The 60,948-nt window shown below is 39.4% G+C and overlaps 2 protein-coding genes across 3 annotated transcripts in view; both read left to right on the forward strand.

Annotated features, from left to right (window-relative positions):
• The window catches only part of LOC134226492 (G protein-coupled receptor kinase 1), a 543,976-nt gene extending 529,309 nt beyond the window's left edge, over positions 1-14,667 (forward strand). For both annotated transcript variants that reach the window (XM_062707302.1, XM_062707301.1), the window contains 6 exons: positions 2,132-2,458; positions 2,529-2,629; positions 2,698-2,916; positions 2,980-3,186; positions 3,263-3,425; positions 13,529-14,667. In XM_062707302.1, the coding sequence (XP_062563286.1) occupies positions 2,132-2,458; positions 2,529-2,629; positions 2,698-2,916; positions 2,980-3,186; positions 3,263-3,425; positions 13,529-13,762 (1,251 nt within the window). In that variant the 3' untranslated portion in view covers positions 13,763-14,667. The remainder of the gene's footprint in view (positions 1-2,131; positions 2,459-2,528; positions 2,630-2,697; positions 2,917-2,979; positions 3,187-3,262; positions 3,426-13,528) is intronic.
• Positions 14,668-38,174: 23,507 nt separating this feature from the next.
• Positions 38,175-58,618, forward strand: LOC134226493 (NPC intracellular cholesterol transporter 2 homolog a-like). The gene is made up of 4 exons (XM_062707304.1): positions 38,175-38,405; positions 38,630-38,749; positions 57,880-58,055; positions 58,116-58,618. Exons 1-4 carry the CDS (start codon positions 38,312-38,314, stop codon positions 58,194-58,196), a joined length of 471 nt encoding a protein of 156 aa, XP_062563288.1. The 5' UTR covers positions 38,175-38,311; the 3' UTR covers positions 58,197-58,618.
• The last annotated feature ends 2,330 nt before the right edge of the window (positions 58,619-60,948 follow it).

Raw genomic sequence — 60,948 nt, forward strand, 5'->3', positions numbered from 1 at the left:
GAGGAAAAAATGTAACTTCATCTGCAACCAGCAAGCGCTGTCACGAATTGTCAGATGCAACCAGCACCTTTTTGTGTAAAAGTATTGGTATCCCTCAAAAAGTGCTCCTGAATGATTTTACGTTTTACGAGTACTTTTTTCACTTTGAAAAGTATTCTAGAAAAGCCGATACAGCCGTTATTGAACTGTTATAAATACGTGTTTTATTTCCGATAGGGAAAATCTTTTATAAAAAATAAGTTTACAAATCCGTAAATCACAAACACTTTTATTGTGCCCAGAAGATTCTACCCGGGATTTAGGTGGAAATGATTTCTAAGGAAACAGTTGAGGAATTGATGATCAACTGTGATGAAAAGAAGAACAAGTGTCAAAACAAGGAAAAAGAAGCCGTCTTTGCAGGTCTCGTCTCAGGGTACTTCGAGTTGCTTCCGTTACAGTGCTGTTTGTTTATCCTTTTAGGTTGATAAAATCGTTTTCTCGGAATGTGATTGAATATTTATCAAAAATTTTCATTCCATTCTATAGACGATGAGCTTAATACGATAATTATTAAAATAGTTAAACTCGAAGGTTTGCTCAGGATGTGCATATTCGCCTTTGTTCCCCTACGTGGAATTGGCAAGCGATTGTGAATTTCAAAGATGTAAGCCAGATGGAGACGCATGGTAGATACATTTTCTATATACTTGGGGGTTGCGTTGTGAGAAAAAACTTCTAACGGGTTATCATACAATTTTCCCTTTTGTTACAAAAAAAAAGTTTGAACGTACTTTGGTGTTTCATGTCAATCATTTAAATTTTGTGCCCACTATGCAGCTAACTACAATTTTTGAAAAGATAAATATTAAACAACTACGGAAACATCGTATACATTTGTTAAAGTTACTGATCCGATATTTTGATTTTTTGGATTCATTACTTACACGAGTTTTTTTTTAAGAAAATGATATTAACATACGTTATAGTAACAGCAAAGCATTTGTTTTTAGGTTATTGCTGGATTAGCAACAAGATTACTCAGGCAACTTGTTTGTTACTTTCCAGTCTCGATACAAATAAGCCTGTACTGCTCTTTCGCTGATTAGATGCTCTGAAATAATGTGATGAAATAAGGAAATCACCCTCCTTAAAGGGTTCAGATAAACCAATTTACCATACTAAGCAACACTGCGAACAGTGCAAGCACTGTCGATGTTCTATCATTCTCCATCCCGCTTTTATTAGCTAATACCACCCCGTCCCATCCGTACTGGGCCGGAAATTACTGTTCGACCGTAGTTCGATTTCCGCAGCGAGCTAAACTTCTCGAACCGCTAAACCCATATTCGAATGTTGGTTCGCGCGCTCTGCTGGGCGGAATGTTGCTTTTTGTTGCAGAAACCGAAGCTGTACCTAAACCAGACATACCGGAATTTACTTTATGCAATCCATCATCATCATCATCATCATTGGGTTCGGTAGAGGATATTACGTACCGAGAAATGAGATTGATATCAAACGTATCGGGTATCGCTCGGTGGAATAAGTTTAATCCGATTAGTATCGCCTCGTAACAAGAGCTTCCGTTTTGCGTTGGTGGAATGATCAGACCTCCATAATCGAATGGATGAAAGCTTTTCATAGGAGTTTCAGTTTGCAAATTCCATCACCGATTGTATGAGAATAGGAAGAATTGTGGGATGCGAAATAAATGATCCCTTCCAGTTGATACTTCATCGATGAAAGTAGTTTCAAACGGAGAAACACAAACAGAAATATATGTAGATGTAAAATAGAATGAAACGTAGAATTTTTTTCCACATGTTTTCAATGTATAAAATGAAAACAATCCCAATAAGGATAGACATGAAAGAAATAAAAACTTGTTCAATCCAAGCAAACCAGCTCCATATGACCTAACACGACAACGAACTGGTTGGTCAAAGTAATCGAAATATACAACGATGTCCAGTTGCTGCTACTACCGCCCAACCCGCCTACTGTTCCACGTAACTGAACCAGGAATCGAACGAAACCTTATCTGCTTCATTTCCGTTTTAATTTTCTCCATTTTCACTTATCTGCTTCGCTAACTTCACTGCACCAATCCGATGTTCGTTCTCTCGCCCCATCTATCTATCAAAACTAGGTCATCCTCGGGCTGGAGCACATGCACAAGCGATTCATCGTGTATCGGGACCTGAAACCGGCCAACATTCTGCTGGACGAGAACGGGCACGTGCGAATATCCGATCTGGGGCTGGCGTGTGATTTCAGCAAAAAGAAACCCCACGCCTCGGTCGGGACGCACGGCTACATGGCGCCGGAAGTGCTTTCCAAGGGTACCCCCTACGATTCCAGTGCCGATTGGTTCAGCTTCGGGTGCATGCTGTACAAACTGCTGAAGGGCCATTCGCCCTTCCGGCAGCACAAAACCAAGGACAAGCACGAAATCGACCGGATGACACTGACGATGGTGGGTTTGTCGGGAGGGCGTCGTTTAAATTACATTGCATCATCGTGATAACTGTTTGTGTGATTTTCAGAACGTCGAGCTACCGGAATCGTTTAGTAAAGAACTGAGAGATTTGCTGGAAGGGCTACTGCAACGGGACATAGACAAACGGTTAGGCTGTAAAGGGGGAGGGTAAGTCCATGCACCAAGTTTTTTTTCGTCTGGGTTCAAAAATTTTCGCATATTGAATTACAAATTAGGGCGGACGAAGTCAAAGCGCATCCATTCTTCACCGGTATCGACTGGAACCAGGTGTACTACCAGAAGTACACTCCACCGCTGATACCGCCCCGGGGGGAAGTGAACGCCGCGGACGCCTTCGATATTGGCTCGTTCGATGAAGAGGACACCAAAGGTATCAAACTGACTGAACAGGATCAAGAGCTTTACAAGTACTTCCCGCTTACCATCTCGGAAAGGTGCGTCCCAGCTGCGGCATAGATTCTACGCAAAATTTACTTACATTTTTTCCTTACTTTCAGATGGCAGCAGGAGGTCGCAGAAACAGTATTCGAAACCGTCAACCTGGAGGCGGACCGACTGGAGCAGAAGCGGAAAGCAAAACAGAAGCAGCGTTTCGATGCGGACGAGAAGGACTCCGACTGCATACTGCACGGGTATCTGAAGAAGTACAGCGGCTCGTTTGCGTCGGTGTGGCAGACGCGGTATGCTAAGCTTTATCCAAATAGGTGAGTGCATCACGGATGCAGCTAGGGCTAATGTGATGTTGACTACTTGGAACTTATCGGTTCTTCAATCAAACAGGCTAGAACTACACACGGAAAGCGGTAGCACGAAGCCGGATCTGGTGTTCATGGACCAGATCGAGGAGGTGGCGCCGGACTACGTGCAGTTCAAGAACGAGCAATGTATACAGATTCGGTTTCGGGATGGCATCCGGGACGGACGGCTGGTACTGACGATGGCGGTAAGTAGTTCAGTTCATTATCTTCATCTGCATTCATAAATCCGTTGCCAACACACATCAAATTCTCCCTAAGGGACCCTTCTTACTCATGCGGTAAGACGCGCGGCTACAAAGCAAGACCATGATGCGGGTGGCTGGGTTCGATTCCCGGTGCAAGTCTAGGTAATTTTCGGATTGGGAATTGTCTCGACTTCCCTGGGCATAAAAGTATCATCGTGTTAGCCTCATAATATACGAATGCAAAAATGGTAACCTGGCTTAGAAACCTCACAGTTAATAACTGTGGAAGTGCTTAATGAACACTAAGCTGCGAGGCGGCTCTGTCCCAGTATGGGGATTTAATGCCAATAAGAAGAAGAAGAAGAAAAAGACACATAAAATTCTCAGCGACCTTCAGAAGACCAGTGAACTTTCAAATAGTTTTATTTTTGTTCTTTAATAAAAATAGTTTTGGCGGCCGAAGGCTGGTTCATCTCTGAAGGTTGGGTAGTTATTGCAAAATTTGCAAAATGGTTTGGGTAGGGTTGGAAAATGCTTAACAAGTCGGGACGGATCGAAGGTGTTTCCATGGGAGGGGTCCTTATTTTGTTACGAGGGGTCGGTCGTTTTCCAGTTTAGTCGTTTCTGGATCGATGTTCGAAGAGTTGATAGTTTTGAGGAACCAGGTTGTCAGATCTGTTTGAACAGATTAATGTCCCTTTCCTTCACTGGTCATAAGACGAGTTCGTACGATCGCATTTGATTGCCCTACGGACTCGTCTTATGACAAGTAAAAAAGATGCGGCAATTATTTAAAAATTGTTGACCGAAAGCTGACACTTGCATGCTTCGCAGATGGGGTTGAAGTGACTACCACCGAGCTTGTGTGTGGCGTTGGTGTGCCTCATGCCGAGCCTCGACAAAATAGCCTGCTCGCGTCGGCTCATCAGGTCATCTTCCGGGCGGGTGGTGTTTTCGAACTGTGATGCTTCGTGTCGCGTCGGATGTTTGCTGGCAGAGAATGTCAGGGCCGTCAGCACACTTGTCGAGTCAGAGGCGATTAGAGTCCGCTTCGCTCTGGTACAAGCCAGGGTCTGGAGGAAGGCCCGACCGTAGCAGCACGCGTGTTCCACATTGGTTACGACAACTTATATTTAGTCACTATAAAGTTGCTGCAACCATTTTTCCTAACATGTGCTGCTCGGGCAGTTTTCGCTGAGAATACCGAGACGTAATTTGGTAGACGGTAGAAAGTTTCTTCGATGCCGTCAGAAACGACTCCGCTGCCAATCCTATACCTTTGGTTTTATACCCGCCCGTGAAAATGATTTCGGAATCCTACTCAAAGCTTTGGAGTATTCGGTCGTTGAATAGGGTCTGATCAGGGTTTGCAGAAATCGCTCTCAATAGATAACGTACAACGATAAAATTAAAGGCAAAAACTGTTTCGAATCATAACAAGTCATGATAACAAATTTATCAAACTTGTATAGGGGAAGAGGCCCCAAAATTCCCCCCCCCCCCCCCGTGCAAAACGTCTTTTGTGGTTTCCCTCATATTTACCGTCATTAATATGTCCGTAGATCTAGATCTAGAAACTAGATCTAAAATTATGTAGGATAAGCGAAGAAAGTTTCAAAATAGTGGCAAAACGCCCTAGTGGCAAAAACCTACAAAGTACCCCTAGTAGCACAGTTCACATCGATTTGGTTGCAGCAACTCCAATGTGACTGGATTTGATCGCATATGAGTCACAGTGACTGATATGTAACAAGTGTGCTACTCGGGACTTGCGTCTCCACGGACTATCCATACTAGAATGCTGATTCGCCGACGCGTGGTACTTTGTTCCCTAGGAGCCGCCTGCTGAAAAGCGTTTTGCCTCATGAGTTTTCCGGCAACAAAATATCACCACTTTTTTGAAATGTGAATATTATCAATATGATTGAGATTTTTGACAATTTTTGAATGACATCAACTAGCTATCTTGTTTAACTGATGCATAATGTAAAAATACCCATGAATAGCGTTACAAATAAGACAATAGAGCAGTGTTTGCTTAGCTAGGGTATATTGCCCCCCCTTCCCCTACAAGTGTGGAAAAACAGATTCGGAGGCAGCTCCCACAGAGAAGTGATGATTCTCGCTTTGTTTAAGCTTTTTAAAAGAAATTTATGTTGAGGTATAGCCTCCCGAACCAGTTCTTTATCAGGACAGCTTGATAAAAAAAGTCTCTCGCGGTATGTACATATCGTATAATAAACGTATACAGATATGATAAGTGAAAGACTTTTTCACTCTCTATTGGATTCAATACCTGGGTCTGATCCAGCCCTAAATGAGCTTCAACAATACAAGTTAGTACTTGGAAAAAAGCTTTTAAATATATCTATCAGCTGAGGGTGATAATTGAGATATGATAATTGGGAAGTGCGAAGCGAGATGTTTTTTTTAATCTTTATTAAGTTTTTTTAATCTACAGACTAAGTTCAACACCGTAAGCTAGATGTTGAGAAGTGAGTGGTGAGATATAAGATAGAAAGAAAAAGGAATTGGAGAAAAAAAGAATGAAAAATGAATATAGGAGGGAAGAGTAAGGATACGGATGAAGGAGAAAAGAAGAAGAAATAAAAAGGAAGGAAGATAGAAAAACCCAGATCAATCCACCTAGCGTTGGTGGTGCCTTTCTCGCGCATTAAAAAAATAAGAAAACACATAAGAGAAGTCGAAGTAGCACTTCAAGGGGATAGATTTGGCTTTTTCCATCAATTCATATGCATTTGCGGTCATTTGAATGCATTGCTGCAATCTCTGAAAAAAAAAATTTATCGTTTTTGAAATAAAAATTCCCAGGGGAATTTTATCGGCATTTTATGGCAGAAAAACAATGTTTTTTCAATAACTTCGGAACGCAAAGACCGATCGGCCCAATCTTCAATAGGAAACAACTAGACCGCAATCCGCGTCGACTGCAACTTGTTGCAAGCAAATCGAATAATGCTAAGTACCAAAAAATTTGTCTCACATTTTTGTACACACACACACACACATACATACATACACAGATACAGACATCACCTCAATTCGTCGAGCTGAGTCGATTGGTATATAACACTATGGGTCTCCGAGCCTTCTATCAAAAGTTCGGTTTTGGAGTGATCCTATTGCCTTTACGTATACTTTGTATAAAGCAAAAAGGAAGGCAAAAGGAAGAACTAATAAGGAAGAAGGAAGAAAAAGAAGAAAGATGGAAGAAGAAACAAGGGAAAAAGGAAGAATGAAGTAGGAAGATGGAAAAAGAAAGATGGTAGAAGGAAGAAAGAAGAAAAAACAGAAGAAGAAGGAATGCAGAAGAAAGAAGGATTATGAAAGATGGAAAAAGGAAGACGGAAGAAAGAAGAACGAACTTACTTGTCACATCTCACTTCTCATTTCTCTCTTCTAACTTCTTATTGCTCGCATCTAAATTCTCATTTGTAACTTTTCACTTTTTATTTCTCACTTCTCACTTGTCAATTCTCTTTTCTTACTTTTTACTTTTCACTTCTCACTTCCTACTTCTAATTTTTTACTTTTCTCTTTTTACATTTTACTTTTTTCTTCTCACTTTTCACTTCTCACTCCACTTTTCACTTCTCATTTCTCACTAGTCACTTCTCATTTCTTACTAGTCACTTCTCACTTTTGCTTTTTATTTCTCATTTCATTCTTGTGACTTCTCATTTATAACTTTTCACTTTTTACTTCTCATTTTTCACTTTTTCTTACTTCTCACTTTGCTTTTCATTTTTCATTTCTCACTAATCACTTTTTATTTCTTCTCACAAGTTATTTTTCTTTCACTTCTCACTTTTTACTTCTCATTTTTCACTTTTTATTTCTCAACTCTCACAAGTCATTCCTCTTTTTTCACTGCGCACTTTTTACTTCTCACTTCTCACCTATAGCTTTTCACTTTTTTCGCTTCTCACTTAGCTTTTCATTTTTCTCTTCTCACTTCTCACTTTTTATTTCTCACTTCTCAATTTTCACTTTTCATTTCTCACTTCTAACAAGTAATTTCTCTTTCCCACTGCTCACTTTTTACTTCTCACTTTTCACTTTTAACTGACGACTTTCACTTTTTACTTATTACTTTTCACTTTTACTCACTTCCCACTTATTGCTTTTTATTTTTCATTTCTCCCTTCACACTTTTTAGTTTCTACTTCTCATTTTTCACTTCTCACTTCTAACTTCATTTTTCTTACTTTTCACTTTTTTCGTATCACTTCTTGCTTCTCACATCTCACTTTTAACTTCTTGTTACTCACTTTTTAATGCTAACCTACAGTTTTTTACTTTTCACTTTTTACTTCTCATTTTTCATTTCTCATTTCTCACTTCCTACTTGTCATTTCTCACTTCCAACTTCTTATTGCTCACTTCTCGCTTTCGACTTGTTACTTCTCACTTTAATTTTTATTTCTCATTTCTCAATTCACTTTCTACTTCTCACTTCTTATTTCTTATACGACGTGAGAAACGTTTCATTCCTCATTTCTCGCAGCTCACTTTTCTTTAGTCACTTTTAGCTACTCGCAATACAAAGATATTGCCCAACTATTTGGTCAAACGGCGTTCGGCCAAATGCCCATCCTGATGGCGCTGTTGAATGTTGGTGCAAGTATTGTGAGGACGTCCGAAAGGTTCATGCTTGTCTCTTCCAACCCGTGTTGGGGTCGGTTGTTGATGATTACATTGGCGGTCGCTGCTGGTCCTTCGTATGGAGATGGCTTTGAGCATGTTGACCCTGGTCGAACAATCGCTCCGGACCCGATTAAGGTGGTCGCAGAAGCTCAGCCGCCTGTTGTCTGTGATGTTTAGGAGTCTAACGGTCTTTTTGGTGATCGATCGTCAAGATCATCGATGTCGGTACCAGACATCATGCACGCGTACAAAAAAGGATGAGATTGAGCAACGACTGCTACGCGCACATAAAATTTAGCGCGTGCGAGTCTCACGAAGCTTGTGTACCTCACATTAACATTGGTGAGTCGCATTGAGACATCTCAATGCGATCAGCTCATGCGCTGTTTGCCAGGGCAAACCTTTGCAAACAACAGCGGAGATGCGTAAAACAGCTTGGGCGGGAAATTTTCATTCAATAATATCGTCGCCTAAGTAACGCCAGCTATGGATTTCTAGCGCATGAGATGAGTCTCATGAGACGTACATTGAGACACGCTCACTTAGTTATTTCATGCGCGCTAGCTTCTCTCGTCGCACTGAATCGGTGCTACGTGAGCTTTTGTAGCTCATGGCACACTGTCTCATCCATGTATACACGAGAATTAAGAGACTCTGGTCGGTACATGACTTTTTTTCATATCCCTAATGGTTTATCAGCATTCAGGCTGTTTGGTAAACCGAAAGAAGGACGACTAGCTGCGATCATTTTGAGAAAGACGCTACATTGCCCTTTTTAAGCGGCGGAACGCTCTGCGTCGGCTTTTTACGGATTGTTTTGTTGTGTCCCTCCACCAGTCAATCGCACTTTTACCTTGTGTTGCGCTGGTTTTGGGGATACTGTTTCTTCCCGAGCAGCACAGGTGCGTGCGTGTCAATTCTAACCCCCACTGGCTGGCAGCAGGGTTGACAATAGTCATTCTCGTCGGATGAAGAAAGCGAAAAAAATTTAGTCTTCGTCATAACATTGCACGACGCAACACCTATCCGTTTTCTTCGCGCCACATGCGTACCACGGCGATAGTCGCGCAGCCAAAAGTTATGATGATTTTCGTCGTAACTTCTTCATACAATTGATTGCACGTCATTATATACGGACATAATAGCGTCTCAAATTAACAAATAGTAGGAATTTTGGTAACATAACTGTATCGATAACATTCATAAAGCTTTCATACGTTGCTTCAAATTCATTATTACAAAGGATTAGTAAAAATCTTCGCATGACAGCTGCCGCTTGAAGAATAACGGTATGAAGTCTTCGCTCTTCGATGTCGTCATGACGATTTGGTTACTCGACGAAAGCTAAAGTCGTGCGCGTCATTGACGATGTGTAGAGTAGCAATGAAGACATTGCAACTCGTCGCTACTGTAGCATTTCGTGCTATGACGATGACTATTGTCAGCCCTGGCTGGCAGTGATGTTATGGAGGAAAGCTGTATGTATTACAGGCCGATTTTAACCAGAAGTTAGAAGGTGTTAGCTCTACTGCAGATCCGGTGACCCATGTCAGACTGTCTGGTATTTCATGCCCAGTCCGAGGCCACTTTCACTTACAATAAGCCCCGCCTGTTAATGCTACCATTATCTATTGGACAATGGATCCGTAAACAAACTTCCGGATTAAACAATCCAGCGCGTATCTAGTGTTATAAATTGTAATCATAATAAAAATATATTGGAACAATCTCACCAAATTTGTCCATTCCCTGATGGCGGAAATCTTGGTAACTACGGAGTCAAATTCGTTAGAGCTTTGGCCATCGGCAATCAACCACTCGTACTATTATATGCTGTCGACATCGGCAATCGGTCGTATCGGCGACAAGAATTAGTTGAACGGCAATTCCAGAAATTCCAATTAAACCTAAATTGCTGGTTCCCACTGCACTTACGTCAACTTTTGCACGTCGACGGCACTTTTTTTCTTATTGTTGCCTAAGAGATGGTTTCTGACAATTCGACGACGGTGGCGGGGCGGGTTGCTGTCTAGATCGCGCCCAGTTTTTCTCACGAATTCGAAATAAAATGGACCAATCAGCCTGATCGTCTGAAATTTATGTATGGGTCGTCACACTTCACTTAACCCCCCTTACCTCACTAAGCGTTACGTAATTTGTGGACGTTCCCCAAGAGCTGGTAATTTAAAACCCACAACTGGCGGATAAATACCACGGATCACAGTTTTACGTGTTGGGACGTCCAATTCAAGAGTTTCTTCCTCTACGTTAGTGGGACACCCGCAAGAAGAATGGTGTTATTGTGGATTGTAATGATCATAAATCTGCGAGGTGAGACGTGCGAGCTCAATAGATTCTTCTTCGGCGTTGGTGGGACGCCCACAAGAAAAATTACGCACGCAAGATTTTTATTATTCCACGATGGTAGATGGTATGGTGTTATCGTAAATCCGAAAAGTCACAAGTGCTCAGAAACTTTGATTTTATTGAGAACAAATATATCCGCTCATGATTAAAACACGTCTATCGATAATGTTTCAGATACGCTTTCTAGTTTTTGTTGCTGTTTGTTTGAAATTTACAGTTTCGTCTGTCCCTCTGTGTGTCGGTGGGCGTCACTGCGTTTCTCAATTTACTGAGCTGGTCTTTGATGTTCAAGTTGGCTTTGAGTTTGTTCATTGTGTCGATGAGGTTGGTAATTTTGTGGACCAACTCCTCGATTGTGCCATTCTTTTTATTGCCTCATGTCGACTTCTGCCACTTCCTTGCTGTTCCTGCATAACAATATTCTCCATTTGTGTTTCTTTCCGCTTGTTTTCCTCCTGCATTCCTTCGATATAGTTGTTTTCTTGGTCGTGATCTCCTGGTCCTTGCTGGAACTTTCCACGTTTACAAAAGAAAAAAAACTTAGTTTGGGCCGGTGCAAAGTTCCAGTTTTCACCGGGTTTAGGCGTAGGGAATATTATGATCGACGTGAGATGGTTGTCTTTCTTGCAGAACTTGCAGCTAGCAAGTTCATGACATTATTGTGGGGTATTGATTTGGGCGTTTGGGAGCTTCGTCTTTGCAAATGGGTTTATCCATCGGGGTGGTGCTGCAAACAATTACCGCAGTCATCCCGTAACAAAATGGCGTCTGCGTTAGATACGACACATCTCGACGAGTTTATCGCCGTTAGATGATGTTCATCAGAGTTTCATCGCTGAATCGGTTCATGCTAAACATGCGTTTGATTTCTGACCTTCAGAATGTTACTCGCTTCTCTGTTATTATTGCTGGCTCCCTCCATCGCACAGTATTAAACTCGTGTTTTAAACGCGTTTGTTTAATAGTGCCTTTATTATTCAATTTAGCGTAATGGTGTCTTTGAGACATTTGATCAGAAAGTTAATGCGCTTCTTTGGAGATATTCGGCTTACTCATCAATCCTCCTAAAAGTGAGTTTTATTGGATTTTTTAGTCATACTTGATTTAACTGTAACTTGACAACGGGCAAATTGTGGCAGTCAATCTCATTCGCATAATAAAGTACAATTGATGGAATTTAAATTAATATCTGAACTGTAGAGTTGTAAGCGGATGTAAGGAATGTTTCACCAAAAACCATTTCCTACTATGCAAAGCAGAAATGAATCTCCCATCACAAGGAGTTGATGAACCAATGCATCATGCGTCTCCATATGCTTGTATGCTTCAACGTCAAACTTGTTCAAAGCATGTTGGCATAAAAAGCAATAAATTTCGCAAAATAATGAAATTACGAACTTGGTGTCTTCGAAAAAGTTTTTCAGGAGAACTTTTGCTACAACACTCACGAAGACATATACCTTGCATGTTGTAAAGTGTAAAAAATATATTTTCATCACACTTTAAGGAGGATCAATCATAAGGCTGAATACCTTCAAAGAAGCGCAACAACTTACTTATAAAATATCTCGAAGCCGCCATTACGCTAAATCACTTAATAAAGGTTGCGCTGAAAACGCGATTTTAGCCACCGTGCATCGTTCCGCCGAGGTAGGATTCTACTTACAGAGAGGCGTGGAGGAAAGTATTAAAGGCATTCCAATATCATCGAACACACACCGACTAGAGAGTTCGTGTATTCACTATCGCGGGAGCCCGACGGAAGTTCAGTGTTCCGTACAAGTCTTTTCCCTCCGCGTACCGAGCATTGCGCTCGCATAAACGAAAAAGTTTCGTGTTCTTCGCACTAACGAGGAAAATTCGTAACACTACCGATGAACAAATCTTCAGACTAAAACACCGAGCGTCACCTTGGAATTATAATGCGTTTTATCGCCGTATGTTATTTATCCCGGATGTTACTTGCAAATTTTGAATATCCAACGGTTTTTGCGAATTTTAATAATAAAAATGATTTGTTCCCGCCGTAATGGATAACTTAATGGGACGGTTTCATCTAATTTTTTATTAAATTCAACTAATCTAAAGGTTTCTTTCAATTTATTTTTCAGCAAACTGAAAAGAAGTTTAAAGTGATAAAAAAAATCCAAAATCCAAATCCAAATTATCCATAGATATTCAATATATACTCACAAACTCCTGAGGTTTCTATAAAAATCAGTTCACTACCCCTTTATCTTCTTCTATATACATAAAAATTAATTTCTGTCTGTCTGAACCTTATAGACTCCGAAAGCACTGAACCGATGGGCGTGAAAATTTGTATGCAGAGGTTTTTGGGGCCGGCGAAGGTTCTTAAGATGGTTCGAGACCCCTCCCTCTTTTGGAAAGGGGGGCTCCATACAAATGGAACAAAAATTTCTGCATAATTTGAGAACTAAGCAGAGAATAAATCAATTTTAGACGAAACGAAGTTCGTCCTAGCTATAACGATTTTCATGGATATTTCTACCTCACGCAACAGTTAAACAATATAGCTAGCTGATGCCATATTGAAATTAGAAAAAATCTCAATCATATTGATAATATTCACATTTCAAAAAAGTGGCGATATTTCGTTGCCGGAAAACTCATGAAACAAAGCGCCTTTTAGCAGGCAGCTCTTAGGGAACAATGTACCATGCGTCGGCACATCAGCATTCTGGTATGGACAGTGCGTGGAGACGCGAGTACATTGTATGATAGTTAAACAAGGGCGTTTTGCCTCGCCGAAATGTTAGATGTTTCATCAAAATGTGGAAAATTTCAGTTTTTCCTACATTCCTATCTATTATTTTGACACTTTTCTCGCCTAACCTACATAATTTCACGTCTAGTTTTTTTAGGGCTATCTCAAACATGGTAAATATAAGTGAAAACGTTTTGCCTCGGGGGGGGGGGGGTCTGGCGTTATGGGGTCTCTTCCGCTAAATAAACGCAAACTCACAGTTGGCGCCTAGTTAGACGCCACAGGCTGAATACGATGCATCCAACTAGTTACAATTTTCCTTTCTTCCTCCACCATCCAGGACGAAATCGGCCTCAAGGAGTGGTCCCTGTCGCTGCGCGGTGCCCACAAGGAAAGCCAGGAACTGCTCGGCTCGATGGCGAAGAAGGCCGGCAAAATCTACGGCACCGAGCGGGACGCCTCCAAAGCCAACGTACTGATCTCGTCGTCTACCACCGCCAATTCCAACGCCAGTGCCACCAACAATTCCGCCGGCACCGGCGGCCAGCGGAACGCCAACGGGTCCTCCAACTAGCGGTTACTGTTGCGATCTCGGTCCTGCTTCATAGAGCCGAGTCGTCTGAAGGAACCCCTGCTGAAGATGAAGTGCAAGGACACCTAAAACCGTGTAGGTGGCGACGGCAGCAGCATGTCAGGTCGTTTTGGTTTCCTGCCTGTCGGTTCTGTGAAGGCTTTTAGTTAGACATTGTGTTATATTTTTTTCAATTCTGCTCTGCAGTATTTAGGTATGTATAGACATTCTTGTTTTTCGTTTTCATTTTCGTTTCTTTTGGAGCAACTTGGGACGTGAAAAAACGGGTTTAATCGGAACGCATTGGCTATTCGTGGGCATTTCAAAACAAATAGTAGGAAATTCGAAGCGAAAACAAGAGTATTTTCCGCCGACAGTGATATGAACAAAGTGTGAAGCAAAACAGTGAATATTTTAATCAGTAGGCGTTACGATTATACAAACAAAAGCACACATACACACAATGAATGGAAATGCTGACAATGATATAGCGATTCGGTCACCGCATCAGTGCTGACTTTGATAGTATTTGTTTTGTTTAGGTTGGAAAGTGAAAATAAAGCAGGTGGCGTTTTGAAATAACAAGCCCAACAAAAGCGCGGCCTACTATGTTTTCATTTTTTGATGTATCGCACGATTGTTTTCGTTGTATTTTATTCTTTTGAGTATTAATTTTGTTAGTGTTTATGTTTTGTAGTATTGATGGAAAGTCAGTATTGAGCAGTGAAGCATAACAAATTATAGCAAAAATAATTCCTAGAGTTAGCGAATAAATGTGTCAATTTAGTATTGTACTTCTTTATACCGGAAGAAGCAAATCATGGAAGTAATATCTAGTGATGTTTATACAACTGTGACAACCGAAGAAACTAGATGGAAGAAAACAATAAAAATGAACAAAAAATTAACCCAAATTACTAGCATATGTTGAGCGAACGAATGGCGCAGAGTTGTTTATAAATATAATGTAAAAACAACAAAAAAAACTGTAAACTCAATCTAGGCGTAAATATCCTAAAATATGGATGAAACAATCACAGCAGTCGTGTGACAAGTCGTTGTGTCGCGTATCATTTATGTGACATAGTCAGTGGTAGTTGTTTGTTTTAGTTTATTTTTCTGTTGTGAAATTTATGATTTTTGTTGTAAGTTCGGGGAAAACGTCAAACTATATACAATTAATGTCAATCCAAATATTTCGACAGCTGTGGTTCTAGTGAAACAAACTGGTATGTGTTACTACTATAACTACTACGACTACTGACTTCAACTAATACTGTTGAATATATTTGTATAGCAATCTAGGATCCCAGTTAGAAACAAAACATAAACAATACTAAGCTTTTTATATGTCTGTATGTATGTGTGTGGAGTACATTAAATGAAAAATGAAATTAAGCGTAATTGTTTAGGAAAACCAAAATCAACTGTTAAGCCAAAACAAGTAACAATCTCTATGGTAAAAGCAAAACAAGTGTTATCTAGTTTTCCATCTTGTTGGTTTCCCTCAAAGACTAGGTCGTTTATTGTTTAATGCATAAACAAGAATGGTCATCAGCACAGCACAACATCATGGAATCAATCCCCCAAATTCAAACAATGACAATAGTAAAGCAACTTCGTAGTATTTCACAGCACCAACATCCCAAGTTTACATTTACAAGATGCATACACATATTCTAACACATCGAAGAGCGATTGCACTCTTGCTCTCAGCAATTATTTCAACAGCCGGAACAAATAAAAAAACGTGCGAACAATCGTTCTATTTTGGCAATTTAAAAAACAAGATAGATAAAGATCACGCCACACCCATATAGTCGCAATTCACTAAAAATAGATGTTAGAATACACACGTGAAAAAAAAAAGAAACAGAACTTCTCGGCAGTCATAAAATCGTCTTAGTTAGTAGGCAAACGCCAACCCACCCTGTTTATCCGATACCGATCAAAGATAAAGATAATCATAATAATCATAATTATAATTGATTCAAAGGTTAAACTATGTATTTATTACACATACACATACACACAGTTATAGTAACCAGTCAGAGAAGGTGAATATGAAGCGAGAATGACGAGTAATAGAGGAAACAAACAAAAAAGTCAACTATAATCAAATTCGTATAAATTCAGCAGCTCACTGTTATGCAACACCAAAACTTTAGAGTAGATTTGTTTACGTTTATTTTTCTCTCTCATATTATATGCTACACGCGAACACACGGACTCATACTCACACCCAACCATGTTTATAAATTATAGATAAAACATCTTACCCCCATACACCAACATTTGTAGTCCCTGTCACTGTCGTTAGTGGCGGTTTGCAAATTAATACAAAAAAAAGTTATTGCCTTGATTTTCATCCCTTCCTAATAATACACATTTTTAATACTCAGTTTGGAGATTCTGATCAGAAGAAAATATGCCACGGAAAAGCATTTTTCACTATGATATATTGTCATCGATTACAAACTCACACATTTCTGAAGGTTTTGTCCATGGCCCTTTTAATGACTATTAGGCTAGCTTTTCAAATCAAACATGAAGTGAAAACATAATTCCCTTCGGGGCAAAATGCCTGTTTGGCATTGCCTTATATTTATTGTGTTTGTAAATTTTTCCCATTTTATGATTTTCCAAGGCGAAATGTCTTCACGACACTAACGATATACCACGCACCTCCATACGACCATACGACCCAATTCGTGCCGGATAGACAGTTTAGAAAATCGAAATTTTTGTACATTTTCTCAATTGTGAAAACACGGAAAGCGAATACGCTTGCGTCACGTTTAAGTGGATAAATTTCATCATTTGTCCACCTCAATTTGTACAACTTTCCAAATACCACCTGATGTTGTTTTTGACAGTTTGTGGATTTTTTAGTTAGATAAATTTTTTTTAACCATTTTATTTATTTGGTAGGCTCAGTATTTGTTACACTAAATGCAAAGGCCAGAAATAGGCAATTATCATTTTGATGAAATGTGAAAATTGTGAATTAAGTTCTGCGAACATTTTTGACTGACTTGTGATATTTGATATGAACATTTGTTGTAGGAAATCCTCAGTAAGGGGGTTGAAGGATATCCACCAGTACGATTTATGATCGATCTGCTACACAAAAACTTTAGCAAACAATGGGTAATTTTCATGGACTCTTGGCACGATTTTGCAAAACCGAGGACAAATATTGTTGAAATTTTCGGCAAATTTAGTGTGTATTTTGACTGTCGAGAAAATCATTATATTGAAAAGAATATAGAAGCTTTTACTTAGCTGAGCTTTTTCCTTTTATTCCCAATTGTCGATGGAGTTTATGTAGAGATAATTTCGAAATCCTGAAAAATCCTTTATTTATTTTGCATCAAAACTCGATGATTTCTTGCCTATTTGTTTCTATCATTTGTGTTGAACGTTGATAAGAACTAGCAGAAAAACGTTTTTACATATAGTGAGTTATGTTTTATAGCAAAAGTGGTAGAAAGTTGGTTAACTATGCTACAAATTGAATGGTTCAGATTAGCATAAGTCCTGAGAACCATTCATATACTGTTTCATTTCTTATATTTTGTTTAGGATCCAATGAAGTTTCTACGGAATGGCATCCCACCATCTTGAATTGTCCAATTTCCCTACCTGGTTACCTAGTTGGCTACAGCATCCATAATCCTATACCTGGCGTATTTTAGAGCTCCATAATCGTCGATCTTGGGCGATGTGCCAGTTTCTCCGAATGTTTAGTGTCCCCAGATCCGATTCCATCGCGAGCAGCTAGCATGTTCGTGGTCTTCCATCGTATTTCTCAAATGCATTAACCCTGCTTCAATCCAGCTAAGATTACAATCGAGGTTGACAATTCGCCTGCAATCCGAATAATTGATTTCCAGCCATCAAGCGTTGCACGTATCAGCCCAATTTGTTTTGCCGGAAAACCATGTTCAGACAGCAGACCTGTCACAGCTCATTTATTGTCACTGAATCATACACTGCTGAAGTCAATGAACAGATGGTGAGTTTGCAAGTTGTTCTTATGGAATTTATCAAGTATCATCCGGACATCGACAGATCTGTTGGCAACCTCATTAACTGCCAAGTGTTGGATATTGAAAAGCATCGTTTTGTTATTACGTGAATAGCTGACGCTAGATAGTCGCTCCCGAATTGTTGCAACTACAGGATAATGATTCGAGCCAACGTTCGGGCCTCCGAAGGACCCTACATCTATAACATCTGAGAAATGTCGATGGTCTATCTTTGAGCAAGTGTCGCCACTCGGGTTGTAGCCAAATGTGTTTGCGGATATTCTTACGTGCGAAATAGGTACTGCTGATTGCAATCCCTCTCGCTGCAGCAAAAGTTACAAGTCGTAGACCATTATCGTTGGTAGCGAATGAAGACTTTCCGTACCAATAACAGAGTAAAAGAAGCTTTCTCTTCCAATCTTCGCGATTGCATCCCCGATGACAATCTTTACATCGTGTGTTTGGCGTCAGGTGCATCAAAGCTCTCATAGAACGCATCCTTCACATCATCAGGCTTATCGTGTTTGATTAACACTATCATTATTATTTGTTACTGGAGTTACCAGTCCGATCTTGCCCTGATTGTTTTTTTTTTTTCAATCTGTCCATCGTTTCAACGACGCACTCTAGATGGATCTAAATTCGAGCACAGCTACTTCCAAGACGAATCGATTAGTGAGGAAATCTTGCAAATTGGCCCTTCAAAATCGATTTTCCCGAAAACACTCGAAGATATCGAACTTTGTTTGAAAATTCAGTTAAAAAAAACAACAAAACGTCGATTTGTCACATTGTTGAATTTTTGCGCATATTAGTCTCATGGGGAATAAACTCATCATTATGACAGAATCTGTTATTTTATAGAGTGTTGCTTATAGAAATGGTATTCAATACTTAGTTCTCGCAAGTCTAGCCACTTTTAGAGATGAACAAGGCCGGTTACAGGGATCTTTATTCAAGTGATATTATTGTGATCCAACAACATCAACCACGTGGGCAGTATTGTTTCATAGGTATATTGAGCATGAGACGAGAGCTGTCGATCATAGTAGTTATTAATGAAATCTAATACTCAGCGGGACTTATATGCGTAGAAATCCGCAAGCAAGTGTGGTTTCTCGGCATATCTGTTTCGCTAAACTTTTTTCATGAATAAGGTCGCAAATGGTATTTCTGAACTAAAACCTTGAATGAAATTATTAGAATGGAGCTCATCCAATAGTCTAGTGATCTCAATGATTCTCAAATTAGGTACTCATATGATTTCCTGAGCTAAAATTTTAGTTTTATTTCATATACGTTTTCCTCTGTGGCATTCTTTTAATTTGGTACTAATATGCGTAGAACGCAGGACAGTTTGCCTGTCCTTCGCGTCTGTTTGAGGTTCCGCCTGTTGATGGGTCAATACTGGCGTGGTTGAAGGGTTCATGGGGCACCAACTGGACGTCATTTGCGGCATATGGCCTTTTTGTCACGATGTAAATGTTGCTCTTCAAGCCGCAGGAACAGAGCGTCTGCCACTCGTGATATTTCTTTGCAAACTTTGAAAACTTTGAAAATGTGTTATATGACAGAGAGGGTAGGAGGCAAGATGGAACGTACCAACTTCCATTGAAAAAACATTCAATTTTCGTCTAAGTTTTCCGAGCCTCTGGAAAGGAGGCTTCAGAGTCTCTTGAAAGAAGGTTTCTGAACCTCTTGTAAGTAGGCTGCCAAACCTTTTGAAAGGAGGCTTCCGAGTTATAGGATAGTGATGAACTTTGAGCAACCTTAAATATCACGTAATCAAGAATTAAAAAAAATAGAAAGGAGACTTCCGAGTATCTTGAAAGAAGGCTTCCGAGCCTCTTGAAAGGAGGTTTCCGAGCCTCTCGAAAGGAGGCTTCCAAACCTTTTGAAAGGAGGCATCCGAGCCTCTTAAAGGAGGCCTCCGAGCCACTTGAAAAGAGGCTTCCAAACCTCTTGAAAAGAGGCTTCCGAGCCTCTTGAAAGGATGCTTCCGAGCCTCTTGAAAGAAAGCTTCCGTCATTTAATATAAATACATTTCAAGTTTCCTTATACGAATGAAGTATCACAAGCAGACATCATGCACGCGTACAAAAAAAGGATGAAATTGAGCAATGACTGCTACGCGCACATAAAATTTAGCGCGCGCGAGTCTCACGAAGTTTGTGTACCTGACATTAACATTGGTGAGTCGCATTGAGACATCTCAATGCGATCAGCTCATGCGCTGTTTGCCATGGCAAACCTTTGCAAACAACAGTGGAGATGCGTAGGTAAAACAGCATGGGCGGGAAATTTTCATTCAATAAAATCGTCGCCGAAGTAACGCCAACTATGCATTCCTAGCGCATGAGATGAGTCTCATGAGACGTACATTGAGACACGCTCACTCAGTTATTTTATGCGCGCGCTAGCTTCTCTTGTCGAACTGAATCGGTGCGCTACGTAAGCTTTTGTAGCTCATGGCACACTGTCTCATCCATGTATACACGAGAATTAAGAGACCCTGTAAGAAGGCCTTTTGAAAGGAGGCTTCCGAGTTATAGGATAGTGATGAACTTTGTGCAAACTTAAAAATCACGTAATCAAAAATTTAAAAAAAAAAAAAAAGAAAGGAGATTTCCGAGCATCTTGAAAGAAGGCTTCCGAGCCTCTCGAAAGGAGGCTTCCAAACCTTTTGGAAGGAGGCTTCCGAGCCTCTTAAAGGAGGCTTCCGAGCCTCTTGAAAGGATGCTTCCGAGCCTCTTGAAAGGAGGCTTTCGAGCTCTGAAAAAGAAGCTGTTGAGCCCTTTTGAAAGTAGGCTTTTTCGCCTCTTGAAAGGAGACTTCCTCGCCTCTTGAAAGAAAGCTTCCTCCATTTAATATAAATACATTTCAAGTTTCCCTCTACGAATAAAGTATCACAAGTCAGTAAAAAGGCTCTTGGTGAGATTTCGCTGAACCCTGATCAGTTCTTTATCAAACTTTGTCAGTTGTCAAACCGCAATCCGAGATGCATACCATGCTGTAGCAGCGCTTAGTCACGAAATTGTTGGAGTAAACCCCTCGTTTGAGCTTCACTCACAAATATCCAATCCGTCGTAGCTGGGTGACGTTGGGAGGGTTGGGCGACACCATCGGAAAAAAATCATCTGCACCTTCGGTAGAGTGGCTCAAAAAACACTTTTTCGAAATTTTTAATGGGCCGCCTTCTTATTCGGTTCTATTTGATGCCCTGATGCTCTGGACAAAATTTCAGCCAAATCGGTCAACGTTTGGGCGGTGCTAAACTCGCAAAAATGTATGCAGAAACATCCAAAACAGTGAATTGCAATTGGACGGCACAATCAGGGCATCAAATAGAACCGAATAATAGGGCGGCCCATCAAAAAAATTGAAAAAAGTTTTTCCCATACTAAATTGAACCACCCAAACTTTCAGCAAGTACTTCTTCCTCAACGGCCTGCATCGGCCTTCCGACCCAAGGAGCGGAACGTTGAGGCCACCTTATTCTTAGTTCTCTTTGTCTGCCCTTTCGGACGTGTAGTACCACACGATGTCCAAATTCTTCACTCTTGGGCAGTGTCAATCAAACTTGTCGTCAGTTTAAACGCACCTTCTAAAAGCCAATGTTCTGATGTGTCGCTAGCTAGTACTCACTTAAAAATTGAGAAAATCTCTACAGTATATGCCAAGTTGACTGTTATCAATAAATGAAAAGCAAGGTACAAGATTGATGAATGATAACTCAGCGAAACCAATTTTCGTTTTAGGTTCCACATTGCGTGCGGTCTTACCCCAGTTGACCACAATCTTAGCCATCCCAAGCAGCACACATATTATGAAGAAGTTACAGTAACGCATATACAACCTAATTTGGTAACATTCAAGTTGCTGCAATCAAATCAGTGTGACTTGCACTACTCGAGATGGCCGATAAAAAGATGAATGTTATCAGTTCCTATACACTATACAGTGATGGGAAATGTCATAACAATGTCATGGCATTGCTATTACTAATTTCCTGATTACTTTTTTCAAAAGTAATTTCCAGTTCGGATTTTTTGATTAACATGTAGTACTTAAAGGGTCCTAGAACATTGTCGAAGAGATCATTGTTCTAAATACAAAGTGTGAGCCATAATAGTGAGATGAAAAAAATGTAACGGAATGTCATGACATTAATGTCATTTGACACTAATTCGGCTCTCACGCCGCCAATATAATATTTAGAGAAATTACCAGTAAGAAAAAGTTTTCGGGTCCTTTAAAGGCTACATGTTTATATGGAAAACATAATTGCAAACGATTTGTGAAAAAAGTTATTAGCAAATTAGTCCCATGACATCGAAATGGCATTTCCCGTCACTTCCTAAGCTTTTCGGTGCATTTTGCATTGGTCAACTTTTTCTGTCAGTCAAAATTGGTCAAAATTTCTGTCAGTCGCAGAGGAGGATCGCTAAGGGAATTGATTGTTTTCGGTTATCGTTTATTTCCAACCGTTTTTCAATTGTTTTTCATCAGCATTTTAAATTGCATAATTTCCCGCTGCTCTAATACGTCCGACTTTTACTGACACCTCCGCAAAACGATGTCCATCTTGTTTATGTATATTTACAACGTTTCATCGAATGCTCTGACCTTCCGACCCAGCCACCTTGTCCTAGGTGTTCCTCTTCAGATTCTGCTGCAAATTACGGTCGCGCAGCTCTGGTCATCCAAACTTCTATTTGAAGGTCTCGCCTGCTGCTGGATGCTGGACCGGCTGAATCGAACAGACCCAAAGTGCCTCATAATGTCAAGTTCTTCGATATGCAGAGCTCTGGAGTGGAACTGGTATTTAACTGCTCATAAAAAAATCTACTCCACCGCTTATTTTTAGTCGCAACGAAAAATGAGCGCCTAATAGTCGCCAAAGAAAAACATCCTCCAGAAAAAAGGTACCTGGATATTTTTGAAAATTTGGCAGCCACGTGGTGGATTCTGGCATTTAATGCTGTGATAGCACGTGCTATTTCTACTACGGATAAGTCTTACACATCTATGAGAGCCTTGGAAAATGAGCACGAAAGTTGTTATTTGGTTGCAAGGCACAATATGTAGTGCAAACATAATTTTTTTCTGTAGACAGCAGTGTTGCTACGATTGCGATGTCTATGTCAATCCACCACCAGCTGATGAAGTAATCTCACGAAAAAACATCATTAGAATCAATACAATCAAACCTTTTCTTACTGAAGCTTGACATTTATTTGATTATTATGTACTATTTTAAAATCGGAGCTTTTATAGTTTGCTAGAACTCTTATTAAAATATAGTTTTCACACTGCTGTCGGAATTGAGAACATCAGATTTTATTGGTCGAAGCTGTTTTTATCACTTTCAATAAGTGCTGCTTAGCGCTACAGTCAAACCTCCGTGAGTCGATGTTTCATGACTCGATATCGACTCATGGAAGCAAATTATACCACAAAAGAAAAAAATACTGGGTTACTTTCCAAGAATTGTCTCTTCCGTAACTCGTTATTTCCATGTGTCGTTGGTCCCTTAAATATCGACTCATGGAGTTTTGACTGCAACATATAATTTGGTAGACGAAATGTAAAAAAAAATCCCAGGTAAAAACAAAACACAGTCTGTCTACCGATAAGGGCGCTTCCTGACTCGATGATTTGCTGGAAACGTTAGTTTTGAGTATGGTGGGAACTGTGTCCCTCAACTGCCACGCCGCACGCGTAAATAACCTTGTGGTTAAGTTGGCCATGAAGAACATTCACTGTAATTGGGCATGACAAAGTTCAACTTGACAGCATAAAGTGCTGATTGTGGAATCACATTATAAAGCCATCAAGTTCTTGTTGACCCGTTTTATTTCCGAATTCTTTTTCTAAAAAAATGTTTTTGTCGCTACTTTTACCAAAAGAAGAGGATTTTTTCTAGTTTAAGGACTTTTATTGATTTCCATGATTAGCCCTTTGGTTCCGGAGTTATTCCAGAAAGCAAATGGGTGTTCGTATAACGTATAGTTATAAAATGATTATTTGAGGTATTACGAACGAAAACTATGCCAATTGTGATCAGGAAGTCGATCGGTTTTAAATTTGACCTATATTCCGGGTTACGGACATTCCTACGAAACCAGTTTCGAATCATTGTATGGAACATCTCCGATACCCGTTAAACTATCTAAGATTTAGAATGAAGACAGGAAATAGAAGAACTGATGGTCCGGGTTTTATCAAAATTGAATTATTTCAACTTTTATAGTCACTTGGTTGCGGTTTGGTTCAGGATGGGTCTCTTGGTTCCTGAGCTATTTTGGATAAAAAATTAGTGTATATGGTTATTATCAGCACCATATTTCAGAAAATGATTATCTTAGATATTTTGAATGGGAACGATGCAAAAACCATGCCAAACTTTATCGGCCCAAAATACGTCCGGAAGTTTCATCCGAATAAGTTTCGGGGCTACTTATACCGATAAATCAAATCAAACTTCATGATTTCATGAGCTATAGCAATCTATGACAGTTTTGTATTTTTTAGACATTTTTACCTAATGGAACCGTTCATCAGGAGTACCGGGAATCGCTTCTGGAACCAAAAGTGGAAAATAGTTTATAAGGGTTAACAAAAACCTCAACACAATAAAACGTAAGCAAGCTAGAAGGAAGCAAAGGCCCCAGCCCGACTGCTCTCCGCAGCATGTTAATAATTGGTTAAAAACATTGGATTACAATGGAAACAATGGCTTGTGATGTTCGGCTACTGTAGCATTTGTCTGATATTCCAGATAAAGCCTATTCGCCACATGTGGTGGGACCTCGGGTGGGACTAACACTCGGGTTTCATTGCCCAAGAAGCTCGTGTTGACAGAACAACGTCTGAGCCTTATATTAGTGCCCTCCATCCTTCAGAAAGCAGATGATGACCGCGCGACTGCCAGCGTCATATGTCAAGGCGTCTCAGATATTGAAAAAAAAATCCCGTTATTCAGTGGTGCGGTGGCTCCTTTTGTTTATCGCAGTTGTGTAGAGTTGGACGCCCTACAATGGTTCTTTTAATTCAAATTAAAATCCTGACTGACAAACTTCTTGATTTAGATTTGGGCGTCATCACCTTCCTTGATGACTGCACTCCAGCCAGTCACGATCTCCAACACAGCAATATCCGGAAGTCCAGGCAAAGGTTGTTGACTGGTGTGAATTGGCAAGGATGATCTGGACTGGATCCATGAGTGCTTTGTTTGCTCATGAATTAATAATTCTCCGTGAACGTAACGAAAAACAGACCAATTTTCATCCATGCTTCTCATGGTCATATTCTCCGCTTCTTATAGAACATTTAAAAAAAAATGCAAAAAAAAACTTATGAGTTGGCCGTGGAAATTCGAAACATAATTGTAAAATAATCCAGAAAAAAAAACTCAAAATCTCCAAATTCATGAACGATTTAAATAAAGCCTCACCCATTATCAAAAATCAAATATTTCATTAAAAACCAATACCAAAAACAATCCAAATTCAATATTTCGTAAATGCATATTTACTAAGCAAATTAATCCAGCCTATTTTAACATTTTGAAAATGTCAACTATTTCAGGTTCATGATCCTCCAGCTGTATACAATTAATTTTTTTTTTTGCAAATATTTCCAGCATTGCAATCCAAAACCAGTAGAATTCGATTCGGCAGACCATATCCAATACAATTTGATGGCTTTGCAATGGGAAAATCAAAACAATATAGGTAGCTCTTCAAACATACTATATATTGGCCCTTCAAGCTCACGCCAACACAAGCAGAAAACCGATGGGAAAACAAATCATTTATTCCTAAAACAAATCGTATTTGTCGAAACCGACAAGAAAAACAAATCATTCAATCTGGCGCCTTCGACATTACAAGTGGGAACCGATGAGAAAACGAATAATTTGTTTCGGCGCTACCCCAGAATTCTTTCGACATTTTAACTCGTAGGTCAAAACAATGAGAAAACAAATAACTTTTTTCGGCGTTCTTCCAGAGCGTCTGCGAAGTCACAAGCCAAAACATTCAATCCAGTGCTCTACATCACATCACATGTCGAAACCGATGAGAAAAAACATTTATGATGGCGCTCTTCCAGAGCGCCTTCAACTTTTTTAAGTCGAAACCGTTGAGAAACAACACATTTGTCAAACCAGCGTCTTCGACATCACAAGTCAAAACCAATGTGCATATCATTTAATCCGACGCTCTTCCAGAGCGTCTCCGACACTACAAGTCCAAACCGATGAGCAAATCATTCATTCCGACGCTTCCCACAGCGTCTTCGACATCACTAGTCGAATCCGATATACAAATCGTTTAATCCGACGACTTCCAGAGCGTCTTCGACGTCACAAGTCGAAACCGATGTGCAAATCATTTAATCCGACGCTCTTCCAGAGCGTCTTCGACATCACAAGTCGAAACCGATGTGCAAATCATTTAATCCTAGGTTCTTCCAGAGCGTCTTCGACAATACAAGTCGAAACCGATGAGCAAATTTATCAATCCGACGCTCTTCCAGAGCGTCTTCGACATCACAATTCGAAACCGATGTGCAAATTATTTAATCCGACGCTCTTCCAGAGCGTCTTTGACATTACAAGTCGAAGCCGATGAGCAAATTTATCAATCCGACGCTCTTCCATAGCGTCTTCGACATTACAAATCGAAACCGATGAAAAATGTCCCAATCACGCCCACAGGATACTTACAAAACAATTATTTCCAAACAGGAACAACCTGGCAGGATCGCCAAATGCGCGGCCCAGTTCTGCCGAACGAGCTATCCGTCACGGAGTGTGCTTTCTTATCGCGCGTGCTACTCCATTCGTTGTCCCGCGAGGAAAGAGGCAAAGTCATGGCCTGCTATTTACTAGTCGGTGTTGGCAACCAAACCGTTATATATACGATATTTTCACTATAATGGCCCGTTTACGTATGAGCTAGTTCTAGCGGACAATGCACTATCCGACAATACTAGCGCGATATTAGCACAATTAAACAGGAATTGTCCTCGCTAATAAGCGTTTACATTATGCTAATTTCGCGCTAGTATTGTCGGATAGTGCATTGTCCGCTAGAACTAGCCCATATGTAAACGGGCCATAAAAGTCGATTGCCCAATTCCTAATATATGTCACCATCACAGTTTTCTAATGTTTCAAATGAATGAAACGATGCGATTTCGCATGAAAAACTTGACTCTGATGCATTTTTTTTCTTATTCACAAACGAGTTTGCTCGCGCGGAAGGGCTCGATGATTTAGATTTGTGAGTGATTTTACCAACAATGCTCTTGGGTTCTCCTCCCATTTCTCAGTACGACCAACCTAATAGGCATAGTTATTTGCCTATTTTTGCCGTCGCTATTTTCAAACCAACTGATACCACCGTCACTTTTTTTCTGGACACATCATTGTTGCTATGGTTACATGCATAGGTGGATTCCAAAAGGCAGGGTTAAGAGTACAAAAAATTTCAGAAGTCAGTGTATTTTATGTCATACGTTATGATCCAAAAATCGAGAAAATGATAATAACCACCATGCGTCTCCTTCAGAAATCGAGTCCCGCTGTGGCTCAACTAGGCGCAATTCGCCACACCAACCAGCAACAATCGAGAAGTAGACGAAAAACATAAATATAAACACACGACACAAGATCTTTCCAAATATTACCAAAAAAATGGTTTAGTCATATTTTCTTTCCACATCCATAGTTGTTCGGAAGACTCCTAACATCAGCAAGTTCAAAAAGTCACAAAAAAGTCAACTTAAAAGCAGCAATCGGCAAAAAGAGCCAGCAAAAAATATAAAAAGCTTCAAGAAATATAGGTAGGAGCATTGCAAAAATGTCAATAATAATTGATGCTATGTCCAGGTTTCCGTTTTTTGTTGAATCAAGATATTGCAAGAGATCTACGTCTGTGATGCTCCATTTTCAACTAACAAAAGTTGTCCTTGACTCATCACGTCGTGCAACCTTTCTTTTGCCGTTCAAAGTTTCCTTTCGAAATAAGAGCTGGCAGCTTGTGGAGAAAATCGCTTGTAGTCCTTAATTTGGGCAATGAATCGTCGAATTTCCTTTACAGTACTTGGTAGCTTAAACTTTAGTAGTGCTTCTACGCTGAGTGAATTGATATTTGGCAGACTTGATGGACAATCAATTTTTGCGAAATTGTTTCAGTTAAAGCAAATGAAAAATCGCCAAACATCGCATTACACAATCCGAATTGCCTTATCGATAATTTAAACAGTTGAGTAATTCATCAAATGTCCTCCACGTGCGTACCTAAACGGATGCGTCTAGCTCATTTTGGGCCGCGTTGATATTGAATTAATCACTTAATTACGTTCCAATATAAAAAAAATCTCCCATGCCCATTCAACGAATTCTACTTGGACCGGGTTTTCAAAAACTTCTTGTGAGATACAAAACCTTAGTGTTAAAGCAATGATTCTCGAAGAAAAAGAAAAACATATTTAAATTCCTAATGCCCATCGAAAATTTCCACGAATTGATTGAAGCATAGGAATCGTTCCTGAAAAAAGAATTCGGAGCCACATTTTGTGTCCGTTATCGAAATGAATGATCGGCGTACAATTTTTTTCGCCCAGAGCAAGCTTTTTCGATGGAGGCGCCCGTAAATTATCAGAGGGAGTATATTCCTGAGGCATGGTATGGTAGTCAAAATTGTGACAGAGTTAGAACATAATGAATTCTACAAGAAAATCAACTCTTGAAAGTCATCAATTTTCCTTTTTTGGCCCGAGATTTTTGTACGTTGCTACTGAACTCCTAGTTTCGAAGGAGGCTGCACTTCAAGAGGATGTGTGTCCTAGCAAAATATAATTTTACAGTGTAGTGTAATCGACCACGACCTGCCAAACAGCGTCCAGTAAAGTCCCACAATTTTTTTTTCGCGATAGAGAAATGGCTACCAGTGGATTTGTAAGGGGCCCCATACACGCTCCGACGTGTTGTACAACTTTGACTCCACCCCCAGGAAATTTGGTTCGGTCGGAGTAAAGTCGGACCGTCTGTGGGCAAGTTGTACGACTGTTTGACAGTACAACTTGCCCACAGACGGTCCGACTTTACTCCGACCGAACCAAATTTCCTGGGGGTGGAGTCAAAGTTGTACAACACGTCGGAGCGTGTATGGGGCCCCTAACTGTCCTCAGAAACACGATCGTAGTGACAATTTAGGGTTTTGATTCCCTTTCGATCAGCTCGCCTGGTCTTGTCTGAAAGTGGGAATTGGGGACTGCAATATATCAGGGGTTGGAGAGATTATGACAGACAACCCCTAATGGGCCAAACACAATTGATACGTTTGCGTGCGTTTTGACAGTTTTCTCATGGGAAAACTGTCAAAACGCACGCAAACGTATCAATTGTGTTTGGCCCATAAGTATGCAGAGACTTGCGTTGCGTTGCGTTGTAACGGAGTATTTCGTAGATTGCATGTTTACTGATAGCTGTCATGTACCTTCTTTAACTTTCTTACTCCAATTGCTTATGGGCTATTATTTGGGATGGAATAGCAACCCAATTGAAGGTCAAAATGATAAAACATGAAAGCTACCATTGCCGGCCACGCCCATCTTCTCCGTTACTAGGGAAAGGAAGGAAATGATGATATGACAACTACTTAACGAGAGGCCAGCGACTCACTGACGCCCTCATAGATGTCAAGGAGTTGGATGGTTGGAAAGGAATATAGTTGAGGAATATCATCATAATCAAATGATATAATAAGCAAATAGACGTTGGGAGTGAATATGCTAAGAAATTTATTTCACTCCATTGATGTTTATCCTGGGATGGGACAAAGCTTTTAAACTTGGCCTGGCTAAATAGCTTTAATTTAAGTGGCATTTTCGCTCTGTTAAACGAAAAAGAAAGTAACATATATTAAATACCCCTTCCCCCTATTTGTTTACATGTGACCAAGCAATCCCTAAGTGTGCAGAGACCTAGAGAAAAGCACTGACGGAATTAATATTACGGTTTTTTTAATCAACAACTTGTTTGCATCAAATGGTCAAATATTAATATATGAGTGCGTCTAATTGGCCGCCTGATGTCGCGCATGAATTTCCCTCGTCAAATAGACTTTATTTGCTATTTGACGCATACATTTTATGTGTCGAATTTAGGCAGACATATTTATGTTCCTAATTAAAAATTGCATCGACAAAACCATTAAATACGTGCGTCCTGGTGTGAAGCATTTGTTGTAAAAACTTTCAACATTCACAAATTATGCGGTATTTAAATTAAGCTGTTATTGTCCTGAACAAGTTTTAAAAGAAACTGTCAATCAAAAATTATTTTAAAAACAAATAGGTGATTTATAGACGGGAAAGGTGTATTATCAACTCCTCTAGTTCAATCAAGTGACTTCCCTGACCACTGCCTTCATATTTCCTATTTCATATTGCCTTCGTATATATTTACATGATTTTAATAGAACCATGAACAATATATTATTCGAATCAAATTCTTCGATCGAAATATAAGAAAAACTATTCAGAACCCATATAAGTTGTTGCAAGAAATGACAAAACATACTATTAGAAAAATGAAAATTCCTGATTATTAGGATGATTACTTTTTTCATGACATTCATTCTCAAACACACAAAGTCTTATGCGATAACAAAAAAATCACTCCAAAGGACCTTTTCAATTCAGTTTATGTACATCAACATTCAACACTTCGACTGCTACAGTAGTGACAGCAAACAAAGAATTCGAACACATAAAATAACATGTTTTGTATCTGTAAATATAGGCACACACATGATCGTCAGAAGTAAGAGATTAAAACAAAACCCTGTATAGATAAATGTTGTAGTATTCCAATATTTCTAAAACATCAGAAATCAATCAAAGCGGCAGTGCGGTAAAGCTCTGTTTCCATTCGTGAAGTCGAAGCTTAGTTTTTCACACAGGTACTGACAGTTCCTTATGAGAAAGTATCGATCTTACCGAAAAGGAATAACGAGAGGGGAATGATAGCTATGAGTTTTACCTTACAGGAATGCAATGAATCATTTCGCTTCGACCTCGCGAATTGTATGCGAATAATGAAAACAAAAAAAAAATTAAAAAAATGACAGCTGCACAATGGCGTCGAAGTAGGCTCTGAAAAGTGCTGTGTGCTTTTTCCCTCTTTCACTCGATGATAGACGAAAGCAAACCAAAACGTGGAAACAAAAATAAAAATCAACGTGAACATAGACACTCACAAATTGTTGCCATTCTCTATTTATAGTTAATCTTGTTATGAAACTACACTACAGACGAAGAGACGGCCATTGCGCATCATGCACTGACACGGTTACACATTTAGGAGAAAGTATAACAATTTTTAACCGCAATCATCCACCCCCGACGGGTGCGGAGATCGATGGATGTCACAACGTCCTCCCCCCTGCTGCCAGGGTCACTGTTTGTATAAAAAAAATTCTCCACCGTTTCGATAGATAAATCCATGTTGGGTAGAAAAATCGACCGAGTAGCGTCAATGATGACAGATTTGTATCGCGAGTACGATGCTAAATTCTTCAAACAGTCACAGATGATAAAGAAATAAAGTTGAGCGAGATAAGATAAGATAAGATAGTTTGCATTTCTCGCTTAACTTTTCAAAAGGACCTAAGTAACATTTTTTCCATGAATTAATTTGAATAGCGCAGTCATCAGAACAACATGAAAGCTATTGATTGCAGTATTCAAATTAATTCACGAAAAAATGTTACTTAGGTCCTTTTGAAAAGTTAAGCGAGAAATGCAAACTATCTTACAATCGTCGCTAGTTACGAAACTTTATAGTAACCTGATAGTTATATCCCCCCTGTATGGGAGAGTGAGCATCGTCCGGTTTCGTCTTTTTCATCCAACCTGGATTCTTCTTCATGGAGGAGTCACATGACCTGTGAACGTTAGCAATCCTGCAGTGTTTTTGGTCGTAGTTGATCGTTTCATAGGCATCTTTAAAGTATATAAAATGATACTATTTAATAGAGATAAGGTGATTGCATTTATTGTCCCCTCGAAACCCACCCCTTGGCTCCGGCGTCCACGGCAGGAGCAATGACAACAACAAAAATACCAAGAAAGAGATGCGACTTTTATTGTTTGTATACAACACCCTAACAATCCGCATACAAATTAGTCTGTTCTAGTGATATTGGAAGCAGTGCAGAGTTTTTTATGAATTGTACATCGGTAGCGCAAATATACTGAACAAAAGTAAAGCTACGCGCTAATCGTTTTACCGAAGAGACTATAGAAGAAAGGTTGCGGAAAACAATTACTAAAAAGTGAAACATGGGAGACGTTATAAAGCAAATCAAACCAATAAGCAACAGCATTTTCCCCGTATTTATCTGTGTTTTAGGGCAGAGAAACAGGAAGATACCATTTAACTATGGACAGATCAAAGCTTCTCGATGGAGAAGATTAACATAATACAGTTAAGCATGAGCAGATGCATGTATATACGAGTGATCGAAATGCACTTACGTGAAAAAAAGTTTTAGATTAAAAAATGAAGATTGAATGGCACTTTCTCATTGCAGATAGTGATTAATATCACCTGTCCTTCTACCTACCTGAATGTTCGTGTCTTAGATGAATAACAAAGTCGACTACGACAAAGCTTGACTACGTACCAAAGGTCTGTCTCATTTTCTCGAATGATATTTAAGAGAGACAATTAAAAAATCCAGCCCAATCGGGTTGTATGCAAAGGTGACGTATGCCTACGTTGCTATACAAAATAGAAGGTATTTGTCATCAAAGTTTGTGTCTCTTTATCAACATTAATATTTCACTCTTTCGAAAATCTCAGTATAAACTCTTTCTTACTCAGCCATGTGTTGCGACATTTCATCTTCTTCTTACACTTTCCACTTACACACTTGCTTCTTCTACGCTTTCTCAAAACGATAGGGACAATATCGAACGCACTGAAACACATCGTAGCACTGATTGGAATTTGAAGAGAAAGTTTCCAATCATTATCAGGTGGTATAAGAAATTGACATCTGTTCTAGGAAAGTATATGGTGGGGTTAGTGCTTATTCATAGTTACTCTATTGCGTACCCAGCAGGTAATGTGCGGGGCTGTCTGGGTTAACAAATTCGCATAATACCAGCTGTCAGATGCAAATTTTATACCATTTTTTATCGATCGAAAAGCCGGTTAGCAGCTTCCAGTTGAATGGACTTTAAGTCTCCAACCATAGACAAGGGATTGACACGACTCATCGACCGTATTGCCGCTGAAGCTATTCGTCTTGCTTGCAGTGAAGGACATCGGAATCCCAGAAGTCAACATCCTCAAAAATGTAAAAAAAAATAAACCGAATCAGAAGCGGCGCGAAACCAAACGCAAATAGGCATATTTATTTGCAACGTTCGGTTTTCGCCTGCAACAGAGGCATACCTACATGTATCGTTCTCTATGGCGCCGGTGGAAAAGTGAGAGGAGGTTCAAGAATTGATTGCAATCAGTCCTTTTCCGGACTAAAACTATTTGTCCAGGGAGAGGTATTGATCTTTGGGAAAAATCTTCACCCAGTCAAACAGACTATTCGGTTTAAGTTTTCGAATTTTTTCCGTTAAAACGACAGTGACGATTCCATATTTTCAATAACGCGCCTTTACGAGCACTAACAGCAGCTCATCGAAATTTTCCACTAAGGTGGCGCCTTCAACGACTTGGCTGTTTCTGGCAAGATTCTTTGGTTTTGTTTCTGTTAGAGATTGGAAATTAAATCGATTTTTTTCCGGGCCACCATTTTATGCAAAGGAGTTTGATCCGAGATGAATTTTCTTCAAATCGCAACACTTGATCGTTTGGCGACGACAGAAAAGGGGCCTTTAGTAGTAGAATAACAAGCGCGCGTTGGAGGGAGATGATGCAATACGTTTATTCGAGTGGATGGCATCAGTAGCAGTAAAATAAAATTTCCTCACAAGATTCTGAATTTGTTGCTGTTTCCAAAAAGTCGCATTTTTGGAAATATATCAGTTCTTTGCTGGACCATTAGTTTGTATAAACTAGGAAAGGTAAACCCGAGAATTTTCTTCAAAATGCAAAATTAATCATTTGGCGACGACAGAAAGTTGCCATTCGATAACAGATTCACAAGCGCGTGTCGGAGGGAGATGATGTAATAAATTTGTGGATGGAATCACAAACAGCATCCAATCTACCACGCCAAACGCCGATGCCACCAAAACGGTCCATTTTTGCGATCAACTCTTTTTTTTCTAGGAAATGCTGGTCCTGAGAAGAAACATTTCTTCCCCAATGCGCCTTTTCTAGTAACTAACTGGTTCCAAACGCTTGTCGAAACCTTGCGTTGAAATTTTCCGACAGCCACTCTATGATTTTTCGCTATGACGACACCATTTGGAATAAATTTTCATCATTGCCACTGGTGCTACCAGTAGCTTCGTGGTGCCGTATCCGTTTCACCGCGTCTGATGTGCGTGAAATCTTATGAGACCGCTCTCAGCGGAATTTCGATCAAAATGGCTAGCCCGCGGGAAATCAGCTTTCTTGTATTCAATAAATTCAGCCCGTTAGCCCCGCCCCTTTGTGATTTGATATGGGTGTAAATATAATGTGCACTCATGACTAGGACTTCCATTTTCGGAAAACATTTCCCGGGAAATGGAATTTCCCGCGATTCCCGATTCCCGGGATATGAACATTAGTTTCCCGAATTTCCTGGGAAATGTTCTTACGGGTTTTTATTTGATACAATTATACGGCAAACTTGTTCAGGATTTTCAAGAATTCTATGTTTATATGTTTCATTCTCAACAATTATATGCTGTGAAAGTCGTTCAAGTCTATGTTTCATCACTTGTCATAAGACGAGTTTGTACAATCCCATTTAATTCCACCACTTAATTGTACCTTGACAGATACGTATTTCGACCTTAACAGTAAGGCCATCTTCAGTGTCTCGTACTTGTTTCGTGTTTTTCTTTAACCATAGTGTTAATTCTTCGGTTTTCTATTTCAAAGCTTTCATTTTTATAATACGTATTGGGAAGATCCAACGCAAAAATTGACCATTAGCAACCCCACCTCCCCCTATGACACACTTTTTGTATGAATCATTTAAAAATTTTGTATGGTTTGTCAAACTTCGGGCAAACCCTCCCCCCCCCCCCCCCCCTCTAAGCATTACATAATTTATGGATGCTCTCATTCATGATTTTGAAAAATATCTGCGATTCAACGCTTCAGTTCATAATCGCTTTCGCATGATGAAATAAGCTTTTCATAAAATTTTCATCTAAATCGGACGAAATTCCGGGGTGGCTAAAATCGATTGGTTGTTGTTTTCTCAGACTTCTAAAACGATCCATCGAAGGATATGTAGGCAGAACTGTACATCCCCCTGAAACGTGAAGCAACAAAAGTTGGACTGATGGTGAATGCATCGAAGACAAAGTACATGCTTGTGGGTGGAACCGAGCGCAACAGGGCCCCCTTGGGAAGCAGTATTACGATAGACGGGGACAGGCATTGAAAGCGTGAGTGAAGTGGACGAGCATTGATCTAATTCAATCTTAGCATCCTACCGTGGGGCATCGAAATCTGTACACTTAAGCACCTTAGTATATGAAAAAGTCATTAGAAAATAGGAATCGAATGTAAATAAAACGTTTGTCATTGACACAGGAGCATGAAGCCTCTACTTTTGAAGTGTGTGACATTTACTCATTAAAAACTACGAAAAACATGATAAAATAATGAATAAATTCAACTACTCCCGACTCGAAATCCGTCCACCGTGGACGGATTTCGAATCAAAGGATCAAAATCCGTACAGCTATTTTTTACCTAAATATTTAAATTGAAGCAATCTGATTGACTAAACTACCACTGTAAATAGTTCGATACGCACCTTGAGAAGCCATCCCTTCGATTTGTATTCCGCTCATCTTATGTAATGATTCGCAATTAGCAATTAAAACACAGTTACTTTTGGTGCAATTATGCTCTACCCGAAAACAAAATGGCGGCAAAAACTTCGCGTTTGGTGGGTGGAGATTTGTTTTGATTTTTGTTGTTTTAATTTCAAAGCCTTCTTCCTATTTCTATGCCCTAAAAGCTTACTGCCAAGTATCTGAACAGGATAAGATAAATTATTTCTACATTAATTACCTTCAACATCCTTTAATCTGTTGTTATCTCATGAGGTGGATGGATTTCGGTCCCGCACGGTATGCCAGTTACAGCGAACCCAGTATTCATAGGGTAGCTAAAGCCGGAAGGGTACGATGGGCAGGGCTTGCAAGAATGCCGGATAGCAACTCTGCAAAGATGGTGTTCGCGAGCGAGGTGGGCTGACTAGGTACAGAACGACTTGGCGAGCGTGGGGCGCTCAGAATCCGAATCGAGAAAAAAATGCCAGAGCCAGAGGTTGTTGTAATGCATTTAAGGTCACTCCTGACAGAATCCAAGTTTCAAAAAGTGCTCGCGTTTTCGGGGCACACTACTCGATACGGAAGCAACGCACAACTGTCATTTTTATTTTTTCACGCATATGACCCATCAAAGCTGAATCAACAAAAAAACAGTTGTCCGCCGCCTCCGTATCGAGTGATGTGCCCCCGAAAACGCGAGCACTTTGAAACTTGGATTCTGTCAGGAGTGACCCTAAATAAACGCAAATTGATACGGATTGCTGGATAAAGTGAAATCCATCACCTGTGCTGACCTCTCTAATGTGTTTTTTATTATACGAAAAAAAAACACAACCAACTAGGTAGGCTAGGTAGATTATTCCGAGATTTTCTTCTAAAAATCAGAAAATACAAAAAAAAAACAAGTTGGGAAAAGAACACCTACATACGTACGATAGAGATAACGTTTTCAAATGTACGCGTTCGCGTTCGAGTTTTTTTTTCGGTCAGCGAAACAAAACGCTTCAGCGGGAAAATGATGCAGAGCCGCCATTGTATGTTTGATTGATCCAACTCTTTGACACTTTTTTTTTTCAAAAATGAAATTATGTTTAGATGAAGAGACCCCTTAACGACCCCGTGGCAAAACGCCTTTTCATTACTCCCTCTTATTTATCGTGATTTATATGGAACTAAAAAAAACTAGGGCTAAAATTTTACATTGTGGCGAGGAAAGAAGCTCTAACGGCATTCGAATGATGATGATGATGATCATCTATGACGTACCACGCGCCTCCACATACTGTCCATACCCGACAGCAGAAGTTCTGCTTATTCTGCGTCTCGAATGACTCGAGAATTGTAGATTTCGTCACGTTTCACGTGTAATTTAAATGGAAGAAAACGACCATTCTCACATCATTCGAAATGTTTCACCTCACACGAGACGCAGAATAAACACAACTGGTTAGCCGCCAGCTAAAAGGCAATCCATGAGTTTTCTGGCAACAAAATATCACCAATGTGAATATGAAAAATTATGATGCCTCTAAAGCTTTTCTACAATTTCGTTTTTACAAAATATTCCATGTTCCATGATGTGAAAATAATTGTGAAAATCGTTAAAATCAAGTTAATCTCTTAGTATTCGTTTCGCTAGGGCATATAGATACAACTTTTGTGCAGACACAAAACTAGAATAATTACAGTGAAAATCACAGTATTTTACTGTATTTACCCAACACTGGTCTCTATATTGTTTTAGAAGTTGTATATGGTTCAAATGACCCACGCCAAAGTATATTGAAACAACTGCAAATAGGGTCCATTTCATGTGGAAGACACCATCGGCTATGGAATCATCTGGACTCGAATATTACATTTTGACGAGATAAAAAAGATTGTTGCAGATAATAGCACAGTTGCCCCACGGCCACTAATATCTCAATGGCGGTTGCTAATTCAACTTGTTTACGCTATACAAAGAACACAACAAAGAATAGAATATGTACAGATTGCAATACAAACCGAAACGCACATGGTCTGTATGAGACACTGTAAAAGGACAAACATTTTTGTTCGTCTAGATCAAGTTGAATCCGATCGATCTGTGTAGATACGCCGCTGGCTACGATTACGATGACTCAGAATATGTACGCCGGATTCGGAACAAAAGTCCATCCCAAGATGAATACACCACTAGGTGTTCCAATCTGCCAAATTCACGATTCAGCCATCTTGGATTTTAGTATGGGAGAGCCAGCCGGTTTGTTTTCGTTTTGCACTGAGAATGAATTTTTCACCCCCGCCGTCTTCTCTTCAACAAACTTGGCAGGTTGGAGCACCTACTACTGTATTCATCTTGGTCCATCCATCTGCGGTGGTGTGCGGAACACGATAGGCAGCAGCATAGACGACTCAACGACGAAGAGTCAGTTCCCAACCGACAGCCGAACCGAGCAGGTCGAAAATCGTAAACAGATTTACGTGTTGATAACGTGTTTTGAACTTGTGCGGATTTGATAACGACGGCCGACCGGTGGTATAGGACGCAATAATGTACAAATCGCTATCAGTTTCGACGGTGGGCCCACTTTTGGTTTTGGCCATCTGCAGTTTGGGCGTTGAGGGAGTGCACTTTGAAAATTGCGGTGAGAACAGTTTAAGACAGGACATCGCGTCAGTTTATCGTACGATGATTTCTGTTCATCATAACTTGCAATTTCATTATCACAAGCTTTGGAAGAAAAATACTGATAAAAATATTAGCTGTCATATTGACGATATATTACGCAGCACCTCGAATGTTTTCCGTTATATATGCGAAGTGTTCCATTGACAACCATGATTTGTTTTCTAACGGTCACATCTGCAGGCGACGAGAATACCATTGGGAACTATTCGTTGGTGGAAGTATCCCGCTGCAATTTGGCTGAGTCGGCATGCGTTCTGAAGCGAAACACCAATGCCACCATTTCGATCACTTTTACCTCAGGTAAGTGTCCTTCAGAGGTTTTTAATTGATTTGAATGAAGTGTGGCTTCACTCCGATCGGTCACAATTTTTTTGTTGGTCGCCCTCTTATTCGATTCTATTTGATGCCCTGATACTCTGGACAAAATTTCAGCCCAATCGGTGAACGTTCGGGAAGTTCTTGACTCGTTGGAAGTTTACATAGAAGGATGTATGTAGAAACATCGAAAACCAGTAATTTGCAGTCAGATGACACCGTTTACGTTGAAGAACTATGATACTCATTCAGATTATGCAAAATTAAATACAGATTGTTATGCAGGAAACCGTAAAAAGATAAGTGTTCACTCGGCGAAGTTATTACCATTTTTATGAAGTGAGATTTGATCAAATTTCATTTCTTCTACAATAGACAAGTAACAGCAAACCACTGCTTATCGATGTTTCTCCATACATTTTTTCAATGTTTTCACCAATGAAATCAAGAATACCGAACCATTTCAAAGTGCAGGTACAAAATTTACGAACCAGCTACATTTCAGAATGATCTCCTAGTTAAAACAACAAGGTGTTTGTGACCTAACGCATTTAAAATATGTTTCAAAAATGGTTCCGGGCAAAACGCCAGAGAGGTGGTGTAAAATAACTCAATTGCATGTTAAATAATGGTGAACGCATGGTCGTTTGTTTTGTTTTAACGGATTGATCGAAAATCTAACGGGTGAGGTGCAGCTCGATAATGAATAATTAATATTGAATTGTAATGGTAACATTAGTACAAAACTAGTATGAGCGAGGCCATTTTACCCCGTGGGTGCGTTTTGCACTGTTCTCCTTTTACTTCTTAAGGTACTGTAGAGCTCCAACAAATATTGCACCTTCCAACTTTCATCGAATTGTTTGAACATCGAGCAAAATTAGGCGCATCTTTAGGATTTCGTTAGATTGCTTATATAATCAATTTTGTTTACAAATACTAACACTATTGAAACAATCAGGTAACTATTGATTTAATTTTTTTTCCTTGTCCATTAATTTCAGCTTTGCCAAATAACTTTAGTTTTAACATTTTTTTCAAAGGTGATTCCTTCCTATTGAAATTTGTGGAAAAAATTGTGGGAAGAAAAAAGATTAAGGTCAAAACCTCTATATTATTGGAATTTTCTGGAGGTACATGGGAAGTTGTTTTAAAGAATTCCTGTAGAATTTTAACCCTTAAAAGGCCGGAACTAACCTCGTTCAAAGTGCTCGTTCTCAGTAATACGCTAACCGATTTTCTCGGACTTTTCTAAAAGGGATTAGTAGGGCTTTCTTGTGACCTAGGTACCGCCCTGCAAGAACCCTCCCCGCGTTCATGAGCTTAGAAAATGACTGTGTTTTTTGTTGTATTTCGTTATTTTAGCCAAATTCCTTCAGTAATCAAGTGCAATCAAGTTCTGGCGTCACAAAACAAGTGAGTGAGTTTTCTTCGTGCACATACATACATGCACTTACATACGCACACAAAGACATCACTTTAACTTCTCGAGCTTAGTCGTTTGGTTTGTGACACTAAGCGTTTCTGGGGCTCTATTATAATGGAATAGACTATTTTCGAAACACCTTAGAGTACGAGAAAGGCAAAAATAACCAAATTCAGAGCAATGTTACCCGAGATACAAAAAAAAACACCTGATTTTTTGATTTTTTGCGATGAGTCTTGAAGAGCTCTAAAAATCGACTGAAGACGACTTCACTTAGAAATTTTAAATAAAAAAAGTTAGAACGGAAAAACTGTTATTGTATGACCACCCTAAGTTGAAATGAGAAAAATGCTCTATTTCCGTCAAAGAGCTGCAGGAAACATTGTTTAAATAAAATGATTGGAATAAGCTGGGCTACAACTTTACAATACAAAGTTTACCCCTATTCCTGCAAATAAAATAGTTGATTTTTCCATTTTATGAACATAAGGACCACCCTAATTTTCATCAACACCCGAATAAGGCTCTCACTATTAGGAACAACTTTGTGGAACAAAGTTTTTTTTCTAACGCTGCTCTTTGTGACTCAAAATAGCTATTTCCACCTAATTTAGTTCTGTGAACTATTGTGGCCGGCGATTGTATGCTGTGTACGTGAACACACCGAACGAACGAGAAAAGATAATTGGGAAAAAAAATGCGCGAGCACAAAGCACGTCAGTACGCGCTGCTGACACAAACTGGAATGACTCGCACACTGCTGACACTGCTTCTTCTATACACAAAGAAAATGTTGCGGTGGAACCGAGGGCCCGTGACTTACGAACGGGATTGATCTAAAATGTTAACTGGCTTTGACAAGAATTGAAATTTTTAATAGTTTATCGTTAATAATTTTAAGTTTCAATGAAATTGGCAAATTGCTGGTGTGTCCGAGTCGATGGATAAATAAATCTTTAAAATCCATCGAAAGATAATGGCGCTAGTAACGTTCGAAGACCCTTTCAGACCCAACCTTAATCACTCTGTATGATAACTTCATTCTTCTTGCGCGTCCCATCAACGAAGAGGAATAAATTCTTGAATGCGTGTGTTCCACCACGCAGAGCTGCGATCATTCATATCTCGAACTCGAATGCGGGCGTCCAACCACGCAGAATCGTGATTATTCCAATCCATAACAACACTATTCTTTTTGCGGGCGTCCCAAAAACTTCCAAAAATTGCGACTATTACGATCCACAAGAAAACCATTCTTCTCGCAGGCGTCTCACACATACAGAAGAAGAAAATATTTAAATGCGGGCGTCCCACCTCACAGAATTGTGATCACCCCTATCCCAAACAACACCTCTTGTTGCGGGCATACCACAAATGCAGGGGAATAATCTTTTGAAAGCAGGCGTCACATCGTGCAATATTGTGATTGTTCCGAATCACATTCCGATCGTTCTTTTGCGGGCGTCTCATCAACGCAGAGGAATAATCACTTGCGGGCGTGCTATTACATAGAGTTGTGATTATTCCAATCCGCAATAACCCTGTTCTTCTTGTGGGCGTCCCACCTCATATGGCTGTGATACTTGAAATAAATAAAGTAGAAATGAATTTGAACGTTTCCCACACTCAAAATAATAGTCAGTTTAATTCGACTATAAAAAGTCATGTAGACTTTAAAAATCGAAACTTTCATCAACTTTAATTGAATCGAATAAAACATACTCAAATAACAATTGCATCTTAATGAGAAATGTAGTGGAATTCACTAGAAAACAAAGAAAATAATATCTATACACTCTTCTAATGAATTCTACTCGAAATAATTGTATAAATTGTATATATGATTGGAGTTCTCAGAGCGACATGTATGTTCATCAACAATCGCTAATGAAACATTTTCTAAAAGCATTAGGAGAACGATTCGCGAAACAACATGTTTGACCCTAAACATTAGACCTCTTCATGTTTTTAAAAAGAGTCCAAAAATTCAACCGGTCAGCACAGAACCACAATTCTTAAGCTAAAATAAGCCATCTGTCAAATTTTTAGTTAATTTGGAAAAAAAAATCGAGGTGGCTCAAGCCGATTTAGTGTTTTTGGGTCATTTTCAATTTTGAAAAAAATATAACGAGAGATATAAATGCTTAAAATCATCGCAACAACCTCTAAACTGAAGCTTTTGGTTTGCTTTACAAGTATTGTGAACATTGCGATTTGTTCCGTTTACGTTTTGACCATGTAAAAGTTATTTTCAACCTTTTAAGTGCATAGAAATACTGTTTCGCCTAAAAGTCGTTGTTCTACAAAATTCTTGAGTGTATTACAAATTATTGCTAATTTATAATGTTATTATTCCTCTGTTTTCTCTGCACATTTTAGTACCGCCATCAGGGGTGACAATGGGTCTGGGGGTGAGAATGGGTCATCGCTCTTACCAGCACCCTGGAGGTCGGATAGCAAAATCGCTCAAAAAGGTCTCTTATATTTTAGCCTTCTTGCCCTCAGATACATTCAATCTAATCTACAAGCATTCTATGTAGTTGAAACAGTGACCCATTCTCATCCCCATTTGACCCATTGTCACCCCCGACGACGGTAATATAATTGCCAATGTGCGGTTTACCGTTAAAATCTTAAAAATCGGAAGCTGAACATTTCTAGGAACTTTTTTCAAATAGGCGTAACTGTATTTGACCTTGATTTTTGGAATGACGATTGTGCTCTTAATTCAAACTATTTTAATCAACTAACGTACCCAACAGAAAGAATAGATTGCGATCTATCAGGTAGTAACGTCAGTTGCACGAAATATGCTGAATAGAGAGAGTAGGACTCGTTTCAAATTTCAAGGTCAAATACAGTTACGCCTATTTGAAAAACGTTCCTAGATTTGTCATAGTGTAAATTAGGATTTCGTCAAACAAGTTGTTCGAACAAAAAAGCTTTGCTTTGATTTGTTACTACGACGCACTCGATGGTAAAAGCATAAAGACATATGGTGCAATGAACTAAATTTGGAAGTCGTTTGTTATAAGCGTCAAATATCATCGAAAACCAATGCGTCTTTGTTCGAATAACTTGTTTGAAGAAATCTAACGTGTAAATTTATGACAAATGTTCAGCTTCTGATTTTTAAGAATTTTACGGTGAATCGCACGTCGGTAATCATGTAACCTAAATATCCAAGGTAAAAATAGGAATAATTAGATTATAAAGTAGCAATAATTTGTAATACACTCAAGAATTTTGTAGAACAACGACTTTTAGGGGAAACAGTATTTCTATGCACTTAAAAGGTTGAAAATAACTTTTACCTGGTCAAAACGTAAACGAAACGATTCGCAATGTTCACAAGACTTGTAGAGCACACCAAAATCTTCCGTTTAGAGGTTGTTGCGATGATTTTAAGCATTTATATCTCTCGTTAGACTTTTTTTCAAAATTGAAAATAGCATAGCATAGCATAGCATAGCATATGTGATTGTACAAATCGTGGGTGGCTATACAACGCTCAATTAAGCAATCTACCTTATATTGTCGCAAATTGGTACTTGGAATTAGTACCTTTTCCTATACAGTAGCAATCACGGAAGGAAGGGAAGGAATGTTAGTTCAACATCTACTAGTGAAGATGCAGGGAACCCATACTACCTTCATAGATGTCTCGGGAAGGAAAATTTGTGTTATTGGTAAAGGTGGATAATAGGGAGCTCTATTCGACAATATACAGTCACTCTCAAAATTGAGCGTACAGCATGGATTAGATGAATATATTCGAAAATTCCAAAGGAAATTTAATTGTTGGCCCGGGTGTTTTTAATGCATTTCAATATTCATCCCTTCCTTCAATGTATGCGTACATAAAATGTTTGAAAATTTTTCTCTAAAGTTCATTTATTTGAAAATAATCTCAAAATATGCCTATTAGATGTGACAAAATTGAGCGTACAGTGAATTTTTTTCTTTGAAATTTCTCATCATAAACACGATTAATGTATTTTAATATTGTTTTTTCATGATTATATTTATAATAATAAACATCCGCTACTTAAACATTCAATGTTTTGAAATTAAACCATGTTTTGGTCAAAATGGCGAACAAGTGAGAGGTAAGAACATTGCTATTTAACAATTCAATGCTGCTGGGCAAAATAGATGCTTTAAGACATGGATTTCACTGGCATCGTGTTTTATATATGATAGATAATCGAAATCGAGCGAGAAATATGAAAAAATTGGAAAAATTCAGTCGGTAAATGATGAAAACAGATGTGAACATACAGAGAAAACGACAAATGTTAGGAATGGCATATTTCAAATTAACTATAACTTTATTTAAAAGTCAATGTATAGGTAGCTTATAAGCTCAGGACACTCAATAATAATAATATTAATAAAAGAGTAGCACTCGGATACATTATAAGATGTCATTTTATATTTGAAGATTCAATCACCGTAGGAACAACTTTGGTTGAATAATTTAAATTCACCAAGATATCATCAATTAAGCTGCCGAAGTCTTAACCCTCTCCCGCCCATGGTGTCTGTGGTGCACCATCAAATTTTGCACCTTCTAACCTTCATCGAATTGTTTTAACAACAAAAAGGAATATTGGACACATCTTTATGGTTCCATTAGACTGGAAATATAATCAATTTTGAGTACAAATAGTGAAACTATTGAAAATAATCAATTAACTATTGATTTACAATCAAAAACTTTTTTTTTCGTTTTCCACAAATTTTTGCTATGCTAAATAACTTTTGTTCTAGCATTTTTCTCAAAGATGATTCCTTCCTATTGAAATCTTTGAAAAAAGTCGTGGGCGGGAAAGGGTTAAAAAAGTTTATTTTTACTCGCCACATGGAAATCATCCAATTGTATCCCTTATGGTAACAGATCGTGGAGTTAAATCCAAAATTAATTATGAAATTACGATTTTAAGCTATCTTTTCAATATTCAATCAGAAGTACTGTACGGGGTTGAAAAGCTGTTTTTATGTTCGGTACCTTAAAATGCACCTTGTACTTTTAGAATTTGACTGTGAATGATTGGATTCAATAATATTACTCTTAATGATAAACCTGAGACAATAATCGAGCTTTAAAACAAATTAAAGTTAAAGACATACTAAATTTGAATTATGTCATTCCTAACATTTGCCGTTTTTTCTGTATGTTTACATCTGTTTTCATCATTCATCGACTGAGTTTTCCCAAATTAATCGAATGTCTCGCTCGATTTCGATTATCTATCTTATATAAGATACAACGCCGGTGAAACATACAAATTAAAGCATCTATTTTGCCCAGCAGCATTGAATTGTTAAATAGCAATGTTCTTACCTCTTACTTGTTCGCCATTTTGACCAAAACATGGTTTAATTTCAAAACATTGAATGTTTAAGTGGCGGATGCTTATTATTATAAATATAATCATGAAAAAACAATATTAAAATACATTAATCGTGTTTAAGAAATTTTATAGAAAAAAGTTCGCTGTACGCTCAATTTTGTCACATCTAATAGGCGTATTTTGAGACTATTTTCAAATAAATGAACTTAAGAGAAAAATTTTCAACCATTTTATGTACGCATACATTGAAGGAAGGGATGAATATTGAAATGCATCAAAAACAACCGAGCCTTCCTTTGAAATTTTCGAATGTAGTCAACTAATCCATACTGTACGCTCAATTTTGAGAGTGACTATAGAGCGTTTGTCAATAACAGTATATGCTGTACAAATAATAAAATATATTCATCAATTTACTTACGAACCGTCCTAAGGAAAAACAAAACAAAACACAAAATTTCGGAAAATCGCGCGATCGTTCTGCCGTCCGAAACAAGAGCCAACACGCACTAAACTCATTTTTTTTTTCAAAATTGAAAATGGCCCAAAAACACTAAATCGACTTGAGCCATCTCGAAATTTTATCCGAATTTGCTGAAAATTTGACAGATGGCTTATTTTAGCATAAGAATTGTGATTCTGTGCTGACCGGTTGAATTTTTGAAACTTTTTGAAAACATGAAGAGGTCTACTAAACATGTTCCGCCTGAGGACTATAAAGTCATCCTCAATGGCACGACTGTGGAATGGGCCAATGAGGCCGATTACCTTGACTTGACCCTCGACAGTAAGCTTATTTTCCGACAACAGGTTGACAAGACGGTAACAAAGTGTGACGTTTTATTAAAACTACTGTAGCCTATGATCAACCGTCGGTCGTCATTGTGCATGAAAAAATAAGCTTGCTGTCTACATGCAAATCATTCTTCCCGTGATCGAATACGGCATGCCGGTTTGGGAGTGCTGCGCAACCCGAGTAGACGAAAATAGCTCATTAATATCAAATGTTGATAAGATAGCAAAATGAGATATGGACATGATTGATATAAGAGATAAAAGATCAGACGATAATATCAAAAAATTGCACTAAAATATCATGGGAAAATGAAGTTATGCTATTTGTAATAAGTGATCAATATCATGTGCCATTAGTTTGTTCTTATCCATAGCATATATTGATATTTAAATGATAATTCGGTGCAAATTTTTGATTTTGTTACCTGTTCTTTTATCTCTTATATCAATCAAGTCCATATCATGTTTTGTTATTCGGTTCATGGCTTCTGCCCGGGAAAACTCATAATCTTCAACGAGTTCAAAACAAGTTCCTAAGGATGATCTACAACACCCCTACCAGGACACAAACTTCTAAGGTCCACCTCTGGCTCGTATTAAAACACTTCATAAGCGCTTTAGTGAGAGCAATGATCGGTTTAGGGCCCGTTACTTAGCCTCGGACCAGGCCGATATTAGGGCGATAGTTCCAATCTAGGTTATCAAATGTTCAATGTCTCAATGCCTCTTCAAGGCCATCCTGCAAAATTTAATCTAGATTTAAAAATAATAATGGATTTGCAAAAATGATATTAAAAAAAACTTAAGATGAAGGGCCAAATCGGTCAAACACTTTAAATGCACGACCATTGTTAAAAAAAATCAAAATTAAGAATAATGAGTTCCTAACTAATAAATCATTTAATTTTTACATCCGAAACTACATGGAAAAATCTGCATATGTTTTCAAGCAGCTTTTAAATGAAAATTATTTTGGCCGCAGTTATGTTATTATTGTAATTACTTACTTGATACTTGATGGGCTACAGCTCTTCGATGAACCTACGCCGAAAGGAGTATCTTTCTCCACTGGACTCGATCCTGGGCCAATCGCTTCCAGTCGCCCCGAACATTGAGCGCCCTCAGGTCCTCTTCATCTGAAAAAAGCCATCGTGTACGCGGCCTTCCACGAAGCCTGCGGCCTCTTCCGGGTTCTCTACTCAATATTATCTTCGCCTGACGTTCTTCTGGCATGCAAACAACGTGTCCAGCCCACCGTTGTCTGCCGTGTTGTATAAGCCTGATAATACCCAGCCTTTTATACTCCTGGTACAACTTGTGATTCATGCGACGCCGCCAGATACCGTTTTCCTGTTTACCGCCGAGTATTGTCCGCAGCACCTTACGCTCAAACACTCCGAAAGTTCTCCGATCAGCCTCCTTTAACGGCCATGTTTCATGGCCGTATAAAGCCGCCGGAAGAATTAGAGTAGTATACAGCGCGAGTTTTGTTTTCGTTTGCAGACTACGGGACATAAGCTGGTTACGAAGTCCGTGATAAGCCCTATTTGCAGCTGCAATACCTCGCGGGTAACATCATTATCGCATGTCAGACATCACTAATGTTCCAAGTTACACAAATACTTCTACCACTTCAAATTTTTCACCATCCAGCACCATTTTACTACCACCACCACTAATGAACCCACGTTGATTGCCAGCAACCATGTACTTCGTTTTGCTGGTATTGGTCGTGAGTCTAATCCTCGCTGTCTCCCTCTTAAAAGGCACAAAAGCGTCTTCAACGGTACGGCGATTAATCCTGATAATATCGATAACGTCCGCCAATCCCAGGAGCATATGCGATCTTGTGATAATAGTACCGCTTCTTTGCACGCCAGCTCTCCTAATCGCTCCCTCGAGTGCTATATTGAACAGTAGATTCGAGAGTGCATCACCCTGCTTTAATCCATTTAAGATAACAAGTGACGTCGATATTTCATCCGCAACCCTTACACTTGATTTCGATCCGTCCAACGTTATACGAATCAGCCGTATCAGTTTCGCCGGAAAACCATGTTCAAGCATAATTTACCATAATTCATTCCGTTTTACTGAATCGTACGCCGCCATGAAATCAATAAACATATAGTGTGTCTGCAAGTTGTACTCCCGGAATGTATCAAGGATTTGTCTCAGGGTCGTCAATCAGCCCTCACGAAAACCTACTCGGTATTCGCCGACGAAGGACTGTTCAAGCAGTCTCAATCTGTTGAACAGAGTACGAGACATAATTTTGTACGCCGAATTAAGGAGAGGCATTCCTCGGTAATTGGCGCGCTCCAGTCTGTGCTCTTTCTTAAAGAGAGGGCAAATAAGGCCGTCCAACCAGCTAGCAGTCTTCCCAGCATCGTCTTCCCATATTTTTGACCATTGGCGTAACTAACGAAAAATTCTAGGGGGGGCTAATTTCTGACGTAGGATTACCTACGAGGTAATTTTGCATATTCAAATTTGAGACCTTCACGAAAAGTACCGATTTTCGAGATTTTGGTATCAATCGATCGACGAACTCTTAGATTTTCCCCAACTATTAAAAACAATGGATTAGAATGCGCTGGCCGTCGCCGGAAGTAGCAGTACTCAAGAGAAATATCCACACAATGCTTAGACTATCGTTTCGCTTCTATCGGTAATTAGAAAAGCGCTTTGTGGAAAGAAAATCTGTTCTTCTTAGGCGTCGATTGCGGTCTTGGGATATCAGTGGCGGTGCTGAACTTTTATTCTTAGCGTCTTAGTGAAAAATCATCGAGCGGCCGTCGGACAGAAGCAGCAGCAGTGATTTTTTAACAGAAGGCTCGGATTAACGTTTGATTGCTGTGAGTGATTCGAAGACGCATTGTGGATTGAAAATCGACTATTTCAGGATCAGCATTTTATGAAAAGAAAGGGTTGATAGCAAACAATGGCGTAGGTTGCATTTCCGCTGTACTGAAAGAAGTTTCTGTCAGTAAAAAAATCACAAACGCTCATCGGAGAGCAACGCTGCAGAAACGTTGGCATCAGTAGCAGTCAAGTGATATTTTCTTTCAAAATTCAGATTTTATTTCTGTTTGTAATTGGAAAGGAACATTATTGAAAACAAATCGGTTTTTCTCAGATACACTAGAGGAGGTTGAGCCGAGACGAACATACTTCAAAGTGCAAATCATAATCGCTTGGCAACGCTGCAGACGTTTTTTCCAGGGGTATAGCAAAAGTCAAAATCACCGTATCAAACATGAAATACATACGTAGATATGTTTACTCTTTTATTCGTTGACTTACACAGATTTATAACTTTATTCCTCTGAATCGTGTAGTGCACTCACCGTGCACGCCAAAAAAAACGAGTCGTTTACAGGAGTTAACCCAGTTGAAACTCATGGAAAAAGGTCAACTGAATTAAACGTGCACAAACCGAAAATGTCAGAATGCCCAAAACTGTCAGAATTTCCAAAAGTGTCAAATTCATGTTTACTACGGTGCATCTGTATGGGGTTGACAGCTGCGCTATATCCCTGGTTTTTTCTCCATGGATGGCAAATCATCTGACGGTGATGTCAGAGTAGACAAAAGAAATTTTCTTTTGAAATTCTGATTTTGCCTGTGATTGGAAAGGCGCGTTGTCGGTTCGTCTCAGAACCATCATTTCATAGGAGGTTGAGTGTGAGTGACGAATTTTCTGTCGTAAGATTCCAGAAAAACTATATGCGATTAGAAACCCAACAAGCATTGGATACTGATGAAGAGATTATTTCGCCACAATTTGGCTTGTTCAGCTAAAAAACTAGCTTTTTTTATTCGTATATTTATTTGGTAGGAACTATGTGTTCTTAACTGCTACTGTGCACAATGGTCGGATTCGTCAAATTTCACGACATAAATCGATAACTCGAAAACTATCAGAGCTAGAGTTTTGACGTCTTCAAAAGAAATGATCTACAAGAAGAGATCTATTTTTGGAGTAGGTTGTCATTAGGGTGGCCCTTCGGTGAAATTTTTTTGGAAATGTACTTTTTTACCCTTTTGAGCTAGGAGTTCATATAATTCTACAAAGTTGTAGAGAATTTAATTCTAAGCATTTTTGCTCAATAAACATTTATTTTATCTCATATAGGTGATGTTTTATGACAAAATTGCTAAATTTAGATAGGGTGGTCCCGAAAAAAATTGTTTTTAGCTTCCACTTTCATCAATTCAGAATATTTTCAAAAACTGTCTTAGCATCGCTTCACGGTCGTTGGATTGCGCATCTTTTGGTTACAAAAGATGGTTGATAGCTTCATTTTCAAGCATATTATAAGCGTTTTTTCATGAAAAAGTGATATTTTTCTGAGCATTCTACTGCAGCTAGTAGCAAATATAAGCAAAAATTTCAATCGTAATCTGAAAGTATAAATGCAGGCCCATCAAATCCATGTTATTTCATTTGTCCATGTTTGTCCACTTTTGTTTGATAATCATATTAGTTTTTGTATGAAAAATCAGTTATTCCATGGAAAACACATATACCATAGAGGAAGTGCACCGGTTTTGGCCAACTTAGTGCCTATTTTGGCCAACCCTGAAAAATACATATTTTTCCAAAATAATCGATCAGTTAAAAGCAGCGTTGAATCGTGAGGGATATATCTCTTGTTGGAACTAATAAAACCCTCCCGAATTGCTTTATTTTTGGAGTTATTCGCAAAATTGGTCAAATTAGGAACATGGCCAAAACCGGTACCCCTATCTCCGATTTTCGCAATATTTGGTAGAATCATTCTTTTTCGAAAATAAATAAACTCACTTTTTAATTTTGTCCGATTTCGATCCAGGGTGGTCGAAAAAATCATATAAAATCAAAATATTTTTTTAAAACATAATTTTTGAACAACTGGACCAATTATCAATGTTCATGGAATCACATGTAGTCATTGGCGACCCTCACTTAGAAACTGTGAAAATGAAATTATTCTGCGAATTAGCCATGAAAAACCAACTTGAATTTTATGATTTTGTATTTCGCCACAAAAGTAGCGCTTTTAAGCATTTATTTCATGAGAACACCTTGAAAATCGTTCCAGTAGTTAACATGTCAAAATGATTTTTTCAACTTCTTTTCCACACAAGTTGATTTAAATATTTTAGATAAAGAACGATTCTTTGTGGGCTTTGTGGCCATGCGGTTAGCGCCGACAATCGTCTAGAGGCATGGACTATGGAGCGTGAGCTCGATTCCCGCCTCGGTAAGATGGAAAATTTTCGTGATCGAAAAATTCTGGGTATTATGTTTCCTGTCAGTTGTCTAGGTGTTAAGTATTTAGTCTGTACGACCTTTGGTCGAGGATGGTGTTCTTGTCTTTTATTCTACCAAATATTGTGAAAATCCAAAAGATGATATATGTGTTTCATACTAATTTTTCGTACAAAAATATTACTATCGTCAAACAAAAGTGGACAAAGATGGACAAATGAAATACCATGGATTTCATGGGCCTACATGTATACTTTTAGATTACGATTGAAATGTTTGCTAATATTTGCTACTAGCTGCAGTAGAATGCTCAGAAAAATTTCACTTTTTCATGAAAAAACGCTTATAATATGCTTGAAAATGAAGCTATCAACCATATTATGTAACCAAAAGATGCGCCATCCAAAGACCGTGAAGCGATGCAAAGACAGTTTTTGAAAATATTCTGGATTGATGAAAGTGGAAGCTAAAAACTATTTTTTCGGGACCACCCTATCTAAATTTAGCAATTTTGTCATAAAACATCACCTATATGAGATAAAATAAAGGTTCATTAATCAAAAATACTTAGAATTAAATTCTCTACAACTTTGTAGAACTATATGAACTCCTAACTCAAAAGGGTAAAAAAATACATTTCCAAAAAAATTCACCGATGGGCCACCCTAATGACAACCTACACCAGAAATAGATCTCTTCTTGTAGATCATTTCTTCTGAAGACGTCAAAACTCTAACACTGATAGTTTTCGAGTTATCGATTTATGTCGTGAAATTTGACGAATCCGACCATTGTGCTGTGCCGTGATCTTTTATGGTATTCTGCTGTACAAAATCCACACAGAATCTATTTTTAGATATCCATTATTCGTTATTGTTGTCGTTGCCAGTTCATCTTCTTGTGAGTCCATTGTGTCCGTTTGTCCATGTCGTGTTCCAATTTCGAGAAAAACAAGTTGTCAGTCGTCATCAGTCAGCCGTGATGGTAAGGCGCGTATTCCAAAACGCCACCGTATGGGCTGCGGATCCGGCGACTGACGAAGGTTTGGTGGAGGGGCTGGGAATCGAACCCATGACCATTCGCTTATAAGGCGAACGTGTAGCCAACTATGCTACGGGACCCTAAAAAAACTAGCTTATTCAACTTAAATTGTTTGTTGGGTAGTAAGACGCCTGGGGAGTTTTATCCATCCGAAAAAATCCAATGAGAACATTTAAATTTTTGTTACCTCTTCTTGAAAAGTCAAGATTTTGCCTTTCTGGAATCTCTTATTGATTTTCTGGAAATAACAGAAAAATCGCCCAAATCACCATTCAAAGCTACAGAAAGAAATGTTTTCAAAATATCTGGATCGATTCAGACATATGGTACGTAGTATTTGGCTCTCACTTTTCCGAAAGGATTTTTTTGATAATTCTTTCAGAAAGGCCATGCATCTTTAAGAACTATGAACACGCTAGGTTTAATTAAATATATTCGCAAAGCTCTGTAAAAACTTAAAAATATTTAAAGATTAAATACTTGCTGAGAAAACCAATTTTAAATCAGGATTTTTTAGAAATATGTCGATAAGCTAAGCACCCTGTGTTATTTGAACAATGTGTCCAACATTTTATGCTGTGTCAATATTAAGACCATAAAGACAGTTCAGTATACCACTAGAACTTTCTTTATCCAATCAAAATTTTAGAAATTGTATTTGTTTTCTTAGTCTGTTGCTTCTATTATTTATTCAATCAGCATTGCACCAACATGGTAAAACTGTTCCTACTCCAATTGTAATGATATCTGGCGCTGGAGAATCAAGGGAGCGTACTATTTTTCGTGTTTAACATTCCTATCGTAATGTATAACAATTGTTCGAAGATCGAAAATTTGTTAAAATAGATTCAATGTTTCGTAGAGAGCGATAAGTTAATGAACAGAACTCATTCCTGGCAGTTACGCCTATATATCATCAGAAAGCTAGATAAGCACAATATTCATGCAAAGTGGCAAAAATTCTAGGGGGGGCTAATTTAGTTCTAGGTGGGGCTATAGCCCCCCCTAGCCCCCCTGTAGTTACGCCAATGTTTTTGACATAATATGGTGCAGAACTTTATAAAGCTGCTCACTGCCATGTTTGAGAAGTTCAGCCGGGAGCTGGTCCTTGCCCGCAGCCTTATTGTTTTTCAGCTCTTTAATAGCTTCTTTAGCCTCATCCAGTGTAGGCGGCTCCACAGCTTGTCCAATGTCGCTAATATTCTGTTCACGGATGCACTGTCACTTCCACTATTCAACAACGTCTCGAAGTGTTGCTACCACCTGGCAGCCATTTCGGTTTTATCTGTCAGAAAATTCCCTTCTTGGTCGTTGCCCATGACGAAAGGTGACGCTGTGTTTCTCCGCACGCCATTGACAGTGCCATTAAACCTCCGCATATCATTTTGCTCAATTTTTTCCTGCGCCTCACTAATCACTTGTTCTTCATACTCTTTTTTTCCTGCGGTGGGTTCGTTTTTCGGCTACGCTTGCTTCTTTGTACCGATATCTATTCGATCGGGTACCCGACAACAACATCCGGCTTCTGGCAACATTCTGTTGGTCGCTACCAACATCCGGCTTCTGGCAACCACGCACAGTGGGACCAATTCCAAAAAAGACGGTCAAAAATGTTAGAAGTGAATAAAATGGTCTAGCAGGCCACATATTATGATATTTCATTGAATGGATGGTTCATCTTCTCGGCATCACCGACCCGGAAGCTAGAGATCCACTACCGGAACGAGAGGTGGGTCACCAGTCGTTGCAAGCACGCTAACGTTCTCAAAGACAACGTGCTTGCACCAAGTGGTGCCTCATCAAATATCAATGGCTGGCGCCGCCAGTGTAGAGTTCTATTTCTATGAGCACTTTCACAGATATTAACTGCTACCTTTAATTACCAATTTCTGCCACCTCACTGCAGTGCTAACGTAAAATTGTATTCCATTATTAGAAATTGTAAACATATGGAATGGATTTTGTATCGTCACACAAAGTAAAGCTGTAGCTGTAGAGGCGCAAATCGTTTCTTGATATTACGGTTCATGTGAAAAACTCATGATCTTTTTACAGAGTAAGTATGGAAAATCAGATGTAGGGGTCAAACAAGATACTCTCCCTGCATTGCGACTAAAAAAGACATGACTTGATAGTTTGTCCTACTTTCTTTAACAATATTTTCAAGTGCCTGTAATGAGTGCGCAAGTGATCCCGTGGAATTTTCTTAATTAAAGTATGCATGAGACAAGAACAAATGGTACTAGGGGGCCGTACACATATTACGCATGCCCTTATGGGGGAGGGGAACTGTCGTTTTACCCATAAATAAAAAATCATTTGTATGTGAGAAATCTTACATGAAGGGAGGGATGTTGAAAAACCCAAAAATAATGCTTACGTAATAAGTGTACAACCCCTAGACAATTTTCATCTGATGTCGCATCATTGTATTGGGGCAAATGAGAGGTAGAAGGAGAAGAGAAAACATATTGTGCGTTGCTTTTTATCAAAATTGATTGGCAAGACCGAAACGATCACTGTCAGTAAAACCAAAATAACTTTGCGGGCGGAGGGTGGCGGAACCTAATTTCTGCAGGATTGGATTCCTGGCAAAAAAATGAAACTACAGTGTGAATTTCATTGATGGGTACCGATGGGTACCTTTTTGAATTTCACAATGAATACAGCAAGAAGATAATACAATAATAATTTTATACATAATAAAGACCGAGTACTTTCTGCGCGATCAAAAATAGTTTACGAACGTATATGCGTGGCTTTATTAGTTTTTGGACTACACTTTGTAATGGTGCCAAATATAATAGGTTTGGATGATGTATACGTTGTGGCCAACATAATGAAGCAGTAAGATAAATGTTACAAGATTTAACAGAACTTAAAATCGACAACATGCTCAACTTGTATTGACTGTAAAGGTATGATCCACCCGAATAAAATGACTCAAAACTATGTTTACTTCATCGTCAAGTATTCTACTAACAACCCATGACTCAAGTTTTCAATTTGGATCATTTTGAAAAAATGGTTTTTGGCCGTCTTTTTGAAGATTGGTCCTTCTGTGCCACGTGTCGCACAGATCTTGGATCGTTCACATCGCGTAAATCGGAAGACTGCGGTGGGCCGGTCACGTAACCAGAACGTCGGACAATAACCCGATGAATCGATAGAGATCCGACGGGCACAAGAAGGCGAGATGCGCAGCGAGCGAGCTGGTTCGATCAGGTGGAAGACGATTTGCAGACTTTTTACAGACTGCATGACTGGCGACGTATAGCCACGGACCGAGTTGAATGGGGAAAACTTCATGTACTACACAGTCTGAGTAAATAAATAAATAATGACAATAATAATCGAGTCCATGATTGTGGTTTTTCAGCTCAGAATGGCTTTAGAATAGGCAAATGAAGCGTGCCATACAAGTTAACTGCCATACTATTGCTAACTCTAGTATGGCTTCATGTCACATCGCCCCATCGCTCATTACGACATGCAAACGCTGCAAACTGCAAATATTTAAATCAGATACCTACGCACAGGTACATAATTTTCTAAAGAATGAGCGATATTGCCACGTGTTAATATGACAATAACAGTACCGAAATATTGATATGAACAGTAACTGTGCGTCTCTAGATTTAATTATTATTGCGTTGCGGGCTATGAGTGATTCATTGATTCAGACGCGTAATTTACGTACAAGTTGATTCGCGGAAAGGCAATGATGCTGCCCATCAGAAAGTACAAAGGGAACCGAATGGAGCATCAAATGAATCCATTGTTGAGCTGTCGGACTGCAATGGTTCAGAAATAATAATGAAAAGCGTTTCACTGTGATAGCGATATATGTATGTATGTATCATTATTACCGTGAGCGACAGTCCGCAAAGTATAATTAAACTTATTGACCGTGACCTGTGAGAGGGCCACGACGAAATGTCATTATTTCATTTAGATCAATCTGATGGGGATCTGGATGTCTTCTGCAAGCGTTAGAACGCAAAAACCGAGTTGCGTGCAGTGAAAGTCTGAGCGATGGTGTAATTGCTATTATTTTATCTCACGACCACGAGAAAGTACTTTCATAGTGATAGCGACGGATTTTCTCTTTACGGCACGTGAAGTTCTTGCGAATGCTGAGGAAGGGGAAGGACTTGAAAAAGATGAAGAGAACTCTACGACCCCTCATGCCACGGGAGGGTTTGGAATTGTTAGTGTGGAAGGTTATAACAGTAGGAATCGTTTTTGCAGAACGTGAAACACAGAAAAAACTAAGATAGAAATATAAAGTACGGGACGAACCTGGAATTGAACCCGCGACCTTCTGCTTATAAGACAAGAATATAAAAAATTTAATAATAGGACAGGAATTATAAATACACTCAACCCACTTTTTTATACCTCGCCTCGTTTCACGTTCCTTTTTTTGCGGCACGTGACTTAAAAAGAATTTAATATTGTCATCCAATAGTAAACCCATGAGAATGCTTTCTAAGATACGCATAGAACTAGATACCAGTTTTGGATCATCATGAATATTTGCCTTCAACAAGTGTGGTCTACACACGTAACGAAGACCCTTAGATCTGATATCTATTTTAGAAACTGGGTTATGTCCTATTTAATCCATTCAACCAAATTGGATATGCCTTCAATAACTCTTCAGTTCCAGGTTATCCAAGAATCCCGTGAAATATAGGGTGGTGGTATAGGTGGAGTATAGCGTAACCATAGGGTTGCTAATTCTTTTTAACAATAATGGTTCATGTCCTATGTGATCAATGAACGCCTTCAATAACTGTTCCTTTTAAGGTCATCCAAGAATTTCCTACCTTAAGATCTACTTATAACCAAAAGGCAGTTAGCTTTTTTTCAAAAATGTTTCTTTCCAGTTCATCCAGGGATGCCCTGGAGTATAGGCCTTGAGGTCTACACGCGTAATTAAAGAGTTGATATCTTTTTTTTTAATGGTTCATGCCTTATTCGATGCAGGAAACCACATTGGATTCGTCTTCAATAACTGCCGTTTCATGGCGTCTAAGAATTCTCTGAAGTATAGGCCTTAAGATCTACACGTAACCAAAGGGCTGTTATCTCCTTTTAAAAATGATCCATCTCCTATTGGATCTATGTAGTAAACCAAATTGGATACGCTTTCAATAACCGTTTCCTTTCAGGTTATCCAAAAAATCCCCGGGTTACAAGCCTTAATATTCATATCCATTTCCTTCTCCCCCAGATGAAGAGGTCTCGGAACTAAAAGCAGTTGTGCATGGAATCATCATGGGGATGGAGGTCCCCTTCAAGCTACCGAACGACGATGGCTGCAAGGACAGTGGTTTGGAATGCCCTCTGCCCGCTGATGTTGAACACAAATACACCACCACGTTGCCCGTTTTGAAGCAATACCCGAAGGTTGGTTCATTCTGGAAGCGAAACCAATGATCTACCTATATGACTTTTCTCGTATTATAGGTGGCCGTTGAAGTGAAATGGGAGCTGAAAGCGGGAGATAAGGACGTAATTTGTGTCAAAATTCCAGCCAAAATTCAGTAACCCATATGCAGGACGGCGTTTTCAAATAAGGAATCTCTATGTGAACAGACAATCAGCTGTCAATGCAACAGTGGGAAGAAGCAACAAACCTTGGCGTGGACGATTGCGGAGAAACCGTGGTGAATTGAATCAGATTAGGAATGGTCAATTTATGCTGTCCTGACCCACCTTTCTCACCGTATAATCGACGGTTTCCTTTCCTACTCCAAATCCAATTCCATTTATATTCATCCATTCATTCGTCATCTTCCTCATCATTGTCCCGATCGTTGTCGTACTCTGGATAAAGTAACTTAAACTTGTGATATTCCGCCTCTCTGCCTTCGTTCTCGTCAATCATTCCCAATTGTCGCATTTGTAGTAAGCCAAGTTGTGAGCTCAACCAATCAACAACAAATAAAAAGCAGAAATTCCCTCCATGACCGGCCCACCCGAGTCTTATTCCTTATTGTTCCGAACGGTCCGGCAAACGTTTGTCAACATACAACTTTTTCTTAATTCAAAATTTCCGGTTCGAACGTGCACGCGGTTAATTGAAATCTAATTGTGGGAATTTGTGTCAAACAGATGAACAACGGAAGTTGCCGGCTGACTGTCGTTGTCGGCATATGGCACAGATGAATGTTAAACCGTATTAAGTGGATAGACTAGATACAAAGCAACCGGTCAGCAGCGTCGTCGTCGAGAAGCGATTCTTTGTTACAAGCACATGTGCACAATCTAAGGTTATTGGATTGAATTATGTCTAATCTAATTTGAAAGACGAGTGTTTTTTGTTAGCTGAGTCACAGCTGTATACTTATCATGATTTTATTCAAGCTGCAACAGGTAAGTATTTTGATTGAGATGCAAAGTTGGTTGCTGTTGATTTTATAACGATCGGTAAATTTATTCAAAGGCATGACAAAAATACACACGCAACACAAAAATGATTATTATTTATGATATTTATGATTATAAAGCCGGGATACAGTACATACAAGTCGTCTCCATCCAGCTTGGTAAAAGATATTTTGGTTACAAGATAAGAATTGTCCCTGTCCGGGACATCTTTTGCTGACGAGGATAGGGGTGCTAAATGTCAATGAAGGAAAAATACATACGATTTGACAGTTCTGTACTACACATGTTTTAGACAGCAGAACAAAGGGAACCGAAGTGACAATCTTTATCTTGTAACTAAAATATCTTTTAGCTTGGTCCATGGCTGCACGTCGCCATCCACGCAATCTATAGATACGGAAGGCCCGCAAATCGTCTACTCGGGAGAACACGCATACTTGCCGATGTACTCAAGGACCGTAGATTTGGCATCGTTATGCTGCAGGAGGTTCGTTGGAAGGGATCAATGGTGCGAACGTTTAGAGGTAATCATACCATCTACCAGAGCTGCGGCAACACACACGAGCTGAGAACAGCTTTCATAATGATGGGCAACATGCAAAGGCGCGTGATCGGGTGGTAGCCGATCAATAAAAGAATGTGCAGGTTGAGGATCAAAGGCCGGTTCTTCAACTTCAGCATAATCAACGTCCATAGCCCACACTCCGGAAGCACTAATGATGATAAGGACGCATTCTAAGCGCAGCTGGAACGTGAGTAAGACAGCTGCCCAAGCCACGACGTCAAAATCATCATAGGAGATTTGAACGCTCTGGTTGGCCAAGAGGAGGAGTTTAGACCGAATATTGGAAAGTTCAGCGCTCACCGGCTGACGAACGAAAACGGCCTACGATCTTCAAGGTGGGCCCGGAAAGCTGGCCACTTGCCTGCACAAACTGATAGTCAGAATCTGGGAAACTGAACAGCTACCGGAGGAGTGGTAAAGGCGACAAGCTGGAGTGTGAGAGCTTCGGCGTAAAAGTGAATAACTGCAGCTGCACCGATGCTTGTGAAGTATATATTAAAGGCAAGATGCACAGAACACCATTTCCGGAGGCGTCAGAAACTACATCGATGGCTGTGATGGATTTGGTTCATACCGACGTCTGTGGGCCAATGCGGACGACGACACTGGGCGGAAGGCGGTATTTCATCACGTTCTTCGATGACTACAGTAAGTACACGGTGGTCTATTTGATTCGTAAGAAATCCGAAGCGCTTGAGAAAGAATGACCTGGGGGGTGAAACAATTAGCCAGGTCGTTAACAGAGCCTGTGGAGGTTCCACAGAGTGATGGCTGCTTCGGCGGCAAGCGGGTGGCAGTAGGTGGTACCCACACACCCCCAAGTGGTGCAAGCGAATGGGAGTTGGAGGTATTACTCGTAATACCCCCACATAGTGAGGGACCGAGTGTATGGGTGAGCACACAAGTAAGCCTCGCATGGTACACATGGTAGGCTCCCCGTTGCAGGATTGGAAGACCAGCACACTGATTGAGGACTATCTGGGCTTCAAAATATCAATAGGGAGTACTGCCTGCAAAGTACCTGTCCGACACCCTGTTGGCAGTAACCACGCCCGGGTAGGTGAGTGTTAGGCACGATTGACGAGCCGGGTGTTCCAGAATGACTGCTTAGGCAGTAGTGTGACTAGTGTGATCCGGCTGCTAAGCCATCAACCTAGGGTCGCCTTCGGCTTGGTAGACAAGACCCTGTTGCAATACGAGGTGAACACCATACTGAATGAGGACTGTCTATGTTGTGAGATGGCGGCATGGGATACCCCCTGCAGGGTACCTGCAAGTATCTTGCAATCATTCGAGCGGCATAGGCAGGTGAGTATTGGGGCACATGTGGTGCCAGTGTGTCTT

The sequence above is a fragment of the Armigeres subalbatus genome, chromosome 3 (assembly GCF_024139115.2).
Source record: "Armigeres subalbatus isolate Guangzhou_Male chromosome 3, GZ_Asu_2, whole genome shotgun sequence".
NCBI lineage: Eukaryota > Metazoa > Arthropoda > Insecta > Diptera > Culicidae > Armigeres > Armigeres subalbatus.

What these genes read in the sequence shown, in the direction of transcription:
- LOC134226493 (XM_062707304.1), top strand. Translation starts at nt 38,312, where the DNA reads ATGTACAAATCGCTATCAGTTTCGACGGTGGGCCCACTTTTGGTTTTG. An exon ending in TTCGATCACTTTTACCTCAG is followed by an intron (nt 38,750 to 57,879) that starts GTAAGTGTCCTT and finishes CTTCTCCCCCAG; the next exon opens with ATGAAGAGGTCTCGGAACTA. An exon ending in TTTTGAAGCAATACCCGAAG is followed by an intron (nt 58,056 to 58,115) that starts GTTGGTTCATTC and finishes CTCGTATTATAG; the next exon opens with GTGGCCGTTGAAGTGAAATG.